The following is a 72,089-nucleotide window of genomic DNA, read 5'->3' on the forward strand; positions in this document are numbered from 1 at the left end:
GGCCCGGTTTTCCACATTTATAACAAACTACATTGGCATAACTTGCTCCGACACTACTTGCTCCGCCATTACTCGTTCTGACACCATTTGTTCCTTTCGTTCTATTAACCCCTGGTCCGTAGGCCTCACACTTTGCCGCACTATGACCATTTCTTTTACACTTGTTGCAAAATTTGGTGCAGAACCCCGAGTGATACTTTTCACACCTTTGGCATAGCTGCTTCTGATTGTTGTTGTTGTTGCGATTATTATTGTTATTGGGATGATTGTTGTAGTTGCTGTTGTTGTTGTTGTTGTTGTTGTTGTTGGGCCGTTTGTTGTAGTTGCGATTGATGTTGCGATTGTTGGGATAATTGTTGCGATTATTGTTGTAATTGCTGTTGTTGTTGTATTGGTGATTCTTATCACCGTTTTCCTCCCACTTTCTTTTGACTTGCTTCACATTGGCCTCTTCAGCAGTCTGTTCTTTAATTCTTTCTTCAATCTGGTTCACTAGTTTGTGAGCCATTCTACATGCCTGTTGTATGGAGGCGGTGAAATGTCCCGTTCTTATTGATTAAAAACGTTCCATATTAATTGATTTCGTTTTTGACCTCTATATGAGACATTTTTCAAAGACTGCATTCATTTTTAAAACAAACCATAACCTTTATTTCATAAATAAAGGTTTAAAAAGCTTTACGTAGATTATCAAATAATGATAATCTAAAATATCCTGTTTACACACGACCATTACATAATGGTTTACAATACAAATATGTTACATCGAAATCAGTTTCTTGAATGCAGTTTTTACACAATATCATACAAACATGGACTCCAAATCTTGTCCTTATTTTAGTATGCAACAGCGGAAGCTCTTAATATTCACCTGAGAATAAACATGCTTTAAACGTCAACAAAAATGTTGGTGAGTTATAGGTTTAACCTATATATATCAAATCGTAACAATAGACCACAAGATTTCATATATCAATACACATCCCATAGATAGAGATAAAAATCATTCATATGGTGAACACCTGGTAACCGACATTAACAAGATGCATATATAAGAATATCCCCATTACTCCGGGACACCCTTCGGATATGATATAAATTTTGAAGTACTAAAGCATCCGGTACTTTGGATGGGGTTTGTTAGGCCCTAATAGATCTATCTTTAGGATTCGCGTCAATTAGGGTGTCTGTTCCCTAATTCTTAGATTACCAGACTTAATAAAAAGGGGCATATTCGATTTCGATAATTCAACCATAGAATGTAGTTTCACGTACTTGTGTCTATTTTGTAAATCATTTATAAAACCTGCATGTATTCTCATCCCAAAAATATTAGATTTTAAAAGTGGGACTATAACTCACTTTCACAGATTTTTACTTCGTCGGGAAGTAAGACTTGGCCACTGGTTGAGTCACGAACCTATAACAATATATACATATATATATCAAAGTATGTTCAAAATATATTTACAACACTTTTAATATATTTTGATGTTTTAAGTTTATTAAGTCAGCTGTCCTCGTTAGTAACCTACAACTAGTTGTCCACAGTTAGATGTACAGAAATAAATTGATAAATATTATCTTGAATCAATCCACGACCCAGTGTATACGTATCTCAGTATTGATCACAACTCAAACTATATATATTTTGGAATCAACCTCAACCCTATATAGCTAACTCCAACATTCACATATAGAGTGTCTATGGTTGTTCCGAAATATATATAGATGTGTCGACATGATAGGTCGAAACATTGTATACGTGTCTATGGTATCTCAAGATTACATAATATACAATACAAGTTGATTAAGTTATGGTTGGAATAGATTTGTTACCAATTTTCACGTAGCTAAAATGAGAAAAATTATCCAATCTTGTTTTACCCATAACTTCTTCATTTTAAATCCGTTTTGAGTGAATCAAATTGCTATGGTTTCATATTGAATTCTATTTTATGAATCTAAACAGAAAAAGTATAGGTTTATCGTCAGAAAAATACGTTACAAGTCATTTTTGTAAAGGTAGTCATTTCAGTCGAAAGAACGACGTCTAGATGACCATTTTAGAAAACATACTTCCACTTTGAGTTTAACCATAATTTTTGGATATAGTTTCATGTTCATAATAAAAATAATTTTCTCAGAATAACAACTTTTAAATCAAAGTTTATCATAGTTTTTAATTAACTAACCCAAAACAGCCCGCGGTGTTACTACGACGGCGTAAATCCGGTTTTACGGTGTTTTTCGTGTTTCCAGGTTTTAAATCATTAAGTTAGCATATCATATAGATATAGAACATGTGTTTATTTGATTTTAAAAGTCAAGTTAGAAGGATTAACTTTTGTTTGCGAACAAGTTTAGAATTAACTAAACTATGTTCTAGTGATTACAAGTTTAAACCTTCGAATAAGATAGCTTTATATATATGAATCGAATGATCTTATGAACATCATTACTACCTTAAGTTCCTTGGATAAACCTACTGGAAAATAGAAAAATGGATCTAGCTTCAACGGATCCTTGGATGGCTCGAAGTTCTTGAAGCAGAATCATGACACGAAAACAAGTTCAAGTAAGATCATCACTTGAAATAAGATTGTTATATTTATAGAAATTGAACCAAAGTTTGAATATGATTATTACCTTGTATTAGAATAATAACCTACTGTAAGAAATAAAGATTTCTTGAGGTTGGATGATCACCTTACAAGATTGGAAGTGAGCTAACAAACTTGAAAGTATTCTTGATTTTATGTAACTAGAACTTGTAGAATATATGAAGAACACTTAGAACTTGAAGATAGAACTTGAGAGAGATTAATTAGATGAAGAAAATTGAAGAATGAAAGTATTTGTAGGTGTTTTTGGTCGTTGGTGTATGGATTAGATATAAAGGATATGTAATTTTGTTTTCATGTAAATAAGTCATGAATGATTACTCATATTTTTGTAATTTTATGAGATATTTCATGCTAGTTGCCAAATGATGGTTCCCACATGTGTTAGGTGAATCACATGGGCTGCTAAGAGCTGATCATTGGAGTGTATATACCAATAGTACATACATCTAAAAGCTGTGTATTGTACGAGTACGAATACGGGTGCATACGAGTAGAATTGTTGATGAAACTGAACGAGGATGTAATTGTAAGCATTATTGTTAAGTAGAAGTATTTTGATAAGTGTATTGAAGTCTTTCAAAAGTGTATAAATACATATTAAAACACTACATGTATATACATTTTAACTGAGTCGTTAAGTCATCGTTAGTCGTTACATGTAAGTGTTGTTTTGAAACCTTTAGGTTAACGATCTTGTTAAATGTTGTTAACCCAATGTTTATAATATCAAATGAGATTTTAAATTATTATATTATCATGATATTATGATATATTAATATATCTTAATATGATATATATTCATTTAAATGTCGTTACAACGATAATCGTTACATATATGTCTCGTTTCGAAATCCTTAAGTTAGTAGTCTTGTTTATATGTATGTAACTCATTGTTAATATACTTATGGAGATACTTACTTATCATAATCTAATGTTAACCATATGTATATCCATATATATATCGTCATGTCGTTTTTACAAGTTTTAACGTTCGTGAATCGCCGGTCAACTTGGGTGGTCAATTGTCTATATGAAACATATTTCAATTAATCAAGTCTTAACAAGTTTAATTGCTTAACATGTTGGAAACATTTAATCATGTAAATATCAATCTCAATTAATATATATAAACATGGAAAAGTTCGGGTCACTACAGTACCTACCCGTTAAATAAATTTCGTCCCGAAATTTTAAGCTGTTGAAGGTGTTGACGAATCTTCTGGAAATAGATGCGGGTATTTCTTCTTCATCTAATCTTCATGCTCCCAGGTGAACTCGGGTCCTCTATGAGCATTCTATCTAACCTTAACAATTGGTATCTTGTTTTGCTTAAGTCTTTTAACCTCACGATCCATTATTTCGACGGGTTCTTCGATGAATTGGAGATTTTCGTTGATTTGGATTTCATCTAACGGAATAGTGAGATCTTCTTTAGCAAAACATTTCTTCAAATTCGAGACGTGGAAAGTTTTATGTACAGTCGCGAGTTGTTGAGGTAACTCAAGTCGGTAAGCTACTGGTCCGACACGATCAATAATCTTGAATGGTCCAATATACCTTGGATTTAATTTCCCTCGTTTACCAAATCGAACAACGCCTTTCCAAGGCGCAACTTTAAGCATGACCATCTCTCCAATTTCAAATTCTATATCTTTTCTTTTAATGTCAGCGTAGCTCTTTTGTCGACTTTGGGCGGTTTTCAACCGTTGTTGAATTTGGATGATCTTCTCGGTAGTTTCTTGTATAATCTCCGTACCCGAAATCTGTCTATCCCCCACTTCACTCCAACAAATCGGAGACCTGCACTTTCTACCATAAAGTGCTTCAAACGGCGCCATCTCAATGCTTGAATGGTAGCTGTTGTTGTAGGAAAATTCTGCTAACGGTAGATGTCGATCCCAACTGTTTCCGAAATCAATAACACATGCTCGTAGCATGTCTTCAAGTGTTTGTATCGTCCTTTTGCTCTGCCCATCAGTTTGTGGATGATAGGCAGTACTCATGTCTAGACGAGTTCCTAATGCTTGCTGTAGTGTCTGCCAGAATCTTGAAATAAATCTGCCATCCCTATCAGAGATAATAGAGATTGGTATTCCATGTCTGGAGACGACTTCCTTCAAATACAGTCGTGCTAACTTCTCCATCTTGTCATCTTCTCTTATTGGCAGGAAGTGTGCTGACTTGGTGAGACGATCAACTATTACCCAAATAGTATCAAAACCACTTGCAGTCCTTGGCAATTTAGTGATGAAATCCATGGTAATGTTTTCCCATTTCCATTCCGGGATTTCGGGTTGTTGAAGTAGATCTGATGGTTTCTGATGCTCAGCTTTGACCTTAGAACACGTTAAACCTTCTCCTACGTATTTAGCAACATCGGCTTTCATACCCGGCCACCAAAAATGTTTCTTGAGATCCTTGTACATCTTCCCCGTTCCAGGATGTATTGAGTATCTGGTTTTATGTGCTTCTCTAAGTACCATTTCTCTCATATCTTCAAATTTTGGTACCCAAATGCTTTCAGTCCTATACCGGGTTCCGTCTTCCCGAATATTAAGATGCTTCTCCGATCCTTTGGGTATTTCATCCTTTAAATTTCCCTCTTTTAAAACTCCTTGTTGCGCCACCTTTATTTGAGTAGTAAGGTTATTATGAATCATTATATTCATAGATTTTACTCGAATGGGTTCTCTGTCCTTCCTGCTCAAGGCATCGGCTACCACATTTGCCTTCCCCGGGTGGTAACGAATCTCAAAGTCGTAATCATTCAATAATTCAATCCACCTACGCTGCCTCATATTCAGTTGTTTCTGATTAAATATGTGTTGAAGACTTTTGTGGTCGGTATATATAATACTTTTGACCCCATATAAGTAGTACCTCCAAGTCTTTAATGCAAACACAACCGCGCCTAATTCCAAATCATGCGTCGTATAATTTTGTTCGTGAATCTTCAATTGTCTAGACGCATAAGCAATCACCTTCGTTCGTTGCATTAATACACAACCGAGACCTTGCTTTGATGCGTCACAATAAATCACAAAATCATCATTCCCTTCAGGCAATGACAATATAGGTGCCGTAGTTAGATTTTTCTTCAATAACTGAAACGCTTTCTCTTGTTCATCATTCCATTCAAATTTCTTCCCTTTATGCGTTAATGCAGTCAAGGGTTTTGCTATTCTGGAAAAGTCTTGGATGAACCTTCTGTAGTAACCAGCTAGTCCTAAAAACTGGCGTATGTGTTTCGGAGTTTTCGGGGTTTCCCACTTTTCAACAGTTTCTATCTTTTCCGGATCCACCTTAATACCTTCTTTGTTCACTATGTGACCGAGGAATTGAACTTCTTCTAACCAAAATGCACACTTTGAAAACTTAGCGTACAGTTTTTCCTTCCTCAATACTTCTAACACCTTTCTCAAATGTTCACCGTGTTCTTGGTCATTCTTTGAGTAAATAAGTATGTCATCAATGAAAACAATGACAAACTTGTCAAGGTATGGTCCACACACTCGGTTCATAAGGTCCATGAACACAGCTGGTGCATTAGTTAAACCAAACGGCATGACCATAAACTCGTAATGACCGTAACGTGTTCTGAAAGCAGTCTTTGGAATATCATCTTCTTTCACCCGCATTTGATGATACCCGGAACGTAAGTCAATCTTTGAATAAACAGACGAGCCTTGTAGTTGATCAAATAAGTCGTCGATTCTCGGTAGTGGGTAGCGGTTATTGATGGTAAGTTTGTTCAACTCTCGGTAGTCGATACACAACCTGAATGTACCATCTTTCTTCTTGAAAAACAAAACAGGAGCTCCCCACGGTGATGTGCTTGGTCGAATGAAACCACGCTCTAAAAGTTCTTGTAATTGGTTTTGCAGTTCTTTCATCTCGCTGGGTACGAGTCTGTAAGGAGCACGAGCTATTGGTGCAGCTCCTGGTACAAGATCTTTTTGAAATTCAACGGATCGATGTGGGGGTAATCCCGGTAATTCTTTCGGAAATACATCGGGAAATTCTTTTGCAATGGGAACATCATTGATGCTCTTTTCTTCAGTTTGTACTTTCTCGACGTGTGCTAGAACAGCATAGCAACCTTTTCTTATTAGTTTTTGTGCCTTCAAATTACTAATAAGATGTAGCTTCGTGTTGCCCTTTTCTCCGTACACCATTAAGGGTTTTCCTTTTTCTCGTATAATGCGAATTGCATTTTTGTAACAAACGATCTCTGCTTTCACTTCTTTCAACCAGTCCATACCGATTATCACATCAAAACTCCCTAACTCTACTGGTATCAAATCAATCTTAAATGTTTCGCTAACCAGTTTAATTTCTCGATTCCGACATATATTATCTGCTGAAATTAATTTACCATTTGCTAATTCGAGTAAAAATTTACTATCCAAAGGCGTCAATGGACAACTTAATTTAGCACAAAAATCTCTACTCATATAGCTTCTATCCGCACCCGAATCAAATAAAACGTAAGCAGATTTATTGTCAATAAGAAACGTACCCGTAACAAGCTCCGGGTCTTCTTGTGCCTCTGCCGCATTAATATTGAAAACTCTTCCGCGGCCTTGTCCATTCGTGTTCTCCTGGTTCGGGCAATTTCTAATAATGTGGCCCGGTTTTCCACATTTATAACAAACTACATTGGCATAACTTGCTCCGACACTACTTGCTCCACCATTACTCGTTCCGACACCATTTGTTCCTTTCGTTCTATTAACCCCTGGTCCGTAGACCTCACACTTCGCCGCGCTATGACCATTTCTTTTACACTTGTTGCAAAATTTGGTGCAGAACCCCGAGTGATACTTTTCACACCTTTGGCATAGCTGCTTCTGATTGTTGTTGTTGTTGTTGTTGCGGTTATTATTGTTGTTGAGATGATTGTTGTAGTTGTTGTTGCTATTGTTGTTGTTGTTGTTGTTGTTGTTGTTGGGCCGTTTGTTGTAGTTGCGATTGATGTTGCGATTGTTGGGATAATTTTTGCGATTACTGTTGTTGTTGTATTGGTGATTCTTATCACCGTTTTCCTCCCACTTTCTTTTGACTTGCTTCACATTGGCCTCTTCAGCAGTCTGTTCTTTAATTCTTTCTTCAATCTGGTTCACTAGTTTGTGAGCCATTCTACATGCCTGTTGTATGGAGGCGGGCTTGTGTGAACTTATATCTTCTTGGATTCTTTCCGGTAATCCTTTCACAAACGCGTCGATCTTCTCTTCCTCATCTTCGAATGCTCCCGGACACAATAGGCACAATTCTGTGAATCGTCTTTCGTACGTGGTAATATCAAATCCTTGGGTTCGTAACCCTCTAAGTTCTGTCTTGAGCTTATTGACCTCGGTTCTGGGACGGTACTTCTCGTTCATCAAGTGCTTGAATGCTGACCACGATAGTGCGTACGCATCGTCTTGTCCCACTTGCTCTAGATAGGTATTCCACCATGTTAACGCAGAACCTGTGAAGGTATGCGTAGCGTACTTCACTTTGTCCTCTTCAGTACACTTACTTATGGCAAACACCGATTCGACCTTCTCGGTCCACCGTTTCAATCCGATCGGTCCTTCGGTTCCATCAAATTCCAAAGGTTTGCAGGTAGTGAATTCTTTGTAGGTGCATCCTACACGATTTCCTGTACTGCTAGATCCAAGGTTATTGTTGGTATGTAGCGCAGCCTGTACTGCGGCTATGTTTGAAGCTAGAAAAGTACGGAATTCCTCTTCATTCATATTCACGGTGTGTCGAGTAGTCGGTGCCATTTCCTTCAAAATAGTCAAATGGAACAAGTTAATCATACAGAATGTTAAGAGTAGTTAATAGTATTTCGTAGCATAATATGAACTCATTTATAAAAGGTTTTTCTTCATATTGGCGTTTTATAAGTTTAAATTCGGGTAGTACCTACCCGTTAAGTTCATACTTAGTAGCTAATATACAATTCAACTACTACAATTCTATATGAAAAACTGATTATAATAATATTTCGCGTTCAAACTTTTTCACAATATTTTACAAACTTACAATACCGCTTATTTTACATATAGCATGAAATATAGCACACAATAAATTTGATACAAGATGGTTGTGAAGATAATTCTAGCTAGTACACAAGTCGTTCAGCAAAGGCAATAAAGACACGTAATTCATACGTCCAGAAACAAGTCATGCATTCTGGTTTTACTAGGATTACTTCCCATCCTTGGTCTTGTGGAACATAACCGTAATGGCCGTTGATAAGACAGCGTGTTGTAACGTCGTCAAAGGGACGAGGGTTACGTAATGTCCAACAGTCCCGTAACAATCTAAAAACCACATTTCTTACCCCAATTACCGACTCCGTCACTTGTGGGAACGTTTTGTTTAATAGTTGTAGCCCGATGTTCTTGTTCTCACTTTGGTGAGAAGCGAACATTACTAATCCGTAAGCATAACATGCTTCTTTATGTTGCATGTTAGCCGCTTTTTCTAAATCACGAAGTCCAATATTCGGATATATTGAGTCAAAATAATTTCTTAACCCATTGCGTAAAATAGCATTTGGGTTCCCCGCAATATATGCGTCAAAGTAAACACATCGTAACTTATGGATTTCCCAATGTGATATCCCCCATCTTTCGAACGAAAGCCTTTTATAAACCAAGGCATTCTTGGAACGTTCTTCGAATGTCTTACAAACTGATCTCGCCTTAAATAGTTGTGCCGAAGAATTCTGACCGACTCTAGACAAGATTTCATCAATCATGTCTCCGGGTAGGTCTCTTAAAATATTGTGTTGTCTATCCATTTTGTGTTTTTATACTGTAAAATAGACAAGAGTTAGATTCGTAAAAAAAAATACTTATTAATACAAGCAATTTTTACACATCATAAAGCATAAGCACACTATATTACATATATTACACCACACGAATACAACTATCTTATTCCGACTCGCTTGTTTCTTCTTCTTCAGTTTTGGTTCGTTTTGCCAAGTTTCTAGGGATATATGATGTTCCCCTAATACGAGCCGTAATTTTCCACATTGGTTTAGAAAAACCTGGTGGTTTAGAGGTTCCCGGGTCATTGTTACAACTTAAGGACTTCGGGGGTTGACGATACATATAAAGTTCATCGGGGTTGGAATTAGATTTCTCTATTTTTATGCCCTTTCCCTTATTATTTTCTTTTGCCTTTTTAAATTCAGTTGGGGTAATTTCTATAACATCATCGGAATTCTCGTCGGAATCCGATTCATCGGAGAATTGGTAATCCTCCCAATATTTTGCTTCCTTGGCGGAAACACCATTGACCATAATTAACCTTGGTCGGTTGGTTGAGGATTTTCTTTTACTTAACCGTTTTATTATTTCCCCCACCGGTTCTATTTCTTCATCCGGTTCCGATTCTTCTTCCGGTTCCGATTCTTCTTCCGGTTCCGACTCTTCTTCCGGTTCCTCTTCGGGAACTTGTGAATCAGTCCACGAATCATTCCAATTTACATTTGACTCTTCATTATTATTAGGTGAGTCAATGGGACTTGTTCTAGAGGTAGACATCTATCACATAATATCAAACGCGTTAAGAGATTAATATATCACATAATATTCACATGTTAAAAATATATAGTTTCCAACAAAATTTGTTAAGCAATCATTTTTCAACTAAACACGGTCGAAGTCCAGACTCACTAATGCATCCTAACAAACTCGATAAGACACACTAATGCAAAATTCTGGTTCTCTAAGACCAACGCTCGGATACCAACTAAAATGTCCCGTTCTTATTGATTAAAAACGTTCCATATTAATTGATTTCGTTGCGAAGTTTTGACCTCTATATGAGACGTTTTTCAAAGACTGCATTCATTTTTAAAACAAACCATAACCTTTATTTCATAAATAAAGGTTTAAAAAGCTTTACGTAGATTATCAAATAATGATAATCTAAAATATCCTGTTTACACACGACCATTACATAATGGTTTACAATACAAATATGTTACATCGAAATCAGTTTCTTGAATGCAGTTTTTACACAATATCATACAAACATGGACTCTAAATCTTGTCCTTATTTTAGTATGCAACAGCGGAAGCTCTTAATATTCACCTGAGAATAAACATGCTTTAAACGTCAACAAAAATGTTGGTGAGTTATAGGTTTAACCTATATATATCAAATCGTAACAATAGACCACAAGATTTCATATTTCAATACACATCCCATACATAGAGATAAAAATCATTCATATGGTGAACACCTGGTAACCGACATTAACAAGATGCATATATAAGAATATCCCCATCACTCCGGGACACCCTTCGGATATGATATAAATTTCGAAGTACTAAAGCATCCGGTACTTTGGATGGGGTTTGTTAGGCCCTAATAGATCTATCTTTAGGATTCGCGTCAATTAGGGTGTCTGTTCCCTAATTCTTAGATTACCAGACTTAATAAAAAGGGGCATATTCGATTTCGATAATTCAACCATAGAATGTAGTTTCACGTACTTGTGTCTATTTTGTAAATCATTTATAAAACCTGCATGTATTCTCATCCCAAAAATATTAGATTTTAAAAGTGGGACTATAACTCACTTTCACAGATTTTTACTTCGTCGGGAAGTAAGACTTGGTCACTGGTTGATTCACGAACCTATAACAATATATACATATATATATATCAAAGTATGTTCAAAATATATTTACAACACTTTTAATATATTTTGATGTTTTAAGTTTATTAAGTCAGCTGTCCTCGTTAGTAACCTACAACTAGTTGTCCACAGTTAGATGTACAGAAATAAATTGATAAATATTATCTTGAATCAATCCACGACCCAGTGTATACGTATCTCAGTATTGATCACAACTCAAACTATATATATTTTGGAATCAACCTCAACCCTGTATAGCTAACTCCAACATTCACATATAGAGTGTCTATGGTTGTTCCGAAATATATATAGATGTGTCGACATGATAGGTCGAAACATTGTATACGTGTCTATGGTATCTCAAGATTACATAATATACAATACAAGTTGATTAAGTTATGGTTGGAATAGATTTGTTACCAATTTTCACGTAGCTAAAATGAGAAAAATTATCCAATCTTGTTTTACCCATAACTTCTTCATTTTAAATCCGTTTTGAGTGAATCAAATTGCTATGGTTTCATATTGAACTCTATTTTATGAATCTAAACAGAAAAAGTATAGGTTTATAGTCGGAAAAATAAGTTACAAGTCATTTTTGTAAAGGTAGTCATTTCAGTCGAAAGAACGACGTCTAGATGACCATTTTAGAAAACATACTTCCACTTTGAGTTTAACCATAATTTTTAGATATAGTTTCATGTTCATAATAAAAATCATTTTCTCAGAATAACAACTTTTAAATCAAAGTTTATCATAGTTTTTAATTAACTAACCCAAAACAGCCCGCGGTGTTACTACGACGGCGTAAATCCGGTTTTACGGTGTTTTTCGTGTTTCCAGGTTTTAAATCATTAAGTTAGCATATCATATAGATATAGAACATGTGTTTAGTTGATTTTAAAAGTCAAGTTAGAAGGATTAACTTTTGTTTGCGAACAAGTTTAGAATTAACTAAACTATGTTCTAGTGATTACAAGTTTAAACCTTCGAATAAGATAGCTTTATATATATGAATCGAATGATGTTATGAACATCATTACTACCTTAAGTTCCTTGGATAAACCTACTGGAAAAGAGAAAAATGGATCTAGCTTCAACGGATCCTTGGATGGCTCGAAGTTCTTGAAGCAGAATCATGACACGAAAACAAGTTCAAGATCATCACTTGAAATAAGATTGTTATATTTATAGAAATTGAACCAAAGTTTGAATATGATTATTACCTTGTATTAGAATGATAACCTACTGTAAGAAATAAAGATTTCTTGAGGTTGGATGATCACCTTACAAGATTGGAAGTGAGCTAGCAAACTTGAAAGTATTCTTGATTTTATGTAACTAGAACTTGTAGAATATATGAAGAACACTTAGAACTTGAAGATAGAACTTGAGAGAGATTAATTAGATGAAGAAAATTGAAGAATGAAAGTGTTTGTAGGTGTTTTTGGTCATTGGTGTATGGATTAGATATAAAGGATATGTAATTTTGTTTTCATGTAAATAAGTCATGAATGATTACTCATATTTTTGTAATTTTATGAGATATTTCATGCTAGTTGCCAAATGATGGTTCCTATATGTGTTAGGTGAATCACATGGGCTGCTAAGAGCTTATAATTGGAGTGTATATACCAATAGTACATACATCTAAAAGTTGTGTATTGTACGAGTACGAATACGGGTGCATACGAGTAGAATTGTTGATGAAACTGAACGAGGATGTAATTGTAAGCATTTTTGTTAAGTAGAAGTATTTTTATAAGTGTATTGAAGTCTTTCAAAAGTGTATAAATACATATTAAAACACTACATGTATATACATTTTAACTGAGTCGTTAAGTCATCGCTAGTCGTTACATGTAAGTGTTGTTTTGAAACCTTTAGGTTAACGATCTTGTTAAATGTTGTTAACCCAATGTTTATAATATCAAATGAGATTTTAAATTATTATATTATCATGATATTATGATATCTTAATATATCTTAATATGATATATATTCATTTAAATGTCGTTACAACGATAATCGTTACATATATGTCTCGTTTCGAAATCCTTAAGTTAGTAGTCTTGTTTATATGTATGTAACTCATTGTTAATATACTTATGGAGATACTTACTTATCATAATCTCATGTTAACCATATGTATATCCATATATATATCGTCATGTCGTTTTTACAAGTTTTAACGTTCGTGAATCACCGGTCAACTTGGGTGGTCAATTGTCTATATGAAACATATTTCAATTAATCAAGTCTTAACAAGTTTAATTGCTTAACATGTTGGAAACATTTAATCATGTAAATATCAATCTCAATTAATAAATATAAACATGGAAAAGTTCGGGTCACTACAGGCGGGCTCGTGTGAACTTATATCTTCTTGGATTCTTTCCGGTAATCCTTTCACAAACGCGTCGATCTTCTCTTCCTCATCTTCGAATGCTCCCGGACACAATAGGCACAATTCTGTGAATCATCTTTCGTACGTGGTAATATCAAATCCTTGGGTTCGTAACCCTCTAAGTTCTGTCTTGAGCTTATTGACCTCGGTTCTGGGACGGTACTTCTCGTTCATCAATTGCTTGAATGCTGACCACGGTAGTGCGTACGCATCGTCTTGTCCCACTTGCTCTAGATAGGTATTCCACCATGTTAACACAGAACCTATGAAGGTATGCGTAGCGTACTTCACTTTGTCCTCTTCAGTACACTTACTTATGGCAAACACCGATTCGACCTTCTTGGTCCACCGTTTCAATCCGATCGGTCCTTCGGTTCCATCAAATTCTAAAGGTTTGCAGGCAGTGAATTCTTTATAGGTGCATCCTACATGATTTCCTGTACTGCTAGATCCAAGGTTATTGTTGGTATGTAGCGCAGCCTGTACTGCGGCTATGTTTGAAGCTAGAAAAGTACGGAATTCCTCTTCATTCATATTCACGGTGTGTCGAGTAGTCGGTGCCATTTCCTTCAAAATAGTCAAATGGAACAAGTTAATCATACAGAATATTAAGAGTAGTTAATAGTATTTCATAGCATAATATGAACTCATTTATAAAAGCTTATTCTTAATATTAGCATTTTATAAGTTTAAATTCGGGTAGTACCTACCCGTTAAGTTCATACTTAGTAGCTAATATACAATTCAACTACTACAATTCTATATGAAAAACTGATTATAATAATATTTCGCGTTCAAACTTTTACACAATATTTTACCAACTTACAATACCGCTTATTTTACATATAGCATGAAATATAGCACACAATAAATTTGATACAAGATGGTTGTGAAGATAATTCTAGCTAGTACACAAGTCGTTCAGCAAAGGCAATAAAGACACGTAATTCATACGTCCAGAAACAAGTCATGCATTCTGGTTTTACTAGGATTACTTCCCATCCTTGGTCTTGTGGAACATAACCGTTATGGCCGTTGATAAGACAGCGTGTTGTAACGTCGTCAAAGGGACGAGGGTTACGTAATGTCCAACAGTCCCGTAACAATCTAAAAACCTCATTTCTTACCCCAATTACAGACTCCGTCACTTGTGGGAACGTTTTGTTTAATAGTTGTAGCCCGATGTTCTTGTTCTCACTTTGGTGAGAAGCGAACATTACTAATCCGTAAGCATAACATGCTTCTTTATGTTGCATGTTAGCCGCTTTTTCTAAATCACGAAGTCTAATATTCGGATATATTGAGTCAAAATAATTTCTTAACCCATTGCGTAAAATAGAATTTGGGTTCCCCGCAATATATGCGTCAAAGTAAACACATCGTAACTTATGGATTTCCCAATGTGATATCCCCCATCTTTTGAACGAAAGCCTTTTATAAACCAAGGCATTCTTGGAACATTCTTCGAATGTCTTACAAACTGATCTCGCCTTAAATAGTTGTGCCGAAGAATTCTGACCGACTCTAGACAAGACTTCATCAATCATGTCTCCGGGTAGGTCTCTTAAAATATTGGGTTGTCTATCCATTTTGTGTTTTTATACTGTAAAATAGACAAGAGTTAGATTCATAAAAAAAATACTTATTAATACAAGCAATTTTTACATATATCATAAAGCATAAGCACACTATATTACATATATTACACCACACGAATACAACTATCTTATTCCGACTCGCTTGTTTCTTCTTCTTCGGTTTTGGTTCGTTTTGCCAAATTTCTAGGGATATATGATGTTCCCCTAATACGAGCCATCGTTTTCCACATTGGTTTAGAAAAACCTGGTGGTTTAGAGGTTCCCGGGTCATTGTTACAACTTAAGGACTTCGGGGGTTGACGATACATATAAAGTTCATCGGGATTGGAATTAGATTTCTCTATTTTTATGCCCTTTCCCTTATTATTTTCTTTTGCCTTTTTAAATTCAGTTGGGGTAATTTCTATAACATCATCGGAATTCTCGTCGGAATCCGATTCATCGGAGAATTGGTAATCCTCCCAATATTTTGCTTCCTTGGCGGAAACACCATTGACCATAATTAACCTTGGACGGTTGGTTGAGGATTTTCTTTTACTTAACCGTTTTATTATTTCCCCCACCGGTTTTATTTCTTCATCCGATTCCGATTCTTCTTTCCGGTTCCGATTCTTCTTCCGGTTCCGACTCTTCTTCCTGTTCCTCTTCGGGAACTTGTGAATCAGTCCACGAATCATTCCAATTTACATTTGACTCTTCATTATTATTAGGTGAGTCAATGGGACTTGTTCTAGAGGTAGACATCTATCACATAATATCAAACACGTTAAGAGATTAATATATCACATAATATTCACATGTTAAAAATATATAGTTTCCAACAAAATTTGTTAAGCAATCATTTTTCAAGTAAACACGGTCGAAGTCCAGACTCACTAATGCATCCTAACAAACTCGATAAGACACACTAATGCAAAATTCTGGTTCTCTAAGACCAACGCTCGGATACCAACTGAAATGTCCCGTTCTTATTGATTAAAAACGTTCCATATTAATTGATTTCGTTGCGAGGTTTTGACCTCTATATGAGACGTTCTTCAAAGACTGCATTCATTTTAAAACAAACCATAACCTTTATTTCATCAATAAAGGTTTAAAAAGCTCTACGTAGATTATTAAATAATGATAATCTAAAATATCATGTTTACACACGACCATTACATAATGGTTTACAATACAAATATGTTACAACAAAATAAGTTTCTTGAATGCAGTTTTTACACAATATCATACAAGCATGGACTCCAAATCTCGTCCTTATTTAAGTATGCGACAGCGGAAGCTCTTAATAATCACCTGAGAATAAACATGCTTAAAACGTCAACAAAAATGTTGGTGAGTTATAGGTTTAACCTATATATATCAAATCATAATAATAGACCACAAGATTTCATATTTCAATACACATCTCATACATAGAGATAAAAATCATTCATATGGTGAACACCTGGTAACCGACATTAACAAGATGCATATATAAGAATATCCCCATCATTCCGGGACACCCTTCGGATATGATATAAATTTCGAAGTACTAAAGCATCCGGTACTTTGGATGGGGTTTGTTAGGCCCAATAGATCTATCTTTAGGATTCGCGTCAATTAGGGTGTCTGTTCCCTAATTCTTAGATTACCAGACTTAATAAAAAGGGGCATATTCGATTTCGATAATTCAACCATAGAATGTAGTTTCACGTACTTGTGTCTATTTTGTAAATCATTTATAAAACCTGCATGTATTCTCATCCCAAAAATATTAGATTTTAAAAGTGGGACTATAACTCACTTTCACAGATTTTTACTTCGTCGGGAAGTAAGACTTGACCACTGGTTGATTCACGAACCTATAACAATATATACATTTATATCAAAGTATGTTCAAAATATATTTATAACACTTTTAATATATTTTGATGTTTTAAGTTTATTAAGTCAGCTGTCCTCGTTAGTAACCTACAACTAGTTGTCCACAGTTAGATGTACAGAAATAAATCGATAAATATTATCTTGAATCAATCCACGACCCAGTGTATACGTATCTCAGTATTGATCACAACTCAAACTATATATATTTTGGAATCAACCTCAACCCTGTATAGCTAACTCCAACATTCACATATAGAGTGTCTATGGTTGTTCCGAAATATATATAGATGTGTCGACATGATAGGTCGAAACATTGTATACGTGTCTATGGTATCTCAAGATTACATAATATACAATACAAGTTGATTAAGTTATGGTTGTAATAGATTTGTTACCAATTTTCACGTAGCTAAAATGAGAAAAATTATCCAATCTTGTTTTACCCATAACTTCTTCATTTTAAATCCGTTTTGAGTGAATCAAATTGCTATGGTTTCATATTGAACTCTATTTTATGAATCTAAACAGAAAATGTATAGGTTTATAGTCGGAAAAATAAGTTACAAGTCGTTTTTGTAAAGGTAGTCATTTCAGTCGAAAGAACGACTTCTAGATGACCATTTTAGAAAACATACTTCCACTTTGAGTTTAACCATAATTTTTGGATATAGTTTCATGTTCATAATAAAAATCATTTTCTCATAATAACAACTTTTAAATCAAAGTTTATCATAGTTTTTAATTAACTAACCCAAAACAGCCCGCGGTGTTACTACGACGGCGTAAATCCAGTTTTACGGTATTTTTCGTGTTTCCAGGTTTTAAATCATTAAGTTAGCATATCATATAGATATATAACATGTGTTTTGTTGATTTTAAAATTCAAGTTATAAGGATTAACTTTTGTTTGCGAACAAGTTTAGAATTAACTAAACTATGTTCTAGTGATTACAAGTTTAAACCTTCGAATAAGATAGCTTTATATGTATGAATCGAATGATGTTATGAACATCATTACTACCTTAAATTCCTTGGATAAACCTACCGAAAAAGAAAAAATGGGATCTAGCTTCAACGGATCCTTGGATGGCTCGAAGTTCTTGAAGCAGAATCATGACACGAAAACAAGTTCAAGTAAGATCATCACTTGAAATAAGATTGTTATAGTTATAGAAATTGAACCAAAGTTTGAATATGATTATTACCTTGTATTAGAATGATAACCTACTGTAAGAAACAAAGATTTCTTGAGGTTGGATGATCACCTTACAAGATTGGAAGTGAGCTAGCAAATTTGAAAGTATTCTTGATTTTATGTAACTAGAACTTGTAGAATTTATGAAGAACACTTAGAACTTGAAGATAGAACTTGAGAGAGATCAATTAGATGAAGAAAATTGAAGAATGAAAGTGTTTGTAGGTGTTTTTGGTCGTTGGTGTATGGATTAGATATAAAGGATATGTAATTTTATTTTCATGTAAATAAGTCATGAATGATTACTCATATTTTTGTAATTTTATGAGATATTTCATGCTAGTTGCCAAATGATGGTTCCCACATGTGTTAGGTGACTCACATGGGCTGCTAAGATCTGATCATTGGAGTGTATATACCAATAGTACATACATCTAAAAGCTGTGTATTGTACGAGTACGAATACGGGTGCATACGAGTAGAATTGTTGATGAAACTGAACGAGGATGTAATTGTAAGCATTTTTGTTAAGTAGAAGTATTTTGATAAGTGTATTGAAGTCTTTAAAAAGTGTATAAATACATATTAAAACACTACATGTATATACATTTTAACTGAGTCGTTAAGTCATCGTTAGTCGTTAAATGTAAGTGTTGTTTTGAAACCTTTAGGTTAACGATCTTGTTAAATGTTGTTAACCCAATGTTTATAATATCAAATGAGATTTTAAATTATTATATTATCATGATATTATCATGTATGAATATCTCTTAATATGATATATATACATTAAATGTCTTTACAACGATAATCGTTACATATATGTCTCGTTTAAAAATCATTAAGTTAGTAGTCTTGTTTTTACATATGTAGTTCATTGTTAATATACTTAATGATATGTTTACTTATCATAGTATCATGTTAACTATATATATATATATATCCATATATATGTCATCATATAGTTTTTACAAGTTTTAACGTTCGTGAATCACCGGTCAACTTGGGTGGTCAATTGTCTATATGAAACATATTTCAATTAATCAAGTCTTAACAAGTTTGATTGCTTAACATGTTGGAAACATTTAATCATGTAAATATCAATCTCAATTAATATATATAAACATGGAAAAGTTCGGGTCACTACACCAAGCATTCCAATGAAGTTGTCTCAGGTACTTTCATGGTTAACTCTAGTACGGCATGTATACTTTTTGATAGTGGTGCTAACTTGTCGTTTTGTCTCCAAGATTTGTGCCTAAGTTGAATAAACTGCTAACTAAGTTAAGTCATCCGGTAGAAGTCGAAATAGCGGATGGTAAAACGGTGCTAGGGGTTGCTGTTTGTAAAAATTGTAATGTTGTGTTTGGTACCGAAACTTTCGAAATCGATCTCATTCCGATGACTTTGGGTGATTTTGATATTGTTGTTGGTATGGATTGGCTCGATCGTAATAGATCCGATATTGCATGCCATGATAAATTCATTCGTGTGAAGACCCCAAGTGTGGGAGAGTTAATTATTCATGGCGATAAGCGAAGAAGACTTGTGCCGATATGCACTTTTGCACGGGCACGTCGTTTCCTTATCAGTGGTGGCATGGCTTTTCTTGCCCATGTAGTTGATACTCGTGATGAGCCACCACCCATTCGTGAAATTCCGGTGGTTAACGAATTTGAAGACGTTTTTCCGGATGAATTACCGGGTGTCCCGGCGGAAAGACAAGTTGAATTTCGCATTGAGTTGGTTCCGGGGGCTACCCCCATTGCTAAAACTCCTTATCATTTAGCGCCGACGGAAATGCAAGAGTTGTTAAATCAAACCCAAGAATTGCTTGAAAAGGGTTTTATTCGACCGAGTTCCTCGCCATGGGGTGCTCCAGTTTTGTTTGTGAAAAAGAAAGATGGAAGTATGCGGATGTGCATCGATTATCGGGAGTTGAACAAAGTGACGATCAAGAATCGTTATCCATTGCCTCGGATTGACGATTTGTTTGACCAACTCCAAGGTGCAACGTATTTTTCTAAGATTGATTTACAGTCCGGCTATCATCAAGTACGGGTCCGTGAGGAAGACATAGAGAAAACAGCTTTTTGAACGCATTATGGGCATTTTGAGTTCGTAGTTATGCCTTTTGGTCTTACGAATGCACCGGCGGCATTCATGGATCTAATGAACCGAGTGTGCCAACCTATGTTGGACAAGTCGGTAATTGTGTTCATTGACGACATACTTGTTTATTCTAAGAGTATGAAGGAACATGAGCACCATTTGCGCGAAGTATTGAAGATGTTTCGGAAGGATAAGTTGTATGCAAAATTCTCAAATTTGAATTTTGGCTAAGGGAAGTTCAATTCCTTGGCCATATTGTGAATAAAGAAGGTATCCAAGTAGATCCGGGGAAGATTGAGACGGTGAAGAGTTGGGGACGACCGACTACGCCTACGGAAATCTGAAGTTTTCTCGGATTGGCCGGTTATTATCGTCAATTTATCCAAGACTTTTCTAAGATTGCTTCTCCTTTGACGAAGTTGACAAGGAAGAACGTAAGATTCAATTGGGAAAACGAGCAAGAAATTGCTTTTCAATTGTTAAAAGAGAAGTTGTGTCAAGCTCCGGTGTTAGTATTGCCGGAAGGGGTAGAAGACATGACGGTTTATTGTGATGCTTCTTTAAATGGGATCGGGTGTGTTCTAATGCAAAGGGGTAAAGTTATCACTTACGCCTCTCGACAATTAAAGGAACACGAAAAGAGATACCCGAATCATGATCTTGAATTGGCGGCGGTGGTTCATGCGTTGAAAATTTGGTGCCACTACTTGTATGGTGTCAAGTGTACGATTTATTCGGATCATAAAAGTTTGAAACATCTCTTTAATCAACGAGATTTGAATTATCGTCAACGTAGGTGGATGGATATGGTAAAAGATTATGATTGTGAGATACTTTATCATCCGGGTAAGGCGAACATGGTCGCGGATGCGCTAATTCGAAAGAGTCAACATCCGGCGATACGAGTAGGATCGTTAAGCATGATTATTACTAACGATTTTCTTATAAAGCTTGGTGAGGTTCAAATTGAAGCTTTTGTTCACAACAAGCATGAAGAGCGGATTGTGGGGCAAACGGAGTCTATTACTTTAGGCCCGCATGGCTTGTTATCTTTTCAAGGAAGAGTGTGGGTGCCTAAGATGGGTGGTTATCGACAAGTGCTCCTTGATGAAGCACATAAGTCAAAATATTCCATTCATCCGGGTGCGACGAAAATGTACCTTGACTTAAAGAAGGAGTATTGGTGGCCGGGCATGAAACGTGATGTTGTTAAGTATGTTGAACAATGCGTCACATGTTTGCAAGTTAAAGCCGAACACCAAAAGCCGTACGGTAAGTTACAACCATTGAAAGTTCCGAAATGGAAATGGGAGCACAATACCATGGACTTCATTACAAAGTTACCAAAGACGGCGAGAACCCAATATGATACGATTTGGGTGATAGTTGATCGATTGATGATGAGTGCTTTGTTTCTTCCTGTTCCGGAAACGATATCGTCGGAGACTTTTTCCAAGTTGTTTATCAAGGAGGTGATATCGAGACATGGGGTTCCTATATCTATTGTTTCGGATCGAGATACTCGTTTCACGTCTCGGTTTTGGAATAAGTTTCATGAAGATATGGGTACTCAATTGAAAATGAGCACGGCGTATCATCCTCAAATGGACGGTCAAACCGAGCGTACGAACCAAACGTTGGAGGATATGTTAAGGGCTGTGTTATTGATTTCGGCGGTAGTTGGGATGAGCACTTACCATTGGTGGAATTTTAGTACAATAATAGTTACCACACTAGTATTGGAATTCCACCTTATGAGATGCTTTATGGGCGTAGGTGTCGAACTCCTATTTGTTGGGGTGAAGTGGGACAACGAGAAATCGGGAGTACCGATTTGGTCCTAGAGACGAATAGTAAGATTGAAATGATTCGGGCTCGACTTAAGGCGGCGCAAGATAGACAAAAATCGTATGCCGATAAAGGGAGGCGAACGATTGAGTTTCAAGAAGGCGACATGGTGATGCTTAAAGTTTCGCCATGGAAAGGAGTTATTCGCTTTCAAAAGCGAGGAAAGTTAGCTCCTCGATTTATTGGTCCTTTCAAGGTTTTGGAACGTGTCGGTGAGGTTGCTTATAGACTAGAGTTGTTCGAAGAGCTTGCGGGGATTCATTACGTTTCATGTTTCCCATCTCCCTAAGTGTCTTGCGGATGACTCGACTTGGGTGTCGTTAGAGGAGATTACCTTGAACAACAAGTTAGAGTATGTTGAAGAACCGATAGCCATTCTTGATGAGAAGGTTAAAATGTTGCGGAACAAGGAAGTTAGAACTTTCAAAGTGCAATGGCGACATCGAAAAGGTTCCGAGTTTACGTGGGAATTCAAAGAGTTTGTCTTGGTTTATCTTCCGGCTTGTCATGCGGCTTGGATCGCGAGGACGCGCTTCGATTCAAGTGGGGGATAGTTGTAACATCCCGTTTTTCCCGTACATATTTAAAGGTACAAACTTAATTATTAGTACGCTTATAACTTGTGCATTTATATGATTAAAAGACCTAAGTGTTAGTTATTACGTAAATATATATATATATATATATATATACAAATATGTATGTATATATATATGTGTTTAGAATTTATGCATGTATAGGTATATGCATGAGTCCTTGTTGATGTTAAGTCTTGTGAGACTAAAAGATGAAGTTTAGACATGCATAGGAAGCGTGAACAAAGTGTACAAGTTGAATAAATCATTTAGTTGTGTAAGTTGTCGAATGGCTCAGTTGAAGACAATTGTCGCGCCGCGACATTGAACTCAAACCAGAGTCAGGAGGCATGATAAGAAGGGTCGAGTTTTCCTTTATATGTCGCGCCGCGAAGAAGATGGCCGCGCCGCGACCAATAACTAGAATCTGAGTCAGGAATGATTTACGAAAGCTCATAAAATACGTTAATTGTCGCACCGCGATAATTGGGGCCGCGCCGCGACCCACTGGGTGAACTGGTTCCAGATTTTGTTTTTAAAATAAGTGGTTCAAGGGCAAAATCATCTTTTCGCGTATAGATCTGATGGAGACTTTAAGTCTCAGCCACTTATCCTCTTTTATTCATTTATTTTTCATTTTCTTTCTCTAATTTCTCTCAAAACTTAAAAACCCATTTGATTTCAAGTGAGATTTGAGAGTGGAGATTTGTGAATCAAACCTTGGAGCAAGAATTAAAGTTGTTCTCCTGGTTCTTAGCTACAAGAGGATAGTGTTGGTAAGTCCTAACTCTATGTTTTGAGTTTTAATTGGTTAATGGCTAGGGTTTTGGTTACTAGAGACTTGTATGACCCAATTAGGGGTAATATGGGTGGATTTGGGTTATGTTGATGAAAGGAAACCCTAAATAGCTATAATCTAGGGTTTGGTCTTATGATTTGAGATTTAAAGTGTTAAATAGCGTTTTTAGTCACTAATACACTTGTAATTGAAGGAAAAATTGTTAATGGGTAAGTTTGACTCGATTGTGAGTCTAAGTATTTATAATGGGTCAAATGAGTACTAGTTGACCTAATTAGGTGAAATGGGTATAAAATACCCCAAGTTTGTGTTAGTTGAAGTTAGTAGACTTTAATTCACTAGCTATAGTGATTAAAGTTGAGTCATGACCATTTATGGGCGGTTTTGGTGTAGTTGAGCCATTTAATGCGAATTGAGTCATTAAATGCTCAAGAGTGAGTAGTGTGGTTAATTCCACTAGTTGTGTATTGAATGTGTACTTATGTATTAGGTACTTTGCTCGAAGCATACGGAAGCATTAAATCATCACCGAAGTGTTAAGGTGAGTGGAATAATTATATGCGTGCATATACGATGTATTTATTTGTGTAGAATGAGTTGTGAAGTGTCGATGTGTTAAGACACCACTTCTCACATGGTGAGCGAAGTGTCGATGTGTTAAGACGCCACTCAGGAGTGAAGCATCGATGTGTTAAGATGCCACTTCGAGAGATGTAACGAGTGAAGTGTCGATGTGCTAAGACACCACTCGGGGTGAAGTGTCGAAGTGTTAAGGCACCACCCGGGGTGAAGTATCGAAGTGTTAAGATGCCACCCGAGGGGTTAGTGTACGAAGTGTTAAGTGCACTAATGGTTGTTATGAACTCCGACGGTCCTTTAAATACCGTTCCCTCGTTCGATTGGTTAACCATGGTTGTGTGTGGATTGTAGCATATTATATTATTTGTACTATATGCTATTGTTATGCTAGCTCGTATGGTGGAAGGTTTAGTATTATACTTGTGATGGTATGATTATTTATATTGCTAGCATGTATGCGGTAAATGCGTAAGTGATTGCAAGTAAGTAGGTTGTATATGTAATCGTATAATTGTTGCACTCACTAAGCTTTTAGCTTACCCTTCTCGTTGTTTATCTTTTTAGATACAGGTGCGGATAAGGGAAAAGGGGTTGTTGGGCACTAGGTGTCTTTTGATGATGTTTCGTTGGAGCTTTTGGAAGTTGGCCTAACGTTTTGGGTAGTTTAGTCCCAAACCATGCTCGAAGCGTCGTTTGGATTATAAACTATCATTTGTAGTGGGTCGAACTTGTATCACATTTGTTAATGGCCTCGTGCCTTTTGTAAAACATTAAACTTGTAGTATATTCTAATGGAACGTGTGGTTTGGTTACATATTTAAATGGCGCGTAAATGTGTAAAAAAAAAAATTATCGTATGGAATACGGGTTGGGTTGTTTCATTGTCTGCTTGATCTTCTAGGGTTACCCTCTTCTTGATTGACTTGGGTCACTTGATTGTTTTCAGTTAAAGAATTGCCCTCAGAGGGAATAGGTTCATTCTCTAATGTTGTAGTGGTATCCAGGCTGCCATATGGAGAACCATGATACCATGAATCACTACCACTACCCTCACTATCTATTGGGTCTCCATCTTTATGATTGGTACTTATGGGAGCATTTGGGGTGTCAAAAACATCAAAAAAAAGTTTAAGGAATTTAACTCAGAACTTGTGCAAACATCATTTTCAGAAAACGTTTCATTTTTAAAAGGGAAAACAGTTTCATAAAACTTAACATCTCTGGAGAAGATAAGGGTTTCATTGTCCAAACTAAATAATTTATAACCCTTTTTAAAATTAGAATAACCTAAAAACAAACACCTTTCAGATCTTTTTCCAGATTTATCATTTTGATTTAAAATGGAGGCATAACACATACATCAAAATGCTCGTAAGTGAGAGAGACTAGGAGAACGTTTAAAAATCATTTCAAAGGGAGATTTTCCAGATAGCACAGAAGAGGGTAACCTGTTGATTAAGTAGACATCAGTTAAAATACTTTCAGACCAAAATCTTAAAGGCGGATTAGCTTATAAAAGCAGAGATCTGGCAACATTTAGCAGATGTATGTGCTTCCTCTCAGGAATTCCATTCTACCGAGGAGTGTAAGCACAACTTGTCTGATGAATGATCCCATTTTTTGTTACAAAATGCATTAAATTTATGATTTATGAACTCAGTTTCATTGTCACTTCTAATGGATTTGACCTTTTTATTAAATTGATTCTCAATAAGGTTATAAAAGGTTCTAAAGTTTTCAAACACCTCATCTTTAGACTTGATAAGGTAAACCTAAACAGCCCTGGTATAGTCATCAACAATGGTCAAAAGAATCTATAACCTTCTCTACTAGTGATTTTATAAGGCCCCCACAAGTCTAAATGAACAAGCTCAACAAGTTCATTAGACTTGTGATCACTTAAGGAAAAATGTTCCTTGGTTTATTTGGCCTTATGACATGTGTCACAGGCTAGGTCAGCATATTGATTTTTTACATTAAGTTTATCTTTTAAAACATTTAACACTTAGGGTGTTCAAGTCTACTATGCCATAATGAATAAGACACATAACACTTATTCACACAGTTTAAGTCATTACCTAACTCAGAATCAAAAATGTAAAGACCATTAATCATACTACCAGTCCCTACCATCTTATTTTTCAACAAATTCTGAATATAGCACCTTTCATCATTAAATCCAACAAACAAATTTTTTTAGACAGCTTATGCACAGAAATAAGATTCACACAGTACCCTGGAACAACCAACACATTTTTTAAAGTAATGTTATTAGTCAATTGAAAATCACACACTTTGATAATTAGGGCAACAGTACTAATGGGATGTCAACTGTCATGCCAAGTTTTGACACATCAACAATATGTTTTAAAAATTTTGAAGATCAAGTCATGTGTTGTGATGCTCCACAATCAATGATCCATCCAAGATCATCATTTAGTTTACTTTTAGTGGCATTACTTTTGAAAAAAGTTTTGAAACCATCATTAAATTTAAGACTGAAATTAAAAAATGTACATGCAACATTAGCTTGCACATTTCCAGATCTAGACTTATTATTAATTAACTCCATCAACTTCATCATTTACTCATTAACTAGTTATTAATGTACAACCAGTTTATGCATCAAATTAGTTATGAAATAGCTTAATGTACAACTAATTTATGAATCAAATTAGTTATTAACGATAGCTTCTAGGGCTGTTACTAGAATACCTTTTAATTTAATTTTAATATCTACATATATTTAATTGGTGCCAAACTAATTATGTACACTGATTTACATAACACTAGCTTAAGACCCGCAAGATTTGCGGATTTCGGCAATAAATATTGCATATATAATATATTATTATTTTGAGCACATAAATGAAATCGATAAAAAATTGTGTATAAGAATCAAAGAAAGGCAAAGTATGAAGTTGAACAAATCGTAGATATATATTAAGTATTAAAAAAGATGGAATATAATTAATGTTCAAATGGTTAATAAAAAAAGTAATTGACAATTTCACGTCGAATACTTAGTTGCAGTCTATATAAATTAAGTATTTCAAAAAGACAGAATATAATTAAAGTTCACACTGTTAATAAAAATATAATTGATGACTCCACATCGAATATTTAGTTACACTAAGAGTTTTTGATAATAGATCATTATCATTTAGCTAAATATATTTCTCTAACGAGTTTCTCATAGACTACTTAATGCAACCAAATCGTTTGAAGTAATCATTTAGTGTCAAACACAAGCTGTAATTTCATACTTTTCCAGGAGTTAGCTTCAATTTAAAAGCAGTAAAAGAAATAAGGATCATATACATAAACATAATCATAGTCTCGTTGGTACTAAAAACATAAATGTACATGCTTTAATAAATACTCCATAGAATATACCCGTATATAGTCACACACTCCCATTGTTGTGAAAACATTCAGTATGGTGATCACTACAGAGTAACAAATTAAACAAAAATAACATGTAAAAGTTATGAACCAATAATATGTCATCAAATTACTACATTTCAATCAACCAAAATTGGGTTTAATAATAATCCTCCATTTTGGAAACCATGGTTAACCTTCAGTCCATGGCTAGATCCTTAACCATTGATTTTGCAGGATGATACATATTTTATGAATTAATTATTTGATTCCTTATCTATGTATGTATAATTCTCTTTCAACTTTTTCAAAACTAATTTAAGTAGTTTTTGAATTCCCAAATCAAATCGGATTCAATACACGAAATTTTTTATTTTTAGCATAAACAAATGAGTACCATATGCATTTCATGGAAAACAAATCAATTTTCCTAATTGAACTGAGTGATCACTACTCATGTAATTGCAATATTGCAATAAAGGAACCAAATGTTGATGTATTGATGTGTATCCTTAATGTAACTAAAGCTGCCCAAATGTGACCCGTGAAAATCCATGAAGTAGAAGAAGAGGTCACGTCTTTTAGATTATATCATATTTATTTTTGCCTCAAGAAGAGAACACGGCTGAACATCGCCGGTTTCAATGGCCTTAATCCAAGCAACAACTTCGCAATAAGATGAAGCCTACAACGGTACATTTGAGTCCAAATTTTAATATGATAAAGCATTGAAAACCTTAATGGAAGACTAATATGTGATCTAACTATTCCCCAGCACTTTTAGATATTATATAAATATAACCGAACAAAGAGAATCAATAAAGATAATTAATACAAATCATGAATTTGCAAAAGTAAAAGGGTAACAACATAAATATAAAATGAATCCAATAAGAATGCAATCGAAAATGTACCTGCAGTTGTCTATCTAAACTTCAATTGATTGCTTTACATTATTTACTTCTATTTGACCAACCAAATTCATAATAAATAAACAATCTATTGTACAAAGTGTAAACTAATATATCAATGTTTACTGCAAAAGTAATAAAAACTCGGGATGAGAGAAGGGATTAGTACCTCAATCCACACAGTCACCATTTTCAAGTTGAAAATGGCAAGTTGAGGCCACGGATAGTAATAGTAATTCAATAAACCACCTGGCAACAAAGATAAATGATAGCAATAATACTAAAAAAAGAGGATAAATGATAGCAACAATACTTTCATAAAAATTGAAAAAACCTAATCCATATAAAGATTTAAATGCTTCAGATAGGTCAAGTTTGTTATACTATTTGTCAATTTTATGTAGTTTCAAGTTTTTATTACCTAATTGTGATCTTTTAAACTTTCATTAGCATTGATAACATCCACCAATACACATATATATATATATATATATATATATATATATATATATATATATATATATATATATATATATATATATACATATACATCTATGATTAAACAATTTTCACAAATAGAAACCCATAAAGTAATTTTCACTTCGAAAACTAACGTTATAATTCAAGTGTCAAGAGACTATTATAAAATAAAACATGTTTAAAGTGAAGGGTGTAAAGTACCAGATATTTCTAATCATATTTACCACCAAAGTTAGTAATGATCAACCACAAATTAGACACACACAACCCATTTCAACTCTTGCAAAAGTTACCCGTTTTTACTCTTATTCAATGTGTGACCCGCCCAATTTGCCACATTCAACAAATTAACAACGATAATTTCATGGTTAAACAATACTAACCAAAACACAATACTTTAACCACATAGTGCTTGGCATTCACAATTTTTTTTACAATATTAACTTAACATTCAGTTATGTAAAACTATTTTGTGTTAAAAATATCAAGTATATAGAAAAATTTATACACAAACAGAAGGAGAATATATTACCTGTATTGAATCCTGTAGTGCATTCATTTGATTTATCTCGATTGTCTATTCAACCCACAAACAGCAGCAGTCGTAAAATACATTAAAAAGAAGATGGATATTATAGTAAGATTCATTTAGATTACAATAATGCCACGTGTTGGTCCAGGATCTTTTTCTCAGTTGAGGCAAATGAATAGTTAGAGTATTACACCATTACCTGTCACAAGACATCCCAAGTGTAAGACCCTAATATTTATTAAACAGAGATGTATATAGAGTACATGAAGTGTGGGGGGCATTGTGTAAATAAACTGAGGTCAGAGACTGATCAGAGCAATGTGCGCTCAGCGCACACTTAAGGGTGCGCGTGGCGCACTTCCACTGTAGCCGAGTTCTGCTTCTTTTAATTAGATATTTTGAAGGGCTCTTTGGTAATTTCACTTATGAACGAGTTTAAGACCAGTAGATCAGATCTTGGGGTATCATTTACTCCATTTTCAACAACCTCACCCTTTCCACTTCAATTTTAGAGAGAGAGATTCTTAGTGTGAGAAAGCTCAAGTAAAGGAAGAAGGAGCTAGTTTCGGGTCTTAGCTCGAGTTATAATGTTGTTTATCTCCTCTCTAGCTACGTTTTGGTTATAGTGGTATGTTCTAACTTTGATTTCCTTACTTTGATTTATGTATGGGTTAGGGTTTGGGTAAATGAAGAACATAAAACCCATATTTGGTGATTTTGGGTGTTTTTGGGTAAGATTGAGTCACGAAGACTCAAGGATGACTAACCTAGGGTTTTGAAATGTCTAATTGTGCATATGGGTCTTAAATGTTAGTAAATCACTAGCACGCTTAGTGGTTAAAGTGAATGGGTGTATATGGGTATGATAGTGACCCGAATGAGTGTGTTAACCTTGAAACAGGTCAAATGAGTCCTTGATGACCTAAGTGGGTTAATGGGTGCGAAAATGAGATAACCTTGTGATTAAAGGTGTATTAAGACCATAATCAAATTGTTGGTAAGGGTTTGACATAATCCCGACCTAGTGTTAGAATGAATGGTGCAAATGGGTCACATTTGCACTAGGGGCCAAGTGGCACTTAGATGACGAATAAGTTGGTTGACCAACTTGAATGAATGATTGATATATGTGCATAATGTAATAGGTACGTTACCTTGAAGTTGCGAGCTTGATTTATCAATTCACCGAAGGCGTAAGGTGAGTGGAATAATTATGCGTGTGCATATATAATGTATTTATTTGTGTAGTATGAATGTGGAATTGTCGCGGTGTTCAAAACACCACATTCTAAGTAACGAGTGGTATTGTCGTGGTGTTTAAGACACCACATTATCATGGGAGTGGAATTGTCGCGGTGTTTAAGACACCACATTGTCATGGGAGTGGAATTGTCGCGGTGTTCAAGACACCACTCATTGTTTTGATTGACATGTGGAATCATCGCGGTGTTCAAGACGCCACATTTTCATGGGAGTGAGTTAGTCGCGGTGTTCAAGACATCACCCGGTGGATTAGTGATTACGCGATGTTTAAGTAACACTAATGGATGTTATGAACTCCGACGGTCTTTTCCGAGTACCGTTCCCTAGTATGATTGGTTAACCATGGTTGTGTGAATTTTTGTATTAGCATATTTAATTGTGAACTATATGCTATTGGTGTCGCTAGCGTATTGCGAATTGCGGTTATTGGTTTGTGCATCATGGTTGCATAGTTGTCGAATTGCTAGCTTGTATGCGGTATTGTGTAAGTGATTGCAAGTAAGTAGGTTATATATGTATATGTATATGTATAATTATTGCATTCACTAAGCTTTGCTTACCCTCTCGTTGTTTACCTTTTTTTTATAGGCTCGGGCGTTGACAAGGGTAAGGGCGTTCGATTGGATTAGAGATCCCGCTTTGTTTTGATAGGGCACGCTTTTAGATGTGTTAGCTTTTGAATTTTGACCGAGAGTTGGGTAGTTTAAGCCCCAAACATCATGCTCTAGTGTCGTTTGGAATTTAAACTAATTCGGTTGGAACTTATATAATTTTGTACGAAACTCGTATTACGGCATATGTGGGCCCGATTTCGTAAAATTTATTTTATTATTGAATCGTGTGAGTTTTAGCTATTATATCATGTTGTGAAAAGCGTTTCGTCTAAATATGTCGGGAAGTGTGAGATCTTTATTTGAAAATTGACAAATCCGGACAGAACTGAAATGGGCTTGTGCGCGCCGCGCACCCTAGAGTGCTGCGCGCCGCGCACCTATTCTGAATAATTTTTTTTTATTACGCGTATTCGATTGTATATTGGGTTGGGTTGTTACACCAAGTTCCCAACAGTTACACCATTACCTATCACTAACATATTACTAATGCCAAAGAAAAACTTATTACAACTGTTGCTATGACTAACACTAAATACTGGAATCTATTAATCATAGCTTCGACATGATTAATCAACCTTATAAACTAAATAAAATGAATATAATCAACCTTATAAAATACCCATTTTGGTAAGCATGATTTAGATTCAAATCATATATATCAAATCAAACTCAGCTTTAAACCAAAATGCTAATCTCGGGTTTAAATGTAATTTGCAAATAGCATATAACACATCCACTTTTATCAATATAAAAGCTTATAAATATTGTAGTAAAAATCATGTAAAACCTTACCTCTCGATTGATAATTTAGAATGGAAACGATCGCAATGAATACGAACACTACTCGATTGTTAATTTCGAATGTATACGAACGATTGATGTCATCGAATGGAAAGTAACGCAAATGATATCGTCTCTAGTAGGCTTTTAGTCAATTTAGGGTTAAAGAAAGGGTTAACAATCATAACTGCCAATTTTCCTAAGGGATAACTAAGCGTGTTTGATGTAGGCTTCTCGATGAATGGCGACGAATTTAGTGGAAAATGTAGGGTTCTATGGTTTGTATGTGTGTCGTAACTGAAAGGGATTTTGGTGACCCCTGATTGTGTTATTTCTCCCGTATGTTTATAATTAAAGGGTAATTAGGGTAGTTTAAAGCCTAAATGTGAGTTATTGCTAAATAATTATAATTGACGGTTAGATGATAGGGGTAGTATGTGTCTTTTAAGTGATCCAATGGTTGTAATTAAAGAAAACTTTTTTAGATATCTCAATTAAGGTTTTCTTTTAATGTATGGTGTAGATGTAGATGTAAATGTAGATGTAGATGTAGATGTAGATGTGTTTGACACAAGAGCTTATGGGAGCTTATGAGAGCTTATGAGAGCTTGAGCTTATGATTTTAATAAGCTTCAAGTAATAAGCTTTGTTTGGTAGACATAAAAAGTAGAGCTTATGAAAATCATAAGCTCTAGAAAAATAAGCTATTTCTAGTAGCTTATGAAAAAAAGTAAAGCTTATGAACTGAAAAATAAGCTCCAGCTAGTTTACCAAACACTTATAAAAAATAATAAGCTCCAGTTACCATAAGCTCCAGCTCCAGCTCTAGCCCATAAGCTCCAGCTCCAGCTATAAACTCCAGCTTTAGCTAGTTTCATCCAAACACACCGGTAGATTTATATTTGTTAAGTTAATTAGATATGAAATTTGCAAGGGGAAAATAAAGTGAAGAATTTTTTATTTTTTATATTTAAAACAACAACATTCACATTTATTTTTTATTCACGATTTATGATAAAACTCGAACTCATAATTTAAGGTTAATGAAACTTTTGTATACCATTGAACAAGAAGCATTTGGTAAATAATGTGAAATTTTTTTTCCTTTAGCCAACAAAAAGGAACATTTGCTTAACACTTGAATCAAGTAAACCATCGTTCGTCTTATTTTGACTTTCAATAATAAGAGAAATTCAATAAATATATGCATGTACGATAATGAGTTTTTATAGAAAGTCTATTCTATCCTAACGAATAGTATTAATATATATTAAGCAACGTTGAAAACCGAATCAAACGACTCAGATTAATAACACAAACGGTATATATGAATTTGGATCTGTTTGAGCAATTTTTTTTGTTTATGTAACTAAATGTAACACTGCAAAACCCGATTAGTACCTCAGTATAATTTCGCTGAAATATAATATAATAAATACACCACTCAGGCTTGCCTGAGTGGCCACCGAATTGCCCAATGAAGCATACCACCCGGGTTCAATCCTTGGCTATGCCAAATTTTTCAAAAAGGGAGTGTGACAAGAAGGTGCGCATAATGCGCAATTCACCTGGTACCAGGTCTCTCGCTCGGGGGGCTTGATTACCCGAGGTTTTACCTTCTATGGGAGAGCCAATGTGTTCGTTCGTATGAGGGTTTTCTTGCTTACAAAAAACAAAAATATATAATAAATACAGTAAGATACTAGTATTAAACAACTTTATTTGTGCTCTAGTTAAAATTTGTGGAAATTATACATACCCTTACTGTTTGAAATCGTGATTATCAATTCAATACCAATATGACAATATTAACCCTTATTATTTATTTATTATATACCTATATCTAAAATGCAACGGCCAAATGAATAGTACTATTCATTTTCTCACTTTTCGCAAACTTAACCCCCAAACTTTTATTAAAATACAAATCGCACCCCCACTTTATACGTATATTTTTTCCCAAATTTCACAAACGTAACCCCCTAACTTTTATTAAAATACAAATCGAACCCCCACTTTACTAACTTTTTTTTTTCTACTAATATTCAATTTTCAACAACTTAACCCCCTAACTTTTATTAAAATAGAAATCGAACTCCCACTTTATACGTATATTTTTTTCAAATTTCACAAACTTAACCCCCTAACTTTTATTAAAATACAAATCGAACCCCCACTTTACTAACTTTTTTTTTTAAATAAAACCCGAACGCTAAAAGAAGCAACTTTCACAAAAGGAACAACCCTTCGAAAAAAATTCTTTTTTACAAAATAGATCAAGACTTTTTTTTTAACTCGCATTCAAAACGGAGCTCCCGGCGCGAAGCGAGGGCTCCACATCTAGTTACTTCTATGTAGTACTCCGTATTTGTTTTGTCATCCACTGTGTTGTACTATAAGTTGTAGTTTAAAAAATAAAATGGGATTTAATTATAATAATAAATTAATAATAGTTCTAAAAACTCAATGGAGTTCCAGGTGTAATGAGTTACGAGAAATTCATTTTTTTCCTTTATGTATTAGATTTATCACTATATAATAAATAATAATTTATTTATATAATAACTCTATTCCATGTCTATTTTAGTCATTTTGTCAATTTAATATCAAATAATCTGATTTTCACAAACACCAAAATATTTGATTATCTGATTATTGCGATATCAAACAGCATAATCAAATCCAAGCACAATTCATCTACAACACGTTTTGCTACCGCTGATTATTTGATTATCATTATTTAAAACGCATAATCAATTTTCAAAACGCATATCCAAACACCCCCTTAAGTGCATGTAATGGATTTGAATTTAACACATTGAGCTGTATTTGAATTTAGATTAGATTAGATATATGCTAGATGAAAAACTAGATGTAAACATAAAGAAAATGATAAGTTTAAAATAATATTTTTGTGGTGTACTTGGTATCCCCCCATTTTACCATTTGATCATCTCACAACGACTATCCACTTTACAAGTAGTCCGAAGTCGTAGTGGATGAAACTCGTGGGCACAAAGGTGTATACATTTTTGCCCATAAGATTTGACCTTGGAGGCAGAGACGGAGTCAGGATTTAAAAATATGGATGGCTTATTCAATAATTATAAATTAACGTAAGCACATGAAGTACTATTATTATAAGTTGAAAGAACAACAAAAACAATTTTAATTATAAGAAATATCCATTTAAAATACGTATTACTTCACCAAAGCTAATCTTTAAGTAACTAGAAAAATTTCTACATATGACGAGTTATTTTCTCACTACGGATTGAGTCAAAATAATTGCAATTAGTTAAAGCACCGTTAATAAGTTAAATATTGAATTGATAAGCATGTTCTCACCCCGTCCCGAATTAATTGTCCAGTATTCCTTTTTGGGACGTCCCAGATTAATTGTCCACTTCCAAATATGAAAAGTAAATTTGATAAAGTTTACAATATTGTCCCTAATGAATTAATTAAATTACAAAGGTGAGAGGGATTTCTAATTAATTTGTTGAGGGTAAAACAGTAAAGTAAGAAAAAAGTACAAAAAAGTACAGTGTGATAATGACATTTCTTAAACTGTGTGTTTTTTGTCTGGGGACAATTAATCTGGGACGGAGGGAGTATATGAAAAAGTAGTTTATAAAAATAATAATAATAATAAAAAAAAAAAAACTTTACCTTGTACATTTGAAGTTGGGTACGTCTATAGTGTTTCATTTACAATTCTTACAATTCATGAATAAATGTATCAATGTTAACTTTTGGCTTGAAAATTAAGAAATTGTCAATTTAATTCATGATTCGACTTAAGATCATATTATAAATAAATTACTTGAATAAAGAATGTTAACTAAATAACAATATAATAATTATAATTATATTATATTATACTACACACTAAATATGGACACAACCCAACAACCATATTCCGCCACATCACCACCTTCGCTACAGTATAACACTACCGGCAAGGTTATTTTTGTCTTTTTACACCCTAAAAACCACCGCTTCATCATCCCCGCCTAACTTTTACTGCTCCCTCCTGCTCCTCCCTTCTCTCTCTGTTCTTAAGAAAAATCAAATCCGGTTCACCAAATTCGTTGGATTTTACGGGACAATCATCATTTGATTCGAGGGTTTACTTTCCTGGCGGTGGCGACGGTAACCCACCCGCTTTATCATCGCAACCTATCTAGGGTTTTTAATTTTCTAGGTTTAATAGTGCGAAGTGGCTGGCGGATTAAGCTTTATACATATGATTTCATCTTCATCTATACATATACAAGCTTCTGGAGTTTCAAGCAGTTAGTGAAAGGTTAGGTTTTTGTTCGCTCATATCGCAATTGCATTTATCTGTTTGCATGATTATGAATCGATAAATAGGTACGAAACGATACCCTATGCTGATATTTGCATGATTAGTGTAAAAATACATACCTTTTCTTTGTATCCTGAATCCCCAATTCAATTTCTTTTTCTTAAAACGTATCTTGAAAAATCCTAATAATCACGGTTTGGTAAAGGTTGTCTCTTCATTACTCCAAACAATCAGTATTTGTTTAGCAATATTGTTGAGTAAATTACAGCACCTTTTTATTTGTTTATTTTTTTTATATGTGATATAATTAGCAAAACAAAATACAAAATCGATGGTTTATGAACACTGACAGGAATGAGAATCACAGATTGTTGAAACTTCTATTAACTTTGGGGCTTATTAGAAAACGAAAATTACAATATGTATTTAGCGTTTTGCAAAATTTGATATAAAAGGGATGAACTGGTGAAAATTTGCACGTGTTTGTTTTGTTTGTCAATGTTTTGTTTTAGGATTCCACAATACCCCTGTCCTCCTCACATCATTAGTTATCATATCTGTCTCCCTCCCTTTTGTTTCAGAATCCTTTGTTAAATTATACTGTAATTAATGCATATTACAGTTTGTATGATTTCTAAGGTTTTAGATGGTTCTTAATGGCATATGCAGTCTTTGAATTGAGTTGCATATATGATATCATCGCTATAAGGATCTATAACCATGAAAGTCGTGGCTAAAATTTGTTATTTTATCACAACCAAAAGAGATAGCCTAGAGACCATAGTGACAATCTAAATTGCAGCATGTACTTAGTGCAAAACAGCTGATCGCTGTAGCTGGAGAATAGCTCATTGCGCAAGTTGCAGAGAAGCCATTGCATATCTATTTTTGTCTAACCTTAGATTGCTTTTTGTGTATAAAAACCCGGGGTTTACATACAATTAGTCTTTAAAATTTATTTCTTATTTTGTTATTGTATCCACTTTTCAAGTTCGATTTTCTTAAATTTAATCATTATAGTCGTTGAGTGTTGTCCTTAGGCTGCTGTTATGTGTGACAAAGGGGTTTGTTGCAGGTTGGATGACGGCTGATTTGCATTATGATTTCTTTTAACTATACTATGTTTTATGACTTGATTATCACAATATCATTGGTTAATTTTCACATTGGTATTGTTTTGAGCAAAATATCACTGCTATTTATTGTCTGCAATATATGTTATTAAGTGATATGATGACAATAATGGGGTAGTGAAAAATAGGGTGTTCATTTAGTGTGTGTTTACGTTTGCTTATGAAAGATGGGAAATATGGTGTTTGTTTAGTTAACTCATAATATTAAGTATTTTCTAATCCAGAATATTAACGATTAAATTTGTGTTGTTGATCATGTTTATATGAATCTTTGTCACTTTGTTGGAGTGTATTTGTGTTAATTATATATTCTTTTTTCAATTTTTGTGACTGTTCAGTTGGATGTTGTTGACGGTGCAGGTGACGTTGATGGTTGTAACGATAGTGGCTATGATGATTGGTATTATTTAAGGGACATTGAAGACCTGACCCGTCTCTTGGCGTGGCAACACCGGACAACATGTAATTCATGCAAGTGTTAGTGTTTGCAGCCATGGTGGGTTTTGAATCCTCTTTTGTCCTGAATCCTCAATTACAAGTCTGAGCCAAATGACAACAGGTCAGTACATATTATTTTCTTTGTTTCACCATAATGTGATATTGTAAAAAACTTTGATTCTCTATTGGAACTATCATTATGTTTTGGGTGGTTGACTACTGTAGGATCATTATCTAAAATGAAAATGTTTAATAAACAAAATGAAATGGGACTAACAAAATGAAATGGGTCTAATGTGTCAACAATTTTGTTTTCAGGATTTGAAAGAAAATGCATGCTGAGCTACTTTATGTATCTTACCTAATCATACTTTTGAATTATACGCATTTGAATTGCATTGTTTCCGGTATGTTTTCAATAATACGCTTTAGATTATTCTTTGATGAAACATAACAGGTTTTAGGAAATCTCACCTTTTGACGCCACGCCCGGTATGGTTCGTTTATTAATCTATTTTTGTGTGATAAGTTTAGATGTCATTAATGTACATTTTAATATTTTTGTATGTTGTATCAGCTGACTACTCGATCCTAAGTTTGATGGGTGCTACCGAGTTAAGGACTACAACTTCAATTTTCGGTGTAAGTAATTACTAAAAAGATACATATTATATATTTCAAGCCTTTATTATTGGTCTCTACTACTATTTTTATATATCTTATATGTATTTTATATGTTAATCTTAATTTTGGTTGTTCTTTGTCCATTTAGATTGAGATAATACTCAAAGTTCTCGAATATGAAAATCATTAGCTGCTACCTCCATTATTGAATATGTTGTGATGCCAGTCTTAGAATACAAGATGACTTTTTTACCTTTAAGAATTTATCAAGGGAACTTTTGTATCTAAAGGTCTGATTTTCGGTTATATATAATCTACAATTTTCAGTAAACTCCGATCTCTTTTCAGTAATTATATGACTTATTTATCTTTAGGATTATAATCTACATTTTCATTAATTTATATAATCTGCATTGTTAAAAAGAAATGCAAGATATTACTATACGTTTTTACCTTTAGGAATCTATGAAGATGACTTTTGTATTAGCTACCCACATATAATGTTTTAGCCTATAAAATGGATATTGTCTATGATTATAAAAATGTGTGAAACTAAAATTTGATGTTACAGTTTGTGTTGCACTTTTTTGAAATCGTCGTTACCAATTTTGCATTTTTTCCCTCACATTGTTTAACCCGGACCAGTTGAACTCTGCTGTTACTTTTAGGTCTTCGTTTAGATAATACATTTTGTTTGTTTGTGTTGAACTCTGCTGTTACAGTTTGTATAAGATTCAATTCTAATTGCTTCTTAAGGACTGAAGGTTATTAATCTCGATGGAGAGACAGAAGAAGCTGAAGTCGAAGCTCAAAGAGGTGCATTTGGTGCATTGGATAAAGGTTCTCTTCCGTATATGTAAACAAGATATGTGGGTTCTATATAAACCAATTTTTGTATAAACTAGCTTTTGTATATGTAAACAGTATATGCATCTTTTATAAATAGTTGCTGTGAAAACCATCAACTCTAACAAGAAGTTGAAATAAACGAAAAAACGCAGCGAAGCGCGTTGGGCTAATCTCTAGTTAAAAGACTAATAACCTGGTTAGAGTTTACAGATTATAATTTACGGTTTAAATTTTTATTAAAATAAAAAGTAAAGAGGAACAAGAAAATAACAAAAATATCAGTTAGAAATTTTATTACATTAATAAATTAACAAATAGACCACCGAACTATTGGTTGAGTGGTAAAAAGCCTAAGTTGGTTGTGGGTCTGTATCCTTAAAAAATAGTTGCAGGTTCAAATCTCGGGAATAGTTTTCTCTAAGGTTGTGCCTCTGGTATCATTCACTCTGTGCGGGTCAAGCAGTTAACCTAAAACATTCCGCGTACGCTTTGCGCGATGGATGCGAGGAGTTTCTTCCTAACGAGTGGTGGGTGGCAAATGAGAGGATTCGATGCCGAAATTGCCGTTCTAAAAATAAATAAATTAACAAATAGAAGATATGCATACATTATTACAAGAGAGAAAGGTATGTAGAATGGGATGATGAGAATCACGAGAATAAGAAGAAGATATTTGAATACAAATAGCTTTTAATTGCAGCATTGACTATGTGTTCAAATAATCGCCATTTATACTAATTTATATTTGTGTTTCATTTATACATTTCTGGTTAACAGAACTAATTTATGTACTAAAGGAAATGAGTTCAAAAATACATGGCTCAACAGGGGATGCTGGGCAACCCCACATCCCCTATTGGCTCCGCCATTGCTTGGTGGTATTTTCACACTTAGACCATTCGTAACGGTAGGGGGCGTGAGTTGGGAGCGTGAGTTGCTTTTTGATGATTAGGATGTGTAGGTGGTAGGGGTGGTCAGTATTTGGTTTGAAACCGTTTAACCCGAAAACCAAACCGAAACCAAACCGGAAAAAAACCAAACCGAAATTAATAAACGGTTTTTGGATCGAGCGAAACCGAAACCGAATTTGAATTCGGTTTTCGGTTTTGAAAATACTGAATTCGGTTAAACCGAAAACCGAATTCAAAACCGAATTTAAAATACTAATATAATATATTTAATATTAAATTTAATGTAAATATTATTTAGTTTTGTAAATGTTGATATTTTGGTTTATCCCGCCCAGTTCTTCCCGCCCGTCACCTCACTCAGCCCATACTTTTGGCCCAAATAATTTAAACTTGATTAAAAACATATATCCTAAAATTAAATACAAAAAAATCGTACGATCTTTTTTACTTGCCCTAATTTTTCTCGCAGTTTTATTTCCCTCAAACAGTCAAACCCTAATCCTCTCCACTATTTCTTAACAATCTCTAAATCTTCAAAGGTTAGTTCTCGATCTAATTCTATATGTGATTCTAGTTTCTAACATTGTTATTGTTATTATTGTTATGGTTTATACTTTATATACATGCTTTTATGTAAAGTCATTGATGTCGATTATAGGTTATATAGATGTAAATTATAAAATCAAAAATTGAACATTGTTGTGAACATGAAGAACTTGTTTTATCACTTTATTTGTTGAATATCAGATTTAATGTATTTTTGGTGGATAGTAATTATATATATTATATAAATATAAATATATTATATAATATTGTTAGGTTAAAAGATTTTTTTAGTTTATGTTTGTTTGTTAATCCCAACTCATATTTTGTGTTGCAATTTGTAATTTGTAATTTTTTAGTTTATCCCGATTCATTTTTTGTTAATCCCGATTCATAGTTTTTCGTTGGAGTTTTTTTTTTAGTTTATGTTTTCATGTTTGTTTGTTAAAGAATATTATTAAATCTTGAATGTTCTCGTGTATAGCAACTTGGTATTTGTGTTGTAACTTATAGTTTGTACAGCATTTTTCAACACTAATAATTTAATCACATGATTTGTTAATATTTTTAGGAAAATTGACTTATTTTTAATATTTTTAGGAAATGTCAGCTGCGGATGTAGAACAAAACACAAACGAAGATATGTTAGGATCAACGACAAGTAATGTGACATCTAAAAAGATAGGTGGTAAACGTAAAAAGTATAAAGAAAGATCGAAAGTATGGCTTCACTTTACAAAATATAATGACGAACATGGTAATGGTAGAGCTCGATGCAATTATTGTACAAAAAACTTTGTTGGCACTTCAGATGCAGGAACATCTACTTTATCAGCTCATTTGAGGAGATGTTTGAACAATCCAGACAAAGATGAAGATGATCAATCACATTTGTCAGTTAATACAACTACGGATGCTGAAACTGGTGCGAGTAAAATGAGTCTTGGGAATTGGAGGTTTGATCAGCAAAAATGTAGAAAGTCAATTGCTGAGATGATAATCATTGATGAATTACCTTTCAAGTTTGTGGAAAAAGAAGGCTTTAGAAAATGCATGAAGACTTGCCAACCAAACCTTATTATTCCATCACGATCCACAATTAAAAGGGATTGCGTTGAGTTGTACCTTGATGAAAAGGCTAAACTGAAAGATCTTTTTAAAAAAACCACTCTTAGGATTTGCTTGACAACCGACTCATGGACATCAGTGCAAAGAATGAATTACATGTGTCTCACGGCACATTATATTGACAATGACTGGAAATTGCAAAAAAAGGTTATCAACTTTTGTAAAATCACTAGCCACAGAGGATTAGATATTAGAAAAGCCGTGGAGAATTGTTTGATTGGGTGGGATCTCAATAACATTATGACAGTTACGGTTGATAATGCTAGTAGCAATGGTACCGCGTTGGAGTATTTGAAGAGCAAATTTAAGAAATGGGGTGATAGTTGTATTCTTGAAGGAGAATGGTCTCATGTAAGATGTATGGCACATATTAAGAATTTGATAGTACAAGATGGGCTCAAAGACTTGGAAGGTTCAATTGATCGAATTAGGGGGGCTGTTCGATGGGTTAGATTGTCAACATTAAGGGGTAAAAAGTTTGAAGATTTTGCTATCTTGGAAGGGATCAAGTGTGGAAAGTGTTTATGCTTAGACGTTCCAACAAGCTGGAACTCAACTTACTTAATGTTGAGTGTAGCAGTTGAGTATAGAAATGTGTTTGATAAGTTTGCCGAAGAGGATTGTGTTTATTTGCGTGAACTTCAAGCAGGGGGAGCAGCTGGGGTACCCAAAGCAACTGATTGGGATAATGCAAAGAGGTTGATGGGTTTTCTTCGCCACTTCTACGAACTCACTCTTAGAGTTTCAGGTTCTTATTAACTCAAACTTATTGATATAATTAGATCATGCATTATTTCATTGAGTAGAATAATTATATATATTAACATATCATTGATGTTAAGTTATGAGTAAAAGTTGAACACGCCAACTGTTGGTAGAATAAGAATATATAAAAAATATATATAAATAATATAATTTGTGTTTCTTTAATAACAAATAATAGCTCAAGTGTCAACAACCTTTACTCGTTTAGAATTCTGCACATGTTTAGTGAATTTGCCTTGTTCTACAATAAAGTTATTAAATTAAAATTCTGCACTGTTTTATTGTATAAGTTTGCACTGTTTTATATTAAAATTTTGCACTATTTCAGGTACAAAGTACATTACTGCGAACACGTATTTGGATTCAATTAGTGTCATCAATACTATTTTGAAGGAAAGTGCTCAAAACAACGACAAAGATTTAAAAGCCAGGTGGTTTGAGTGAAGTAGTGGTGGTGTGGGTTTGTGGTGTGAGTTAGTGGTGTGAGTTAGTGAAAAGCTGATGTGGCATTTTATTTTTATTTTTTTTGTTTTTTTTTTGTGTTGTAATCAAAAACTAAAAATTAATAAAACAAAATATTAATACGCTTCAAATTGAAAAAAAAATACATAATTAGAAATCCTAAAATGAAAAAAATACATTAATTTAAATCCTAAAATGAAAAAAATACATTAATTTAAATCCTAAAATGAAAAAATACATTAATTTAAATCCTAAAATGAAAAAATATACATTAATGTAGTCTGTGAAATGGGGATTGGTATATATATATATATATATATATATATATATATATATATATATATATATATATATATATATATATATATATATATATATATATAAGTAAATAAAATTATTATTATTATTATTATTATTATTATTTATTAAATTGCAACAGATGTATCCCAACTACATTTTCAATTTTTTGGTCAACACAAACTGCCACGTGGACCAATCCCACCCTTCACCTGCGTTTTTGATCCCGTCTCCTGGCTACGCGTGACACCCACGCCCCCTTTCCCCCGCCTCCTCCACGCGCCGCTACCAGCTCCACCAGGGCGTGGCCGGCTGCCACCTGGGCTCCCACGGCGTCGCATCTACCCCGTTACAACTGGTCTTAGGATGCATTAGATCGCCTCCTAATTGATTCGTTCAACACTATATTTTGATCCGTTCAACATTCAATACATTTGTCAGTGACATCTTAATAACAAATGGATGTTGAACCAATTATTCTATGCTGAATCATTCAGTAATTGAAATATTCTTTTAACCATTCGGCACATTTATTTTCTTTAATATGGTCCTTTAATAAAATTTAGAAGAATCATCAAACAATTATATTCTTTTATTTATTCATATAAAATGATAATAAATTGATTTTACATCATCCATAGAATTCATTTAAAATAATTATCAAGCAACTTACTAGTTCAATTATAACCTTTAAGATATTCAGATATTAAACTATTTAACGCTTAATCATTATATTTTATCAAACGCACCCTTAGAGAACGAGTCTTACCATTAATCCACCCCTCTTATGGTTAACTTTAAATTAAAATATAAAATACATTTGAAAATACAAAAACACGTGAATAAAGTTTTTTCTATTCATATTAGCAAAGGGTAGTGCTATTTTCAAATCTAATTTTGATAGATCCACAATTATTTTATGCCATCTTTCAATAATACTCTCAAATAATTGCTACCCCAAAAATTGTGTAATACATCATTTAAGGATATTTTATGTATCTTGAGTGAATTTATCAATTTCGTTAGTAAATATATCATTGCCTATTAGCAAAAGAGAAAGTGTTAGTTAGATGTATACATCTATTTATACATATTTCTAATTATAGTAAGTCACCATCCAATTCCGTTCTCACACATACCTTAAAATATTGTTTGAAATTATTTCCCTCACCAACTCGACCCACAACCCATGTACCCAAAATGACAATCTAACCAACATTGGGGATCTAACTTGCCAAACCGTGATTCTTAGTCCTTTCTCTTACGAAAAAATCATCAGAGTTTTCAAACGTCGTTTTCATCCCGTTCCTCGCAATCTAGGTGTCAAAACCATCACATTTAAACACGAAATAATTTTACGAGTAAAATCTAATAATTGATTATATATATATATATATATATATATATATATATATATATATATATATATATATATATATATATCAACATGTAAAATTGATGTTTAAATTTGAAACACATCTTGAATATATAGGATGATTATGATTATATGTAAAAAAACAAACCTTTTTTTAGATATTCTTATTTTGAGATATATTTAACATTAATTAATTAAATGCTATATTTTCGATAGTTTCATTTTGAGATATTATTTACCTGTTGATAAAAGCGACACCGAATTATAGCAAACCTGCTAGTAATACTTGAAATAATGACAATAAAGAAACACCAAGATTTAACGTGGAAAACCCCAATAGGGTAAAAACCACGGGCAAGGAAAGAAATGTTTCACTAATATGAATAATAGGAATTACACTTCGCTCTAATTACAAGGATAAGTACCAAGTTTTATATCTCTTGTAATTAGGAGATATATCTCACAAACTCTCTATTAGACTACTAGAACACATGAAGGAAGAATGTGTTGGGATGCATTTTGAAGCTTGCAAGATCATGTATTTATAGTAGAAGAGAATGGCATCATGGTAAATAATTTGTGCACAAAAGTCTTCAAAACACAACTTTGCATGTGTTTGTTGACTATAGAACTCACCTAATATTGCCTCCCATACTTGACCTTATTATTTCAACAATCTCCCACTTGAAGATTTGATTGAAGCTCAATCAATCTTCACACGATAATCCTTCCTTGCCAATGATGTTGCTTACGTTTCCGCTAGGCCGCATGAGGAACGACACCAAATAAACTTGTCACGGTTGATTGACTTTGTTAGAAAATCGGCCACATTGTCGTCAGTATGAATTTTCTGCATATCCACGGTTCCTTCTTCCACTTTCTCACGAACGAAGTGATACTGAACTCGTATATGCTTTGTCTTTGAATGAAATGCCGGATTCCTTGCAAGATGCAAGGCACTCTGGTTGTCACAAAATAGAGTGATATTCTTTTGTTTGTGTCCGAGTTCCTCCAACAACATCTTCAACCATACTGCCTCTTTAGTAGCTTGAGTAGCTGCTACATATTCTGCCTCTGTTGTTGACGTCGCCACAACTGACTGCAGTTTTGAAACCCAGCTTACTATTCCACCACAAAGTGTGAAAACATATGCAGTGGTAGATTTACTTTTATCGATATCACCTGCATAATCTGAATCAACATACCCTTTGACAATAAATTTCGGTTCCCCATAACATAATGCAACATCTAAGGTTCCCTTGATATATTTAAGGATCCTTTTTACCGCATTCCAATGCTCTTTACCAGGATTCGCCATGTACCGACTAACTACTCCCACTGCATGTGCAATGTCTGGTCTTGTACATATCATTGCGAACATTAAACTTCCCACTGCTGATGCATACGGTACGCGAGACATCTCTTTCCTCTCGTATTCACTGCTAGGACACATAACGGAGGATAACTTGAGATTAGTAGGAAGTGGGGTTGAGATTGGCTTACTATCTTGCATATTGAAGCGCTGCAAGACTTTCTTCAAATAATTCTTTTGAGAAAGCCAAATCTTCCTATTATCTCTGTCTCGGTGAATTTGCATCCCTAGAATCTTGTTTGCGGCACCCAAGTCTTTCATTTCAAATTCCCTAGCCAATTGAGCCTTCAGCTTATTAATACGATCTTTGTTGGGGCCTGCAACCAACATGTCGTCTACATATAACAGCAAAATGACAAAATCATTGTCCCCAAACCTCTTGAAATATGCACAAGGGTCTGCATAAAGTCTGTTATATTCAAGGCTTATTATGAAAGAATCAAATCTCTTGTACCAACATCTCGGCGCCTGTTTGAGACCATACAGAGATTTCTTTAACCTGCAAACCAAGTTCTTTTTTCCTTGTAGTTCAAAACCTTCTGGTTGAAGCATATAAATTTCTTCTTCAAGATTTCCATGAAGAAATGCAGTTTTCACATCTAGCTGCTCTAGATGCAAATCAAATGTAGCACACATCGCTAGAACTACTCGAATTGTTGTAAGTCGAACCACAGGAGAAAATATTTCATTAAAGTCCGTACCTTCTTTCTGAGCATATCCTTTAACCACCAGTCTTGCACGATACCGCTCCACTTGATCATCGCCATTTCGCTTGATCTTATACACCCATTTATTTCCAATAGGTTTTCTACCTTTTGGCAATCGCACAAGTTCCCATGTTTTATTTTTATGAAGAGCTTCAATTTCTTCCTGCATAGCCGTCATCCACTGAGATGCATCTGAATGATTCAGTGCCTCGCGAAGAGTTGTTGGCTCTCCTTCCTCTGTTAGAAGACAATATGCAACATTGCTTTCCATAATAAAATCCGAGTGCCACCCTGGACGTTTCCTTTCCCGATTAGAAATACGAGTCGCTGGAGCTTCATCAACGACTACTTGATTTTCATCGTGCTCTGGTACTGCTTCAGAAGAATCTTTATGAAATTCATTACTCACTTGTATCGGTATAGTTTCTTTTGACGTGCTAACATCTTCAAGATCTTTGTCTTCTGTAAAGACAACATCTCTGCTGATGACTACTTTGTAGGCAGTGGGGTCCCACAAGCGATACCCCTTAACTCCATCAGCATACCCCAAGAACAAACACTTTCTGGACTTCGGATCCAACTTTGTCGTTTCTTGAGAATTGTACATTGCGTACACAGGACTTCCAAATATATGAAGGTCTGAATAATCAACTGGTTTTCCAGTCCACATCTCCATCGGTGACTTCAACTCAATTGCAGTTGACGGTGACCGATTTATCACGTAACAGGCAGTATTGACCGCTTCTGCCCAGAATGATTTCCCCAAGCTTGCAGTTGCCAACATCGCCCTTGTTCTATCTAACAAGGTTCTGTTCATCCGCTCTGCCACTCCGTTTTGTTGAGGAGTGTATGCCGTCGTGAACTGTCTTTTGATACCTTCTTGTTTGCAGAACTTATCAAATTCATCACCAGTGTATTCTCCTCCATTATCCGTCCTTAAACACTTGATCTTTTTACCAGAATCAAGTTCAACCCGCGCTTTGTAAACTTTAAAAACTTCAAACACATCTGCTTTCCTCTTAATTGGGTACACCCAACATCTCCTAGTGTAATCATCAATAAATGATACAAAATACTTTGCTCCTCCTAGGGATTGAACTGGTGCTTGCCACACATCAGAATGAACCAATTCTAGAATCAATTTACTTCTAGAATTTGATGTGTTAAACTTCAGGCGATGTTGCTTGCTGATTACACAATGCTCACAGAAAGGTAGTGATACCTTTGTAAGACCAGGAATAAGATTTCTTTCAACAAGAATCTTCATACCTTGCTCAGACATGTGTCCAAGCTTTTGATGCCATGTCATAGCAACTTTATCACTTGAACTATTCGAAGCAACAGATGCTTCCGATTCCTGTACCGTCTCGCCTTTCAGAATGTATAAATTAGCACCCACCTTTTCTCCTTTCATAAGTACAACCGCGCCTTTCTTGATTATCATGATCTTCTCATGTATCACCATTTTACAACCAAGATCATCCAATTGTCCTAAAGACAATAAGTTCTTCTTCAAACCCTCCACGTGTCGTACACCTTGAATAGTACGAACTGTACCATCGTGCATCTTCAGAATGATATCTCCAATTCCAATGATCTTTAGTTCATGATCATTGCAACTGTATACAGATCCTCCTGAGATACGTTCATATTGTTTGAACCATTCTCTTCTAGGGGTCATGTGAAAAGTAGCTCCCGAGTCAAATAACCAGACATCAACAAATGTCTTTCTGCCTTCATTTGCTACCACTGCTTCACTAACCAAAGCAGTCCCATCATCTAAAGTGCTTACAATATTTCCTTGAGGATTTGAGTTATTTAAACTCCTGCAATCCTTCTTCAGGTGACCTTTCTTGCCACAATTGTAGCATGTATAGGTCTTCTTCTTTTTAGACTTCGGTTTACCATGATTGTGACTCCCACTTGGGCCACGTTCCGTTGATCTCTCTCCTGACATCACCAAGGCCTCCACTTGTCGTGAACCGGCCTGTTTGTCCTCCTTGTTATTGCGCCGATTTTCTTCTTCTAGAATAGCAGCCGCAACTTCATCATAGACTAGATACTCCGAGAGAACATTATTGGTTAAGTTAATAATGAGTTGATCATACGAGTCAGGTAGACTCTGAAGTAAAAGTTCAGCACGTTCTTTTGGCTCTATATTGCAACTTAACGAAGCGAGTTGAGAAAATAGAGTATTCAAAGAATTAATGTGCTCATTAACTGAAGTAGATTCATTCATGCGTAGCGCATAAAGTTTCCTCTTAAGGAATATCTTGTTGTGGAGTGATTTGGTCTCGTACAATTTTACGAGGTGATCCCAAATCTCTTTCGCCGTCTTCTTTTCTTCTATGCTAGACAAAACGCCATCTGCTAGTGCCAGATGAAGATTTGCGATAGCCTGGCCGTCTATCTCTTCCCATTTTTCATCAGTGACTTCAGCGGAACGTCCACTGATGGCCGCCAAACACTTATCCTTTCTCAGGATAGCTTTCATCTTTAATTTCCATAACGAGAAATTACTCCCGTTAAATTTTTCAATTTCAAATTTCGTAGACATTGCTATAATTACAATCTTCTTTTCGACAATACTATTTTTCTTGAAATAACACCCAAGGACTTTTACCGAGTGAAAATAATCTTACTTATTTTCTGATGTGGACGATCCACTCCCGTGGCAACCACAGAGCATACGATAAGTAGATTAATACACACTAGATATTAGACCTTAGTTCTGATACCACTTGTTGATAAAAGCGACACCGAATTATAGCAAACCTGCTAGTAATACTTGAAATAATGACAATAAAGAAACACCAAGATTTAACGTGGAAAACCCCAATAGGGTAAAAACCACGGGCAAGGAAAGAAATGTTTCACTAATATGAATAATAGGAATTACACTTCGCTCTAATTACAAGGATAAGTACCAAGTTTTATATCTCTTGTAATTAGGAGATATATCTCACAAACTCTCTATTAGACTACTAGAACACATGAAGGAAGAATGTGTTGGGATGCATTTTGAAGCTTGCAAGATCATGTATTTATAGTAGAAGAGAATGGCATCATGGTAAATAATTTGTGCACAAAAGTCTTCAAAACACAACTTTGCATGTGTTTGTTGACTATAGAACTCACCTAATATTGCCTCCCATACTTGACCTTATTATTTCAACATTACCAACATCAAATTAAATGTTGTTCTATGTATACATACAAAATACCAATAGTATTCATCAATCATCACGGTTTATTCTAGGGATGAGATCTGTACAGGTACCGTACCGTACCGATACCGAAAATTCCGATATCGAAAATAAAGAAAATCGAGAACCGAATACCGTACCGAATGCCGAAATAGGTACCGGTATCGGTACCGGTATTTTCGGTATTATACCCTTTTGTCCCGAATTTACATTTTTTCAATTTTTACAATTTTACTTTTCAATTCACACAACTAATATTGGTAAGCTCTTTGAGTTATATTCACGAATATATCTTTTGACAAGTGTTTCATGGCATTTTGAGAAATAGAAGGTAGTGTGAAAGTTGTATGAATTGATTTGCATGGGTACGGATACCGAATGGTATCGATACCGTACCGGTACCGATACCGAATGGTACCGTACCGAATGGTACCGATACCGAAATCGTCTCAAATCAAGAACCGATACCGATACCGAATACCATCGGTACGGTATTTCGGTACCGGTACCATTTCGGTATTTTGGGATTTTTGCTCATCCCTAGTTTATTCCGTTTAGGGGGCGTGGCCCGGTTTAGTTTTCCTTTAAGTTTTAGCGGTTTCTTGTTTGTTTATGCTCGGTTGTAGAGAGCAATTGCTCATAGTTTCCTATTTAGTGGTGTTTACTAGTCTTGAGCCTAGACGCGTTTCGTTGTATTTATACGATTTCAGTTGCTTTCATATTTCGGTGAAAGCTCCTCGGTATATAGTTTTCTTTTATTTTTAGAAGAAAAAAAATATTCTTTATCATTCGACATAAACCTATAACCACGTAATTAGAAGAATGCCTACCGATATTAGCCAATTACCTATTCATTTAACATTAAGGGGGTGTTTGGGAATGCGATTTGAAAATGATTTTTTGATTATTGCGTTTTGCAAATGCAAATAATTAGTTTATAGCGTTTGTCAAAACAAATTTAGAAGTTGATTATTTGCAATTTGTTCTCTTAAAAACGCAGTTTTGAAACAGTGAGACAAGGGTCACTGCAGGAAAACGCACTTTTAGATTTATTGGTATGCATGTTTAAAATTACCATAGTCACCCTCGGTCTCAGTGACTATAAGTGACTAACAATTTATATGGCACTAGTATTCACTTGATTTAGTAAAATAAGATATTTTAGTTATGTACTTACTTTTTCAATGCGATTATGATCTTACAAGGCAATGGTTATATAATATATCGTCGTTTTTTTCTCTTTCAGTTGTTACTATATTATATTAATATTAATTACTCTAATACATTAATATAATGTTGCATGGCAAAAACAATTACGTTAATAAATATTACAGGCTATATGTTACATAAAAAATCTGATTTTTGACATGTTAAATTGATCTTAACAATATTATGTCTATTTTGGTCATTTTATAAATTAGGTGTTGGATAATCTGATTTTTCCAAACACTCAAAAAACTGATTATCTGATTATTGCGATATCAAAATGCAAAATCTAATCCAAACACTACTCATCTACATCACGCTTTACAACAGCTGATTATTTGATTATGATTATTCAAAACGCATAATCGATTTTCAAAACGCAAATCCAAACACCCCCTAAGTGCCCTAATGTCAACAAAGTGAAACCGAAGTTTTAAAGATGTCAACAAAATTGGTTTCCACTGGGCCAATGTGCCCAATTAGCTAGTTTATCTGGGCTTGTTGAACTGGGCTTGTTGGATCTTTGACGTAGATTTTAGTTTCTTCACTTTCTTTTTATTTCTTAATAACAAAGTACAAATGAATCATTATTTTTCTTCCTCAACGGTATATTTTCGAATCTCATTACTATATTAGTATCAGTGGCGGAAGCAGGATTTTTCTTCACTGGGGGCGAAATTTTTTTTAAAACCGTAGCAATTTTTTTGGCAAAATACGGAGTTTTTGGGACAAAAATTGGAGGTTTTTAGGCAAAATATTGAGGTTTTTGGATAAAATTTGAAGGTTTGTGGTCAAAATTTGAAGATTTTGGGGCAAAATTTAGAAAATTGTGAACAAAATTTAAAGGTTTTGAGGTAAAATATGTAGGTTTTGGGGCAAATGACTTTTGGGTTTGGGGCAAATGACTTTTGAGTTGGGAGCAAAATAAAAAAAATCCAATTTTTTACACTAAAATATCGAAATCGACTTGGGGCGGACCCCCCCTCTCCTAAATTCGCCCCTGATTAGTATCATACATCATTAGACATTAGATAAACTTATAATCAGTTAATAATTCGTAACAACGGAAGTTTCGTTGGTTAAAAAATAAAAAACATAGGGAGTGACACTACTGCATTTATTGTCATTAAGACCCCACTATATAGACCGGTTTAGAATTAAACAGGTCTTATTAATATATTCCGCCAAAAAAATAAAGTTCAACACGTCTAAATAGTAAATTAGAACGGGTCTTAAACTCTTAATGAGTGAACACGTCTACTTAATAGTAACACGTCTACTTAATTACCTAGTGTGACAATATTTTTACGTGAAATGACAACACGTCTACTTATGTCGTATGGAAACACGTCTAGCTAATGTTAACAGTCTATTTAGTATGTCAACACGTCTACTTAATTCCTTGATGTGTCAACAAGCGTTACATATAATAAGTTAGAATAATTTCCTGCTTTATCTCCCCCATTCCTCCATGATCTCCTACATTATCTCCTAAAAAATAACTATATATCTTCACAAAACTTATCATAAAAAAGAAGAAGCTATCTTCACCTCTAGAAAACCGATCAACATCATACGCTTGTGATGTAAAATTTATAACTTTCTCCGTTGTACTCTTTGATGACCACTATGGCATGATAAGTTGGTACGTACGTTCTTTTTCGCCTTTGGAGTATATCCTCATTTTCCTTTAACTATTAATTCATCTTGATAAACTTATAAATGGTTTCATTTTATTATTAAGCATACTATATGTGACATAGGTTTATGCAGGTTGTGTTTGACCACTTGGTATTGCATATATATGCTTGGAATTGCAAATGACGCCATTGTTCAATATTTTTGCGTGGATCGCTACTGACCTTATTATTGTGCTTCTTTTTCTCCTTGTTTATGTAGGTACAAAAACGAAAATCCATCTTCGAGATGTGTTGGATAAGAAGTGGATACATGTCAGATGAGAAGTGAATGCGTGTTGTGTAGTTGAGATTTTGTATATAGAAGTTAGTTTTGTTGAAGATTATTGTAGAGATTAATTAAGGTTGAATTATAATTTTTTTAAATTTTTGTAAACGCTTGTAGTCTACTTTTTTAGTAATAGTATATTGAATTGATGAATTTGGTTGGTTATAAATCTCGGTGTATTTCGTTTTCGATTTTGTGCAATCTTTTCTTATCAATAACACTTGTTTAACTAATTTGCAAGAAGATCAGTATGAACTCATTAATTTGTAAATACAAAACCAATCGAATCAAGCGTATCAAAGACGCATGTTTGAACTCAAATTTAGCGCTATTAATCCTAATTATACATATTGAAAACACGTCTAAATAGATTTTTCAACACGTCTATTTGGTTTCTCAATGCGCACAAAAAGTAATAATAGACCGGTTAACACGTCTAATTAAAATCATTAAGACCGGTCCTAGGACCGTTCTATTTATCTTTAAGCAATTAGACCTCCTCTATCTAGACGTGTTCAAAAACACGTCTAAATAGCTTTTTCAACACGTCTACTTAGCCTTTTATGTAGTAGTGTGATAAATCTAACCATCGTATTGCAAAATTCCAACCTTTTAAGATTAGCAACCTACTTAACTTTTTGTTAGGAATTTATGGACCCAACAACGATCACCAATCAATAGATTGTGATCCCAGAAACGACAAACGGACAGAATAAATGCAAGAAAAGTAAAAGACACAAGAATTTACGTGGTTATATGCAATCGGTATTATTGCTTTAGTCCACGGGCAACTAGAGAGCTTTTTTATTGATTTTTCGTACATAGGTTTACAGAATACAATGGGTATATTTATAGTGCTAATCAAAATTAGGAAACAAATCAAATAACTTGCTGGCCACGAACATTGTCGCGTTTCGCGACAACCCATCGCGTTCCGCGATAAACCCAACTCAAACGCGGCAACTAAGACCAAAACGCGATGAACATCGGGCCCCAATCACTGCCACATTTGTCGCGTCCTAGCCACATATGTCGCGTTCTAATGTGTCGCGTATCGCGACAAACCATACCCGAACGCGACCTGGTACCTGTTATTTCGTTTTGATCTTCTTTGCACATCCAACAATCTCCCACTCAAAGGAGAGCAAAACCCAAAATCTCGTCAACCCCAAAACCAACCATTTCAACCAAGAACGTCGAACCACCTTTCATACCGCCAATCAAACATGGGACACGCAAACTCAACATCGCTGGAAGAGCAGACTTTCGATACATGGTCTTCAACACTACTTGTCGAAATTAATACCAATAACCCTTAGAGCTCTAAAGTTGCCGTCTTCTTTCATCAAGTAACAAGAAGACCAGTTGAAGCTATGCAAAGCTTCAACTTTCCGATCGTAACCACCTTTGTACACATATCAGCAGGATTCTCCGTACCAGGAATTTTCTTAAAAACTTGTCACACCTCCTAAATGGAACCGGGAGTAATATGTGACTAACCAATATCAAAACACAAGTGTAAAGCGAGAACGACTCTATATGAGACGTTTTAATTAAAAACCAATGTATTAACGCATCGGAAAGTATTAAGTCATTACAATTGAATCCTTAATAAAAGTAAATGTAAACTAAATTGTTTTAATGCAATGATATAAATGATAAAATGCGGACTCCAAAAGCAGCAAAGTCCAAATAGCACACAAAGTCTTTAGCAATCTTCACCTGAGACAAAACATGCTTAAAGTGTCAACCAAAATGGTTGAGTGAACAACATAGGTTTAATATATAGTTTTAGACCACAAGATTTAGTTATCAAAAGTAAATGCTGAAGTTATGATATCGAGACATAAACAAAGTTACCCCTGGACACCTTGAACTGTCAGTGTCGAATAATCATTTTTATGTAACCAAAGACCAACGGTCAAATGGTTAGAGACGTCACTCTCAATAGCGCTATTCACAATAACTAAGCTTACCAAAATTCCAGTAATTAACGATATCATGGTGGGGATTTAGCATGAATCAAAGCATGTCAGCACAGTTAAACAGTTTGCGGGTACTTGTGTCTAAGCGTAAAACAGTTTGAAAGCAAGCATGTGTCTCACCCCAAAAGTTTAAAATAAGTAATAGAGAAACAGTTAAAAAGTGGGGCTATGAAGTTCACCTTAATAGCAAGCAAGCAATTCCACGCAAGTAGTATGAATGGAGTGTGTAAGCAGAGATCTCAACCTAGAGATATAATATTCGATTAGGTAATGTCTAATAGACATAAGTTTGTTTATTAATATAGTAACATATATTAACAGTGACCGTTTTCGAGAAAAGCTATATTTATAAGTGATAATATACTTAGTATACTTAAGTGTTACTATATAGGTATGTGTATAGGTTATACTAAATATAGTATTATTATTTACTTTAATCAATTACTATGAACATCTATCATTATATGTTACATCTATAAATATACCTCTATGTGATACATACATGTACATATATTCTTTATTATTATTATACATGTACGCATTTATAACTATATGATATATATATATATATATATATATATATATATATATATATATATATATATATATATATATATATATATATATATATATAGTAGGTGTATGTGTTACTTATATAATAGTGTAAGATGGTACATATACATATACTTATCACTTTTATTTCTATTAAGTTTACTAACTTATACTTTACATAATACACATTCATATATACATACACACGTACATATACATACACATATACACATACATATACACGTATGCATATATTTACATATACATACACATACATATACATACAATGTATACATGCACATACGTACATATGCATGCATGCATGCACATGTATTATTATTATCATTACCCTTTACTAAACATAAAATCGTAAGTTTTTAACATAATAACTAGTAGTCTTTTTAGCCATAATCAATTCATAATCTTTATCTATTTTAATCTATCTTCAACACAAAGATCATGATCATATTTAACCCTAATCTTTTATTCATAAACAATACCTTCTCATAATCTATATCATATTCGTTATTATTTACAAATCAACTATTATCATTAACTACTTATTAATCAAACTCTAATCTTTCCTTATAACCAATTAATCTTCTAGTTATTCACTTATATAAAATCTTATAATCATAACCTTTATTATCTTTTAATCACATAAAATCATAACTTCTTAATCTCTTAGTTCATCCTAATAACTAATCAAGTTCATACTTTATATCCAATAATACTTATATTTATTCATACATGATATTCATAATCATTCATCTTTTATTAACTAGCGTGTTAACCAATAACCCTAATCATTATTCTTTTAATCTTGATCATATCCATTAACATTCATAAATCTTTATTAACCATTAATTATAATACTTGATCAAAATCTTATCATTATTCATTATAGGTTACATCTAAACTCAACATGAAATCATAGACTTTTATCTTAATACATGTAATTATTATCCAAGAGATTTAAGTGAGATTAACTAGGGTTTATTAGTTATACCTTAACAAGACTTAAATTGAAGATTGGTGATGAATATGGTGCGAAAACAGGAGACCAGTAACAGCAACAAAATACAGCAGAAACTGCAGCACAAATCCACGACCCAAGGAGGCTGTTTTGGGTCAGAATAACTCGACAGAAATAGCAGCACCTCAGCAACAATACACGACCCAAAACCAGAATTTCTTGACCCGTTTGATTACCACAGAAATAGCAGCTAACCAGCAGAAAAACGCAGCAAGGAACAGAAGGTTCTTGGGCTGTTTTTGGTCATGAACTCAGCAGGAAAACAGGAGGAAACGCAGCAGGTTAGTGATGAACTTTGGGTTGGATTACAGGCGATTAACAGGAGGGTGTTTTGATGAGGGTTTAGTCGACTGAATAGCAGGTTGGATGAGGGGTTTTTAGTCGATCAAAATTGGAGGGAAACTGCAGAAAGATTAGTCGACTAATGCAGGTTATTGGTGGTGAATAAACTTGGAGAAATCACGAGGGTTTATATAAGGATGTTGGTTTCCTAATTTCACTTGGATTCAAGGGTACCTAATTGTAGTTTAACTAGGATTAAAAGACTTAGAGCTCAAGTTGATTTCCAAAAAAAAAAAACTACAGCCGATATATATCTGATATGCTTATTTTTTTTTTTACGGTTTTTCTTAATTATCCATGTATTTATATATTTTTTTTATAATTATTATTATTATTAATATTATTAGGGTTAGATTTATTTTAATTACATTTCATTTATTTATCAACCCCTAACTTTTATTAATTTTAATTAGTTCCATTTAATTTATATTAATATTTAAAGGTTATAAAATATTACTTTTTAATATTACATATAGTTTTAAAAATAATGAAACACAAATGCATAAACTTTATATTAACAGAAATATTGATCAAAAGATAATATTTAATCAAAGTTTATTAAATAAAGTTTACGATCACATACAGTCTTAATAATGGAATAGATATAACAGATATACATAACTGAAAAATTGACGGTCGTCATAGTACCTCCCCGTTAATAAAGACTTCGTCCCGAAGTTTTAGGTGGACTTCTCGGATGCATCTGCGGTTGAGAAGAGATGGGGATATTTCCGTCTCATTTAGTCTTCACGTTCCCAGGTATACTCGGGGCCTCGTCGCGAATTCCAACGGACTTTAACAATAGGTATAGTGCTTTGTTTCAAGCGTTTCTCGGTTTGATCAACGACCTCAATTGGTTCTTCAATGAAGTGTATCTTTTCATTAATGCGAATGTCATCCAAAGGAATAACGAGTGTGTCATCAGCAAGACACTTTTTCAGATTTGAGACGTGGAACACATCGTGTACCTTACTAAGCTCGGCAGGTAGTTCTAATCGATAAGCCACGGGACCAATTCTTTCGATAATCTTGAAAGGTCCAACAAAACGCTAACTTAATTTGCTTCGTTTACCAAAACAAACGACTCCTTTCCAAGGGGATACTTTCAACATGACTTTATCACCAACTTGGAATTCTAAATCTTTCCGACGAATATCAGCATAGCTCTTTTGTCGGCTACGGGCAGTTTCTAACCGTGTCTTAATTTGAACGATCTTTTCGGTAGTTTCATGAATGATTTCCGGGCCGGTTAACTGTCTATCCTCTAGTTCATCCTAGCACAGTGGGGATCTACATTTTTGTCCGTACAAGGCTTCAAAAGGTGCAGCCTTAATACTTGAATGATAGCTGTTGTTGTAAGAAAATTCGGCTAAAGGCAAGTGTCTATCCCAACCTTTACCAAAATTGATAACACAAGCACGAAGCATATCTTCCAATGTTTGAATGGTTCGTTCACTTTGACCATCAGTTTGCGGATGATAAGCAGTACTCATGACGAGTTGAGTTCCAAGAGCAGATTGTAAAGTTTTCCAAAATCTAGAGATAAATCGACTGTCGCGATCTGAAATGATTGAAATAGGAACTCCATGATGTGAGACAATCTCTTTGATATAAAGTTGTGACAATTTCTCCATCTTGTCGGTTTCTTTGATTGGCAAGAAGTGTGCAGATTTAGTAAGATGATCCACTATGACCCATATAGTATCATTGCCGTTTGAAGTCTTAGGCAAATTGGTGATGAAATCCATAGTGATACATTCCCACTTCCACTGCGGAATTTCCGATTGTTGAAGTAAACCAGACGGCTTTTGATGTTCGGCCTTAACTTTCAAACAAGTAAGGCACTTGCTCACATAATCGGCAATATTAGATTTAAGATTAGGCCACCAATAAAACTCTTTCACACCGTGATACATTTTACTAGAGTCCGGGTGAATAGAATACCTAGTCTTATGTGCTTCATCCAAGACTAGTTCTCGAAGATTTCCAAAAATTGGTGAAATGTCCCGTTCTTATTGATTAAAAACGTTCCATATTAATTGATTTCGTTGCGAGGTTTTGACCTCTATATGAGACGTTTTTCAAAGACTGCATTCATTTTAAAACAAACCATAACCTTTATTTCATCAATAAAGGTTTAAAAAGCTTTACGTAGATTATCAAATAATGATAATCTAAAATATCCTGTTTACACACGACCATTACATAATGGTTTACAATACAAATATGTTACAACAAAATAAGTTTCTTGAATGCAGTTTTTACACAAAATCATACAAGCATGGACTTCAAATCTCGTCCTTATTTAAGTATGCGACAGCGGAAGCTCTTAATAATCACCTGAGAATAAACATGCTTAAAACGTCAACAAAAATGTTGGTGAGTTATAGGTTTAACCTATATATATCAAATCATAATAATAGACCACAAGATTTCATATTTCAATACACATCCCATACATAGAGATAAAAAACATTCATATGGTGAACACCTGGTAACCGACATTAACAAGATGCATATATAAGAATATCCCCATCATTCCGGGACACCCTTCGGATATGATATAAATTTCGAAGTACTAAAGCATCCGGTACTTTGGATGGGGCTTGTTGGGCCCGATAGATCTATCTTTAGGATTCGCGTCAATTAGGGTGTCTGTTCCCTAATTCTTAGATTACCAGACTTAATAAAAAGGGGCATATTCGATTTTGATAATTCAACCATAGAATGTAGTTTCACGTACTTGTGTCTATTTTGTAAATCATTTATAAAACCTGCATGTATTCTCATCCCAAAAATATTAGATTTTAAAAGTGGGACTATAACTCACTTTCACAGATTTTTACTTCGTCGGGAAGTAAGACTTGGCCACTGGTTGATTCACGAACCTATAACAATATATACATATATATCAAAGTATGTTCAAAATATATTTACAACACTTTTAATATATTTTGATGTTTTAAGTTTATTAAGTCAGCTGTCCTCGTTAGTAACATACAACTAGTTGTCCACAGTTAGATGTACAGAAATAAATCGATAAATATTATCTTGAATCAATCCACGACCCAGTGTATACGTATCTCAGTATTGATCACAACTTAAACTATATATATTTTGGAATCAACCTCAACCCTGTATAGCTAACTCCAACATTCACATATAGAGTGTCTATGGTTGTTTCGAAATATATATAGATGTGTCGACATGATAGGTCGAAACATTGTATACGTGTCTATGGTATCTCAAGATTACATAATATACAATACAAGTTGATTAAGTTATGGTTGGAATAGATTTGTTACCAATTTTCACGTAGCTAAAATGAGAAAAATTATCCAATCTTGTTTTACACATAACTCCTTCATTTTAAATCCGTTTTGAGTGAATCAAATTGCTATGGTTTCATATTGAACTCTATTTTATGAATCTAAACAGAAAAAGTATAGGTTTATAGTCGGAAAAATAAGTTACAAGTCGTTTTTGTAAAGGTAGTCATTTCAGTCGAAAGAACGACGTCTAGATGACCATTTTAGAAAACATACTTCCACTTTGAGTTTAACCATAATTTTTGGATATAGTTTCATGTTCATAATAAAAATCATTTTCTCAGAATTACAACTTTTAAATCAAAGTTTATCATAGTTTTTAATTAACTAACCCAAAACAGCCCGCGGTGTTACTACGACGGCGTAAATCCGGTTTTACGGTGTTTTTCGTGTTTCCAGGTTTTAAATCATTAAGTTAGAATATCATATAGATATAGAATATGTGTTTAGTTAATTTTAAAAGTCAAGTAAGAAGGATTAACTTTTGTTTGCGAACAAGTTTAGAATTAACTAAACTATGTTCTAGTGATTAGTAGTTTAAACCTTCGAATAAGATAGTTTTATATATATATGAATCGAATGATGTTATGAACATCATTACTACCTAAAGTTCCTTGTATAAACCTACTGGAAAAGAGAAAAATGGATCTAGCTTCAACGGATCCTTGGATGGCTCGAAGTTCTTGAAGCAGAATCATGACACGAAAACAAGTTCAAGTAAGATCATCACTTGAAATAAGATTGTTATAGTTATAGAAATTGAACCAAAGTTTGAATATGATTATTACCTTGTATTAGAATGATAACCTACTGTAAGAAACAAAGATTTCTTGAGGTTGGATGATCACCTTACAAGATTGGAAGTGAGCTAGCAAACTTGAAAGTATTCTTGATTTTATGTAACTAGAACTTGTAGAATATATGAAGAACACTTAGAACTTGAAGATATAACTTGAGAGAGATCAATTAGATGAAGAAAATTGAAGAATTAAAGTGTTTTTAGGTGTTTTTGGTCGTTGGTGTATGGATTAGATATAAAGGATATGTAATTTTGTTTTCATGTAAATAAGTCATGAATGATTACTCATATTTTTGTAATTTTATGAGATATTTCATGCTAGTTGCCAAATGATGGTTCTCACATGTGTTAGGTGACTCACATAGGCTGCTAAGAGCTGATCATTGGAGTGTATATACCAATAGTACATACATCTAAAAGCTGTGTATTGTACGAGTACGAATACGGGTGCATACGAGTAGAATTGTTGATGAAACTGAACGAGGATGTAATTGTAAGCATTTTTGTTAAGTAGAAGTATTTTGATAAGTGTATTGAAGTCTTTCAAAAGTGTATAAATACATATTAAAACACTACATGTATATACATTTTAACTGAGTCGTTAAGTCATCGTTAGTCGTTACATGTAAGTGTTGTTTTGAAACCTTTAGGTTAACGATCTTGTTAAATGTTGTTAACCCAATGTTTATAATATAAAATGAGATTTTAAATTATTATATTATCATGATATTATCATGTATGAATATCTCTTAATATGATATATATACATTAAATGTCTTTACAACGATAATCGTTACATATATGTCTCGTTTAAAAATCATTAAGTTAGTAGTCTTGTTTTTACATATGTAGTTCATTGTTAATATACTTAATGATATGTTTACTTATCATAGTATCATGTTAACTATATATATATCCATATATATGTCATCATATAGTTTTTACAAGTTTTAACATTCGTGAATCACCGGTCAACTTGGGTGGTCAATTGTCTATATGAAACATATTTCAATTAATCAAGTCTTAACAAGTTTGATTGCTTAACATGTTGGAAACATTTAATCATGTAAATATCAATCTCAATTAATATATATAAACATGGAAAAGTTCGGGTCACTACAGTACCTACCCGTTAAATAAATTTCGTCCCGAAATTTTAAGCTGTTGAAGGTGTTGACGAATCTTCTGGAAATAGATGCGGGTATTTCTTCTTCATCTGATCTTCACGCTCCCAGGTGAACTCGGGTCCTCTACGAGCATTACATCGAACCTTAACAATTGGTATCTTGTTTTGCTTAAGTCTTTTAACCTCACGATCCATTATTTCGACGGGTTCTTCGATGAATTGAAGTTTTTCGTTGATTTGGATTTCATCTAACGGAATAGTGAGATCTTCTTTAGCAAAACATTTCTTCAAATTCGAGACGTGGAAAGTGTTATGTACAGCCGCGAGTTGTTGAGGTAACTCAAGTCGGTAAGCTACTGGTCCGACACGATCAATAATCTTGAATGGTCCAATATACCTTGGATTTAATTTCCCTCGTTTACCAAATCGTACAACTCCTTTCCAAGGTGCTACTTTAAGCATGACCATCTCTCCAATTTCTAATTCTATATCTTTTCTTTTAATGTCAGCGTAGCTCTTTTGTCGACTTTGGGCGGTTTTCAACCGTTGTTGAATTTGGATGATCTTCTCGGTAGTTTCTTGTATAATCTCCGGACCCGTAATTTGTCTATCCCCCACTTCACTCCAACAAATTGGAGACCTGCACTTTCTACCATAAAGTGCTTCAAACGGCGCCATCTCAATGCTTGAATGGTAGCTGTTGTTGTAGGAAAATTCTGCTAACGGTAGATGTCGATCCCAACTGTTTCCGAAATCAATAACACATGCTCGTAGCATGTCTTCAAGCATTTGTATCATCCTTTCGCTCTGCCCATCAGTTTGTAGATGATAGGCAGTACTCATGTCTAGACGAGTTCCTAATGCTTGCTGTAATGTCTGCCAGAATCTTGAAATAAATCTGCCATCCCTATCAGAGATAATAGAGATTGGTATTCCATGTCTGGAGACGACTTCCTTCAAATACAGTCATGCTAACTTTTCCATCTTGTCATCTTCTCTTATTGGCAGGAAATGTGCTGATTTTGTGAAACTATCAACTGTTACCCAAATAGTATCAAAACCACTTGCAGTCCTTGGCAATTTAGTGATGAAATCCATGGTAATGTTTTCCCATTTCCATTCCGGGATTTCGGGTTGTTGAAGTAGACCTGATGGTTTCTGATGCTCAGCTTTGACCTTAGAACACGTCAAACATTCTCCTACGTATTTAGCAACATCGGCTTTCATACCCGGCCACCAAAAATGTTTCTTGAGATCCTTGTACATCTTCCCCGTTCCAGGATGTATTGAGTATCTGGTTTTATGAGCTTCTCTAAGTACCATTTCTCTCATATCTCCAAATTTTGGTACCCAAATCCTTTCAGCCCTATACCGGGTTCCGTCTTCCCGAATATTAAGATGCTTCTCCGATCCTTTGGGTATTTCATCCTTTAAATTTCCCTCTTTTAAAACTCCTTGTTGCGCCTCCTTTATTTGAGTAGTAAGGTTATTATGAATCATTATATTCATAGATTTTACTCGAATGGGTTCTCTGTCCTTCCTGCTTAAGGCATCGGCTACTACATTTGCCTTCCCCGGGTGGTAACGAATCTCAAAGTCGTAATCATTCAATAATTCAATCCACCTACGCTGCCTCATATTCAGTTGTTTCTGATTAAATATGTGTTGAAGACTTTTGTGGTCGGTATATATAATACTTTTGACCCCATATAAGTAGTGCCTCCAAGTCTTTAATGCAAAAACAACCGCGCCTAATTCCAAATCATGCGTCGTATAATTTCGTTCGTGAATCTTCAATTGTCTAGACGCATAAGCAATCTCCTTCGTTCGTTGCATTAATACACAACCGAGACCTTGCTTTGATGCGTCACAATAAATCACAAAATCATCATTCCCTTCAGGCAATGACAATATAGGTGCCGTAGTTAGCTTTTTCTTCAATAACTGAAACGCTTTCTCTTGTTCATCATTCCATTCAAATTTCTTCCCTTTATGCGTTAATGCAGTCAAGGGTTTTGCTATTCTGGAAAAGTCTTGGATGATCCTTCTGTAGTAACCAGCTAGTCCTAAAAACTGGCGTATGTGTTTTGGAGTTTTTGGGGTTTCCCACTTTTCAACAGTTTCTATCTTTGCCGGATCCACCTTAATACCTTCTTTGTTCACTATGTGACCGAGGAATTGAACTTCTTCCAACCAAAATGCACACTTTGAAAACTTAGCGTACAATTCTTCCTTCCTCAATACTTCTAACACCTTTCTCAAATGTTCACCGTGTTCTTGGTCATTCTTTGAGTAAATAAGTATGTCATCAATGAAAACAATGACAAACTTGTCAAGGTATGGTCCACACACTCGGTTCATAAGGTCCATGAACACAGCTGGTGCATTAGTTAAACCAAACGGCATGACCATAAACTCGTAATGACCGTAACGTGTTCTGAAAGCAGTCTTTGGAATATCATCTTCTTTCACCCGCATTTGATGATACCCGGAACGTAAGTCAATCTTTGAATAAACAGACGAGCCTTGTAGTTGATCAAATAAGTCATCGATTCTCGGTAGTGGGTAGCGGTTCTTGATGGTAAGTTTGTTCAACTCTCGGTAGTCGATACACAACCTGAATGTACCATCTTTCTTCTTGACAAACAAAACAGGAGCTCCCCACGGTGATGTACTTGGTCGAATGAAACCACGCTCTAAAAGTTCTTGTAATTGGCTTTGCAGTTCTTTCATCTCGCTGGGTGCGAGTCTGTAAGGAGCACGAGCTATTGGTGCAGCTCCTGGTACAAGATCTATTTGAAATTCAACGGATCGCTGTGGGGGTAATCCCGGTAATTCTTTTGGAAATACATCGGGAAATTCTTTTGCAATGGGAACATCATTGATGCTCTTTTCTTCAGTTTGTACTTTCTCGACGTGTGCTAGAACAGCATAGCAACCTTTTCTTATTAGTTTTTGTGCCTTCAAATTACTAATAAGATGTAGCTTCGTGTTGCCCTTTTCTCCGTACACCATTAAGGGTTTTCCTTTTTCTCGTATAATGCGAATTGCATTTTTGTAACAAACGATCTCTGCTTTCACTTCTTTCAACCAGTCCATACCGATTATCACATCAAAACTCCCTAACTCTACTGGTATCAAATCAATCTTAAATGTTTCGCTAACCAGTTTAATTTCTCGATTCCGACATATATTATCTGCTGAAATTAATTTACCATTTGCTAATTCGAGTAAAAATTTACTATCCAAAGGCGTCAATGGGCAACTTAATCTAGCACAAAAATCTCTACTCATATAGCTTCTATCCGCACCCGAATCAAATAAAACGTAAGCAGATTTATTGTCAATAAGAAACGTACCCGTAACAAGCTCCGGGTCTTCCTGTGCCTCTGCCGCATTAATATTGAAAACTCTTCCGCGGCCTTGTCCATTCGTGTTCTCCTGGTTCGGGCAATTTCTAATAATGTGGCCCGGTTTTCCACATTTATAACAAACTACATTGGCATAACTTGCTCCGACACTACTTGCTCCGCCATTACTCGTTCCGACACCATTTGTTCCTTTCGTTCTATTAACCCCTGGTCCGTAGACCTCACACTTCACCGCGCTATGACCATTTCTTTTACACTTGTTGCAAAATTTGGTGCAGAATCCCAAGTGATACTTTTCACACCTTTGGCATAGCTGCTTCTGATTGTTGTTGTTGTTGCGGTTATTATTGTTGTTGGGATGATTGTTGTAGTTGCTGTTGTTATTGTTGTTGTTGTTGTTGTTGGGCCGTTTGTTGTAGTTGCGATTGATGTTGCGATTGTTGGGATAATTGTTGCGATTATTGTTGTAATTGCTGTTGTTGTTGTATTGGTGATTCTTATCACCGTTTTCCTCCCACTTTCTTTTGACTTGCTTCACATTGGCCTCTTCAGCAGTCTGTTCTTTAATTCTTTCTTCAATCTGGTTCACTAGTTTGTGAGCCATTCTACATGCCTGTTGTATGGAGGCGGGCTCGTGTGAACTTATATCTTCTTGGATTCTTTCCGGTAATCCTTTCACAAACGCGTCGATCTTCTCTTCCTCATCTTCGAATGCTCCCGGACACAATAGGCACAATTCTGTGAATCGTCTTTCGTACGTGGTAATATCAAATCCTTGGGTTCGTAACCCTCTAAGTTCTGTCTTGAGCTTATTGACCTCGGTTCTGGGACGGTACTTCTCGTTCATCAAGTGCTTGAATGCTGACCACGGTAGTGCGTACGCATCGTCTTGTCCCACTTGCTCTAGATAGGTATTCCACCATGTTAACGCAGAACCTGTGAAGGTATGCGTAGCGTACTTCACTTTGTCCTCTTCAGTACACTTACTTATGGCAAACACCGATTCGACCTTCTCGGTCCACCGTTTCAATCCGATCGGTCCTTCGGTTCCATCAAATTCCAAAGGTTTGCAGGCAGTGAATTCTTTGTAGGTGCATCCTACACGATTTCCTGTACTGCTAGCTCCAAGGTTATTGTTGGTATGTAGCGCAGCCTGTACTGCGGCTATGTTTGAAGCTGGAAAAGTACGGAATTCCTCTTCATTCATATTCACTGTGTGTCGAGTAGTTGGTGCCATTTCCTTCAAAATAGTCAAATGGAACAAGTTAATCATACAGAATATTAAGAGTAGTTAATAGTATTTCGTAGCATAATATGAACTCATTTATAAAAGCTTTTTCTTCATATTAGCATTTTATAAGTTTAAATTCGGGTAGTATCTACCCGTTAAGTTCATACTTAGTAGCTAATATACAATTCAACTACTACAATTCTATATGAAAAACTGATTATAATAATATTTCGCGTTCAAACTTTTACACAATATTTTACAAACTTACAATACCGCTTATTTTACATATAGAATGAAATATAGCACACAATAAATTTGATACAAGATGGTTGTGAAGATAATTCTAGCTAGTACACAAGTCGTTCAGCAAAGGCAATAAAGACACGTAATTCATACGTCCAGAAACAAGTCATGCATTCTGGTTTTACTAGGATTACTTCCCATCCTTGGTCTTGTGGAACATAACCGTTATGGCCGTTGATAAGATAGCGTGTTGTAACGTCGTCAAAGGGACGAGGGTTACGTAATGTCCAACAGTCCCGTAACAATCTAAAAGCCTCATTTCTTACCCCAATTACCGACTCCGTCACTTGGGGGAACGTTTTGTTTAATAGTTGTAGCCCGATGTTCTTGTTCTCACTTTGGTGAGAAGCGAACATTACTAATCCGTAAGCATAACATGCTTCTTTATGTTGCATGTTAGCCGCTTTTTCTAAATCACGAAGTCCAATATTTGGATATATTGAGTCAAAATAATTTCTTAACCCATTGCGTAAAATAGCATTTGGGTTCCCCGCAATATATGCGTCAAAGTAAACACATCGTAACTTATGGATTTCCCAATGTGATATCCCCCATCTTTCGAACGAAAGTCTTTTATAAACCAAGGCATTCTTGGAACGTTCTTCGAATGTCTTACAAACTGATCTCGCCTTAAATAGTTGTGCCGAAGAATTCTGACCGACTCTAGACAAGATTTCATCAATCATGTCTCCGGGTAGGTCTCTTAAAATATTGGGTTGTCTATCCATTTTGTGTTTTTATACTGTAAAATAGACAAGAGTTAGATTCATAAAAAAAATACTTATTAATACAAGCAATTTTTACATATATCATAAAGCATAAGCACACTATATTACATATATTACACCACACGAATACAACTATCTTATTCCGACTCGCTCGTTTCTTCTTGTTCGGTTTTGGTTCGTTTTGCCAAGTTTCTAGGGATATATGATGTTCCCCTAATACGAGCCGTCGTTGTCCACATTGGTTTAGAAAAACCTGGTGGTTTAGAGGTTCCCGGGTCATTGTTACAACTTAAGGACTTCGGGGGTTGACGATACATATAAAGTTCATCGGGGTTGGAATTAGATTTCTCTATTTTTATGCCCTTTCCCTTATTATTTTCTTTTACCTTTTTAAATTCAGTTGGGGTAATTTCTATAACATCATTGGAATTCTCGTCGGAATCCGATTCATCGGAGAATTGGTAATCCTCCCAATATTTTGCTTCCTTGGCGGAAACACCATTGACCATAATTAACCTTGGTCGGTTGGTTGAGAATTCTCTTTTACTTAACCATTTTATTATTTCCCCCACCGGTTCTATTTCTTCTTCCGGTTCCGATTCTTCTTCCGGTTCCGATTCTTCTTCCGGTTCCGACTCTTCTTCCGGTTCCTCTTCGGGAACTTGTGAATCAGTCCACGAATCATTCCAATTTACATTTGACTCTTCATTATTATTAGGTGAGTCAATGGGACTTGTTCTAGAGGTAGACATCTATCACATAATATCAAACGCGTTAAGAGATTAATATATCACATAATATTCACATGTTAAAAATATATAGTTTCCAACAAAATTTGTTAAGCAATCATTTTTCAAGTAAACACAGTCGAAGTCCAGACTCACTAATGCATCCTAACAAACTCGATAAGACACACTAATGCAAAATTCTGGTTCTCTAAGACCAACGCTCGGATACCAACTGAAATGTCCCGTTCTTATTGATTAAAAACGTTCCATATTAATTGATTTCGTTGCGAGATTTTGACCTCTATATGAGATGTTTTTCAAAGACTGCATTCATTTTTAAAACAAACCATAACCTTTATTTCATAAATAAAGGTTTAAAAAGCTTTACGTAGATTATCAAATAATGATAATCTAAAATATCCTGTTTACACACGACCATTACATAATGGTTTACAATACAAATATGTTACATCGAAATCAGTTTCTTGAATGCAGTTTTTACACAATATCATACAAACATGGACTCCAAATCTTGTCCTTATTTTAGTATGCAACAGCGGAAGCTCTTAATATTCACCTGAGAATAAACATGCTTTAAACGTCAACAAAAATGTTGGTGAGTTATAGGTTTAACCTATATATATCAAATCGTAACAATAGACCACAAGATTTCATATTTCAATACACATCCCATACATAGAGATAAAAATCATTCATATGGTGAACACCTGGTAACCGACATTAACAAGATGCATATATAAGAATATCCCCATCATTCCGGGACACCCTTCGGATATGATATAAATTTCGAAGTACTAAAGCATCCGGTACTTTGGATGGGGCTTGTTGGGCCCGATAGATCTATCTTTAGGATTCGCGTCAATTAGGGTGTCTGTTCCCTAATTCTTAGATTACCAGACTTAATAAAAAGGAGCATATTCGATTTCAATAATTCAACCATAGAATGTAGTTTCACGTACTTGTGTCTATTTTGTAAATCATTTATAAAACCTGCATGTATTCTCATCCCAAAAATATTAGATTTTAAAAGTGGGACTATAACTCACTTTCACAGATTTTTACTTCGTCGGGAAGTAAGACTTGGTCACTGGTTGATTCACGAACCTATAACAATATATACATATATATCAAAGTATGTTCAAAATATATTTACAACACTTTTAATATATTTTGATGTTTTAAGTTTATTAAGTCAGCTGTCCTCGTTAGTAACATACAACTAGTTGTCCACAGTTAGATGTACAGAAATAAATCGATAAATATTATCTTGAATCAATCCACGACCCAGTGTATACGTATCTCAGTATTGATCACAACTCAAACTATATATATTTTGGAATCAACCTCAACCCTGTATAGCTAACTCCAACATTCACATATAGAGTGTCTATGGTTGTTCCGAAATATATATAGATGTGTCGACATGATAGGTCGAAACATTGTATACGTGTCTATGGTATCTCAAGATTACATAATATACAATACAAGTTGATTAAGTTATGGTTGGAATAGATTTGTTACCAATGTTCACGTAGCTAAAATGAGAAAAATTATCCAATCTTGTTTTACCCATAACTCCTTCATTTTAAATCCGTTTTGAGTGAATCAAATTGCTATGATTTCATATCGAACTCTATTTTATGAATCTAAACAGAAAAAGTATAGGTTTATAGTCAGAAAAATAAGTTACAAGTCGTTTTTGTAAAGGTAGTCATTTCAGTCGAAAGAACGACGTCTAGATGACCATTTTAGAAAACATACTTCCACTTTGAGTTTAACCATAATTTTTGGATATAGTTTCATGTTCATAATAAAAATCATTTTATCAGAATTACAACTTTTAAATCAAAGTTTATCATAGTTTTTAATTAACTAACCCAAAACAGCCCGCGGTGTTACTACGACGGCGTAAATCCGGTTTTACGGTGTTTTTCGTGTTTCCAGGTTTTAAATCATTAAGTTAGCATATCATATATATATAGAACATGTGTTTAGTTAATTTTAAAAGTCAAGTTAGAAGGATTAACTTTTGTTTGCGAACAAGTTTAGAATTAACTAAACTATGTTCTAGTGATTATGAGTTTAAACCTTCGAATAAGATAGTTTTATATATATGAATCGAATGATGTTATGAACATCATTACTACCTAAAGTTCCTTGTATAAACCTACTGGAAAAGAGAAAAATGGATCTAGCTTCAACGGATCCTTGGATGGCTCGAAGTTCTTGAAGCAGAATCATGACACGAAAACAAGTTCAAGTAAGATCATCACTTGAAATAAGATTGTTATAGTTATAGAAATTGAACCAAAGTTTGAATATGATTATTACCTTGTATTAGAATGATAACCTACTGTAATAAACAAATATTTCTTGAGGTTGGATGATCACCTTACAAGATTGGAAGTGAGCTAGCAAACTTGAAAGTATTCTTGATTTTATGTAACTAGAACTTGTAGAATATATGAAGAACACTTAGAACTTGAAGATAGAACTTGAGAGAGATCAATTAGATGAAGAAAATTGAAGAATGAAAGTGTTTGTAGGTGTTTTTGGTCGTTGGTGTATGGATTAGATATAAAGGATATGTAATTTTGTTTTCATGTAAATAAGTCATGAATGATTACTCATATTTTTGTAATTTTATGAGATATTTCATGCTAGTTGCCAAATGATGGTTCTCACATGTGTTAGGTGACTCACATGGGCTGCTAAGAGCTGATCATTGGAGTGTATATACCAATATTACATACATCTAAAAGCTGTGTATTGTACGAGTACGAATACGGGTGCATACGAGTAGAATTGTTGATGAAACTGAACGAGGATGTAATTGTAAGCATTTTTGTTAAGTAGAAGTATTTTGATAAGTGTATTGAAGTCTTTCAAAAGTGTATAAATACATATTAAAACACTACATGTATATACATTTTAACTGAGTCGTTAAGTCATCGTTAGTCGTTACATGTAAGTGTTGTTTTGAAACCTTTAGGTTAACGATCTTGTTAAATGTTGTTAACCCAAT

The 72,089-nt window shown here is 34.5% G+C and overlaps 2 long non-coding RNA genes across 2 annotated transcripts; one reads left to right on the plus strand and one right to left on the minus strand.

Moving 5' to 3' along the window:
* Positions 1 to 28,339: 28,339 nt before the first annotated feature.
* On the minus strand, positions 28,340 to 32,550 carry LOC139845449 (uncharacterized). The gene is made up of 3 exons (XR_011758318.1): positions 32,233 to 32,550; positions 29,564 to 29,762; positions 28,340 to 28,800 (listed from the first exon to the last, which is right to left on the minus strand). It is a non-coding gene; the product is annotated as an uncharacterized lncRNA (long non-coding RNA).
* A 3,565-nt stretch (positions 32,551 to 36,115) lies between these two features.
* On the plus strand, positions 36,116 to 39,717 carry LOC139845450 (uncharacterized). The gene is made up of 5 exons (XR_011758319.1): positions 36,116 to 36,529; positions 38,026 to 38,224; positions 38,422 to 38,595; positions 38,681 to 38,745; positions 39,450 to 39,717. It is a non-coding gene; the product is annotated as an uncharacterized lncRNA (long non-coding RNA).
* Positions 39,718 to 72,089: the final 32,372 nt, after the last annotated feature.

The sequence above is a fragment of the Rutidosis leptorrhynchoides genome, chromosome 4 (assembly GCF_046630445.1).
Source record: "Rutidosis leptorrhynchoides isolate AG116_Rl617_1_P2 chromosome 4, CSIRO_AGI_Rlap_v1, whole genome shotgun sequence".
Classification (NCBI taxonomy): Eukaryota; Viridiplantae; Streptophyta; class Magnoliopsida; order Asterales; family Asteraceae; genus Rutidosis; species Rutidosis leptorrhynchoides.